The sequence below is a fragment of the Pristis pectinata genome, chromosome 13 (assembly GCF_009764475.1).
Source record: "Pristis pectinata isolate sPriPec2 chromosome 13, sPriPec2.1.pri, whole genome shotgun sequence".
NCBI lineage: Eukaryota > Metazoa > Chordata > Chondrichthyes > Rhinopristiformes > Pristidae > Pristis > Pristis pectinata.
The window spans coordinates 28,276,706-28,348,794 of NC_067417.1; the positions used below are offsets into that span (position 1 = coordinate 28,276,706).

At 40.5% G+C, this 72,089-nt stretch overlaps 1 protein-coding gene across 1 annotated transcript; it reads left to right on the forward strand.

Moving 5' to 3' along the window:
* Positions 1–28,728: 28,728 nt before the first annotated feature.
* On the forward strand, positions 28,729–40,849 carry LOC127577531 (cytochrome b-c1 complex subunit Rieske, mitochondrial). The gene is made up of 2 exons (XM_052028779.1): positions 28,729–29,030; positions 40,066–40,849. The coding sequence occupies exons 1-2, from the start codon at positions 28,820–28,822 to the stop codon at positions 40,674–40,676; spliced, it is 822 nt and encodes a 273-aa protein (XP_051884739.1). The 5' UTR covers positions 28,729–28,819; the 3' UTR covers positions 40,677–40,849.
* The last annotated feature ends 31,240 nt before the right edge of the window (positions 40,850–72,089 follow it).

The window sequence follows — 72,089 nt, forward strand, 5'->3', positions numbered from 1 at the left end:
TTGCTTTTAACTGGAATATAAAAATCTCTTTGTAAGTCTTCGACTGTTCCTCAACTGTCCCACCATATAACCTGTGTTTCCAGTCTATGCTAGTCAACTCCTCCCTCATCCCATTGTAGTCTCCCTTGTTTAGGCATAGTACACTAGTTTCAGATAGAAGTATTGCATCCTCCATTTGTGTGAAAAATTCAATCATACAGTGATGACCCTTTCCAAGAGGATCCCTAACTACAAGATCGTACTCTAGAATTCTTGGTATGCCAAAAACCTGATGGTAATGCCCTGTGCAATTGTAGCAAAACTTAAGAACCATAGAACACTACAGCACAGAAAACAGGCCATTCGCCCTTCTAGTCCTTGCCAAAACATTATTCTGCTAGTCCAATTTACCTGCACCCAGTCCATAACCCTCCAGACCTCTCCTGTCCATGTATCTATCCAATTTATTCCTAAAACTTAAGAGTGAGACAGCATTTACTACATCAGATGGCAGCCCGTTCCACACTTTCACCACTCTTTGAATGAAGAATTTCCCCCTAATGTTCCCCCTAAACCTTTCCCCTTTCACCCTAAAGCCATGTCCTCTCGTACTTATCTCTCCTAATCTAGGTGGAAAGAGCCTACTCATTAACTCTGTCTATGCCCCTCATAATTTTGTAAACCTCTATCAAATCTCCCCTCATTCTTCTGCACTCCAAGGAATAAAGTCCTAACCTGTTCAATCTTTCCCTGTAACTCAACTCCTGAAGACCCGGCAACATTCTAGTAAATATCCTCTGCACTCTTTCAATCTTACTGATATCCTTCCTATAGTTAGGTGACCAGAACTGCACACAATACTCCAAATTTGGCCTCACCAATGACTTATACAACCTCACCATAACATCCCAACTCCTATACTCAATACTTTGATTTATGAATGCCAGGATGCCAAAAGCCTTCTTTACAACCCTGTCTACCTGTGACGCTACTTTCAGGGAATTATGTATCTGAACTCCCAGATCCCTTTGTTCCTCCGCACTCCTCAGAGCCCTACCATTTACTGTGTATGTTCTACCTTGATTTGCCCTTCTAAAGTACAACACCTCACACTTGTCTGCATTAAATTCCATCTGCCATTTTCTGGCCCATTTTTCCAGTTGGTTCAGATCCCTCTGCAAGCTTTGAAAGCCTTCCTTGCTGTCCACTACGCCTCCAATCTTAGTGTCATCAGCAAACTTGCTGATCCAATTTACCACATTATCATCTAGATCATTGATATAGACAACAAACAACAATGGACCCAGCACAAATCCCTGAGGCACACCACTAGTCACAGGCCTCCAGTCTGAGAAATAATCATCCACTACCACTCTCTATCTACTCCCACACAGCTAATGTTGAATCCAGTTTACAACCTTTCCATGGATACCTAGTGACTGAACCTTCTGAACTAACCTCCCATGTGGGACCTTGTCAAAGGCCTTACTAAAGTCCATGTAGACAACATCCACAGCCTTTCCTTCATCTACTTTCTTGGTAACATCCTCAAAAAACTCTACAAAATTTGTTAAACATGATCTACCACGCACAAAGGCATGCTAACTATCCTTAGTCAGCCCTTGGCTGTCCAAATACTTGTATATCCGATCTCTCAGAACACCTTCCAATAATTTACCTACTACTGATGTCAGGCTCACTGGCCTGTAATTACCTGGTCTATTTTAGAGCCTTTTTAAACAACGGAACAACATGAGCTGCCCTCCAATCCTCCAGCACCACACCCGTGGCTAAGGACATTTTAAATATATCTGCCAGGGCCTTTGCAATTTCTACACTAGTCTCTCTCAAGCTCCGAGGAAATACCTTGTCAGGCCCGGGGGATTTATCTACCTTTATTCACTGTAAAGCAGCAAGCACCTCCTCCTGTTTAATTTCTATATGTTCCATGACACTACTGCTTGTTTCCCTTCCTTCCATATCCATTATGCCAATTTCCTGAGTAAATACTGATGCAAAAGAAACTGTTTAAGATCTCCCCCATCTCCTGAGGCTCCACACATAGATGACCACTCTGACCTTCTAGGGGACCAATTTTGTCCTTTACTATCCTTTTACTCTTAATGTACTTGTAGGAACCCTTTGGGTTTACCTTCACATTATCTGCCAAAGCAACCTCATGTCTTCTTTTTGCCTTCCTGATTTCCTTTTTTAGTATTTTCTTACATTTTCTATACTCTTCAAGTACCTCATTTGTTCCTAGTTGCCTACACCTGCTATACACCTCTCTCTTTTTCTTAACCAGAGCACCAATATCCCTTGAAAACCAAGTTTCCCTATGCTTGTTAACTTTGTCTTTAATCCTGGCAGGAACATGCAAACTCTGCACTCTCAAAATTTTGCCTTTGAAGGCCTTCCACTTAATGAACACATCCTTGCCAGAAAACAACTTATCTCAGTCCACTCTTCCTAGATCCTTTCTCATTTCCACAAAATTGGCCTTTCTCCAATTTCGAACCTCAGCTCGAGGACCAAACCTGTCCTTATCCATAATTAACTTGAAACTAATGCCATTATGGTCACTGGACCCAAAATGTTCACCTACACATACTTCTGTCACCTAACCTGTCTGGTTCCCTAATAGGAGATCAAGTATTGTATTCTCTCTCATTGGTATCTCTGACTATTGGGTGGTCTATAATACAACCCTATTAGTGTGGCCACATCTTTCCTGTTCCTCAGCTCCACCCATATGGCCTCTGTAGATGAGCCCTCCGGGTTGTCCTGTCTATGCACAGCTGTGATATTTTCCCTGACTAGTAATGCCACTCCTCCCCCTTTCATCCCTCCCCCTCTATCACGTCTGAAACAACGGAACCCCGGAACATTAAGCTGCCAGTCCTGCCCTTCCTGCATCCAAGTCTCACTAATAGCAATAATGTTGTAATCCCATGTGCCAATCCACACCCTAAGCTCATCTGCCTTACCTACAATACTCCTTGCATTGAAATAGATGCACCTGAGAACATTTCTATCACATACAGATCTTTGATTTCTGTCGATACCTGCAGTCCTCACATGACTTTTTCCTCCTCTACCTCACTATCTGCTCTAACACTCCGGTTCCCCTCCCCCTGAAAATCTAGTTTAAACCCCCCCAGAGCAGCACTAGCAAACCTACCTGCAAGTATGTTAGTCCCCCTCCAGTTCAGCAGCAAACTGTCCCTTCAGAACAGGTCCCACCTTCCCTGGAACAAAGCCCAATTGTCCAGAAACATGAAGCCCTCCCTCCTGCACCATCTCCTTAGCCATGTATTTAGCTGCATGATCCTCCTATTTCTAGCCTCACTAGCACGTGGCACAGGTAGCAGTCCTGAGATTGCAACCTTGGAGGTCCTGTCCTTCAACTTTGCACCTAATTCTCTAAACCCTCTTTGCAGGATCTCCTCCTTTTTCCTATCCACTTCATTGGTCCCTACATGGACCACGACATCTGGCTGCTCACCCTCCCTCCTGAGAATATCGAGAACTCGATCTGAGATATCGCGGACCCTGGCACCAGGGAGGCAATAGACCATCCGGGATTCTCGATCTCTCCCACAGAACCTCCTATCTGTCCCCCTAACTATCAAAGCCCCTATCACTACTGCTCTGCTCTTTTCCCTCCTTCCTTTCTGAGCAGAGGGTCTCGTCTCAGTGCCAGAGACGTGACCACTACAACTTGTCCCTGATAGGTCGTCACCACCAGCAGTATCCAAAACGGTATACTTATTGTTGATGGGAGCGACCACAGGGCTGCTCTGCTCTTTCTGTCTATACCCCTTCCCTTTCCTAACAGTCACCCAGCTACCTGCCTCATGACTTTTAGGGGTGACTATCTCCCTGAAACTGCTGTCTATGTCTGCCTCTGCCTCACGAATGATCCAAAGTTCATCCAGCTCCTGCTCCAGTTCTCTAACACGGTTTGTCAGGAGCTGCAGCTGGATGCACCTTTTACAGGTGTAGTTATCAGGGACAGGTGTGCTGTCCCTGACTTCCCACATACTGCATACAGAGCACACGACTGCCCTAACTGCTGCCTTCATTACCTACTCCTACATTAATTAAATTAAAGGAACTTACCGGCCTTACCTCTCAGGGAGCAAGCTCTTCCTCAGCTTCTGCTCGCCGAAGCTTCTCGAGCCAAAGCCTCAGAGCTCCACTTCCACCCTGAGCCACTCCTCACTGGCCACTCCTCACTGGCCACTCACACACTGGCCACTCCTCACTGGCCACTCCTCTTCAGTTACCCCTCCTTATATTTGTCCCTGCCGATTATCTCAAATACTCACTCCTTCTAATTAACCAATCAACACTCTGTTTTAAATACTCATTCCCTACCTGCTAGAGACACGCTGCTCCAACGGCTCCCAGGCCAATCCTGTAAGGGAAAAGCCCGACTTCCCGACTTTTATATGCCACTCCATATGTAATTAAGGTAACATTCCATTCATGGTGATGCCACTAATATAGAAAATATATTGTATGAAAGGGTTTACTAAAGCATGCTACCAATAATGATACCGATACAATTTGAGTCAAACAAGAAATTGATACAGATACATACAATGTAATGTAATATTGCAGCTACAAGACTCTGCTTTATTAATCATCACATGACTAAACAGGGAATTCAAAGTTAATTGATAGTACAAAGCTAGATAACAGTGTGGGCTATGAAAAGAACGCAGAGAGGCTTCAAGGAGATATAAATAGATAAAGTGAATGGGCAAGGTCAATAGCAGATGGAATATAATGTGGAAGAACTAAGGTCATCCATTTCAGCAGAAAAAAAAGAAAATAAGTGATTTTTTTCCAAAAGGTAAGAGGTTGAAAAGTGTTGGTGTTCAGAGGCAAACAGGTGCCCTTTTATACAATTCACTGAAAGTTTTCATGTAGCTTCAGCAAGAAGTTGAGAAGGCAGAGAATATATTGGCCTTTATTGCAGGCGGATGTGACTCTAAGGGTAGAGACATTTTGCTCCAACTAAATAAGGCCTTGGTGAAACTGCATCTGTCCTCCCTACCTGAGAAAGAATATACTTGCATTAGAGGGAGTGCAATGAAGGTTCATCTGATTCATGCCTGACATGGTGATTTTGGTATTGGTATTGGTATTGGTTTATTATTGTCACATGTACCGAGGTACAGTGAAAAGCTTGTCTTACAAACCGATCATACAGGTCAATTCATTACACAGTGCGGTTACATTGAGTTAGTACAAAGTGCATTGATGTAGTACAGGTAAAAACAATAACAGTACAGAGTAAAGTGTCACAGCTACAGAGAAAGTGCAATGCAATAAGGTGCAAGGTCACAACAAGTGATGTGAGGTCATAGTCCATCTCATTGTATAAGGGAACCGTTCAATAGTCTTATCACAGTGGGGTAGAAGCTGTCCTTAAGTCTGGTGGTACGTGCCCTCAGGCACCTGTATCTTCTACCTGATGGAAGCGGAGAGAAGAGAGAATGTCCCGGGTGGGTGGGGTCTTTGATTATGCTGGCTGCTATACCAAGACAACGAGAGGTAAAGACAGAGTCCAAGGAGGGGAGGCTGGTGCCCGTGATGTGCTGGGCTGTGTCGACAACTCTCTGCAGCTTCTTGCGGTCCTGGGCAGAGCAGTTGCCGTACCAAGCAGTGATACATCCAGATAGGATGCTTTCTATGGTGCATCGGTAAAAGTTGGTGAGAGTCAAAGGGGACAAACCAAATTTCTTTAGTCTCCTGGGGAAGTAAAGGCGCTGGTGAGCTTCCTTGGCTGTGGCATCTACGTGATTTGACCAGGACAGGCTGTTGATGATGTTCAATCCCAGGAACTTGAAGCTCTCAACCCTCTCGACCTCAGCACCATTGATGTAGACGGGTGCATGTACACCGCCCCCTTTCCTGAAGTCAATGACCGGCTCTTTTGTTTTGTTGACATTGACGGAAAGGTTGTTGTCACGACACCATTCCACTCAGCTCTCTATCTCCTTCCTGTACTCTGACTCATTACTGTTTGAGATACGGCCTACAACGGTGGTACCATCTGCAAACTTGTAGATGGAGTTAGAGTAGAATCTGGCCACGCAGTCGTGAGTATGCTGTATGAAGAAAGATTAAGCAGACTGGGCCTATGGTCTCTTGAATTTAAGAGAATCAGAAATGATCTCATTGAATCATATAAAATTTCATTGGGCTTGACAGGGTAGATGCACAATTGATGTTTCCCGTGAATGGGGTGTCCTAAACCAGGGGGTTACCATTCAGAGGTGAGAAGAAATTTCCTCACGTAGAGGGTATTGAATATTTGGAATTCTCTGCATTAGAGAGCTGTGAGCCTCAGTTACACAATACACTCAAGACAGAAACTGCTAGATTTTTAGATGTTAAGGTAATCAAGGATGTGATTGCACTGGAGAGGAGATTCACCAGGATGTTACCTGGGAAGGAGCATTTGAGCAGAGTCTGGATAGGCTGTGTTTGTTCCTTTGGAATCGTGAAGGTTGAGTGGGGAACTAATTGAGGGGCATAGGTAGAGTAGATATCAGACCAGAAACCAATCTGGACCAGCCACATAAATACTGTGGCTATGAGAGAGCTTGGGTATCTTTAGACATTCGACTCACATCCTGACACCTCAAAGCCTTTGCAGCTTCTTCAAGGCACAAGTCAGGAGTGCGATGGAATACTCTCCCCTTGCCTAGATGTTTTCAGCTATAACAATTCTCGAGAAGCTTAACACCATCCAGGACAAAGCAACCCACTTGACATATACCCCACTTACAACTCTGAACATTCATTCCATCCACCACTGATGGGCAGTAGTTGGAGTATGTACCATCTACAAAATACACAATAGTTATTCACCCAAACCACTCTGACAACACCTCCCAATCTCACTACATCTATCACCAAGAAGTATAAGGGTAGCAGGTGCAGGGGAACAGCATTACCTGCAAGTTACCCTCCAAGTTGTGCATTATCCTGACCTGGACATATATCACTATCTGTTCATCATTCCTGAGCCTAGATCCTGAAACTCCCTCCCCAGCGGCATTGTGTGTATCTATGGTACTTAGTAAAATACATCTAAAGAACCAGCAGAAAAGCACTCTGACTCACCTTGGAATTACAAATATAAAAGATATTGGTAAACGCTCATGGATAGTCAAACTGAATTGTAAATAACATTAAAGTAATTCAGTGAGCCTACAAAGTCCTGTTAAAATTGTACCTGTAAGTTCTATGTCTACCCGCTACTCAGAGCTGCCAAAAATGTAAATGTTTTTATATTGTTAATAATTAGGTGATGGCTGATTAGCTGTGAGTGTCATTACTGGAGTATGTCTCCAATTTACAATTGATGACATTATATTTTACTATGGGTTATTAATTCTGAACATCATTCTGTAAGATATAGAAATAGCTAAAGCCTGACAGTTAATTATTAGTTAGATTTTACATTGAATAAAAAATAATTTATTCTATCATCAGTTTCACATTTTCTCTCCATTGATTCACATTATATCAAAAATATGGAAATGATTTATTATGTAACACTGGTTATGACAATAATTATTGTTTTAAGGTTGTTACTTTTCTAAGGATTATGTCATGTGACTAACTGCTCTCTGAGGTGCAACAATGTTTTAACAAGGTTCTGAGGAGGCAGTCTGTGAGGATCCCTTAAATAAAGAGGAAACATTTTGTTTTGAGCTCCTGGTGTGTCATATGCCTTTGTTGGAACACTCTGCAAATGGATTTCATTGGATGCTAGGAATCCACAGAGAACACATTCCACAGAAATGAAAATATTTACTTAAAATAATGTGAAGAACATAATATCTTTCAATGTATAATAATACCAGTATCTGTAATTCCTCTATCCCATTGCTAAATAAGGAGACAGCTCTTTATCTATTATCAGCACTCTGAATACAATAATAAAATATCTGAAATCACCAGCCTCATGTTTAAACTCCCTGTCAGTGTGTTGTGTAATTCAAGGTGTTATGGCATTTCATCCACTGTATTAAAAGAAGTCGAAACAGCTACCAAGGAAAAATAGTTTGGATGCTGGACATCTGAAATAAATAAAAAATGAACATTCACAGTTTTTATGTAACAGCAAATGGTGGTTTGCTGTCATTTAAGCAGATTCATAATTTATTCATTTTCTGCAGTCCTTCATTTGTGATTTTGATATTTTCTTCTCAGAACCCTTTGCTGATGTTACGAATAGAAATGTCAAATTCCTTCCCTTCAGGCCCAAAGAAAAAAGATATCAGGGCAACACTGGCAACACTATATTTTTAACTTCTTAAGGTGTTGTTTTTCCAATTCTTTGTTTAATTATTTTCAGAAACATTTTGCTAATATTATGCTCCTCAAGTGAGAGTACAACTTGCCACATCAGTTTCCATTTGTTACTCTCATTGACTTATGTTACAGTTGTAACTTTGTATGTATTGTTTTCTCAGTTATCACCTGGCGCAGCTCAATATAAGTAGGTTGGAATATTTTCCATCCAAATTGTAATTTTTCACTCCTTGTATCTGGACAGTGTATCACAGTTGTTAGGTCCCTAAGAAAATATTTCCAGAACTCCAATATTGCCAGTTAGTGTACTAGCTCTCTACCTACCCCCGATGGTAGACCCCAGCTGGGCCAATAATTCACCTTCAGTCTCCTCCAAATGAACCTTACAAGGGACTTCATTAAATATCTTCAGGAAGCTGATATAAATAACATCCATAGACATACCCCTTTACTAATTTAGTCATCTCTTCAAAAAATTCAATCTAATTCATTATGCATAACCTATTCTTCACAAATTCATTGTGTGTCTCTCTGAAAATTTTCTAGATATTCAATCAGTGTATTCTTAATCATAAACTATTGTGATAGCCAATGAATAGGTGCAACCCCCTTCATTGAGGAAGTAGTGGGAATCTTTATTCAGCACTTTACCTGCTCAATAAAGGTTCCCAGATGTCTGGACAATATTCAAAAATAGGTTGGAAAACAGAATGAGCTAACATCAGCCTCTCTCTTCTTGTGTCAACAGCACTGCAGTCTTGTTATAATGATTTAGCTGTAAAATTGTTGTCATAGTCTGCAAACAGTTAAGAATTTATTATGCAAACAATATATTAAGTTTCATTTAGTTTTTGGTTATTTTGCTCTGGTAGGTTTATAATATCTATAATCTGAGAGAATTGAAAAAGATTAGACTGTAGACCAGGGTAACCTTATCTAATCTTTTAATAATTTAGGATAAACAGACTTAGAAATACAGCTAAAATTGAAATAGACCTAAATTGCAACAAGGTCAGTTGTTTTAAACACTTTATGTTAAATAGTTACCTTCATAACACTTGAATTCAGTGCTATAAAGGTACCTGACCTAAATCAGAGACAGAGCATATGACATTAAAGCATAATGAAAACCTTGGACCAGTTTGGAGAGCAATCAAAAACAGTAGATTGGTTTATTCTTTATACTGTTAGCAGTGATGTGCTAACTACAGTATGTATAAAGGAATGGTTATAGTTTTGCCTTTGACAACCAATAGAAAATATGGTGCCAGAATGGACCTAACAATTCTATTTTTTCCAGAAATGGTCTGCAACTTCAATTACATCTGTACTGTATGGTTAAACACAGAAATCTAGAGGTTGCTGTCCAAAATGTGCTTCCCTTCCATAAGCTGCAGAAAATGGCATCCAGCTTCCTAGATCCCCCTAAAAAGTATGGGAAGGTAAGAATTAGTGTACAAGTTATATTCATCATGAAAGATTAAGGGATGTCTAATTTGTTCTAAGCAATCTTTAACAGAGTTTTAAGACTGAATTACTGCCAGGCAACATATCTGACAATAAAAATTGATTTCTTTTGGCTAGTTTCAAAAATGTTTTTTTTTAGGTTTTTTTGCTTTATTTTCTCTCATGTTCATTTTACTTTCTCTCTCTTTACTTTCTATATCTTACAATTTGTGGTTCAGACTTTAAACTATATATTTACAATCCTGAAAGCATTTTGGTTGAGGAGATTAATGAGTTCATTAGCCATGACATTTGAGCATTACGAGTGCCTTTAAAGGTCCATACTGAAATCAGCAGAAAGCATGCACAATATGGAGCAAATTCCCAGTATTTTGGTGAGGGTATTTTCACAAGGAATATCCAAAGAAAATATTCAGAGTATCATAACAATAGTGGCTCAGCCAACAGCTTCTCCAAACCTTGAACACAATAGCACGACTTCTGCAGCAATCATACAAATGCTATTTCATGGTTGATTATCAACCATTCACAGATGAGTTCCTTGTTGATTTATTTCCAAATGTTACTAAAAGTCTACGAGTGTTTTGTGCTTTCTATAGTGATTTTAAATTTCAAAGCTCTTGGGAGTGGAGTGACAAAAGTGCAAGGACTATGTCCTGACTTCAAAACCTCTGCATAAACTGGTTGCTTCCATGTCTTGGTGTGTTGGTAAACATTCTCCTTACATGCCTGGGAGAAACAGCAGAGGGCATGCTGAACAGGCCAAGATAATGGAATCATGGGCAGAAGGAAGGAGGGAGGAACTCTCAGCCAGAGGCCATACTTGCTTTGGGAGTTCAGTGAGAAATTCCCAAACCAGCAAGGAATAACGTGTGAGATATTTGCCCTTCCATAAAGATGTCCTTATTGAGAGTTGTCTTTGCCTGCAATCACGTGCAATTTCTGAGCAGGCAAAGGACCAGTTTCCCAGTGGCCATCAGAGTGACAAACAAGACAATGAATAGTTAGTGCTTTCCTGGTTGGAATTAAAATTATTTGCAGCATCTTGCAATTCATGGGAAGAATGCAGTTCTTAGGTATCTGAAATGAAAAGGTACATCACTAAGCATGTGCACCTAACATCATTCAGACAGATATCCAGGCCAATGTTGCAATGGGTGCCATTTCAACCAGAGAGAAAGCTAATGCAATGTACACCAGAGTAAACTGATTTATGTGCATTTGATCCAACTTCTAGTTATCTGTCTTTAGTTTAGGAATAACAGGGGCCATACAGTTTTTTTTAACAGCATCTGAAATATTCAGCTGCGGTGGATATTATAATCTAATCATGGCATTGATAGTGAAGGATGAGGATGTGACATAGTATCGAAAAAATATGGCTGGCATTTAGTGCTGAACTTCAGCAAGGATTTATGAGCCTGAATATTAAGTCATACTGACTGTCTAGCATTAAAGATTAAGGTTGCCATGCATGCCCACCTATTTATCTGAAGTAAACAAGGCACTTTCAGAATTCTAATTCCACAAGATATATACAAAACTGTCCATCAGCATCCTATTTGTAACACTGGAACAGAACTTGAAAATGACTTTTGAAAGTCAAAGTAAAGGAATGCTAAAAGTGTCTGAAATGCATTTTAGGCACTTGTCTATATATGTATTATTGCAATCAACCTTGCCAGGGAAAGTGAAAAAGGTAGCCTAGAAATTGTTGTTGATGAATTATTTCATTTACTTTTAAGTTTTCAGAAATAACAAAGCCTGCTGGTTTGCAAAGATTTTGATGTTTTCAATCTGGGATCTGTTTCTCCCAAAAGTAGAACATCCAATACCACACAAGAAAGAATAATCTTAATAATCAGCTCTGAACTACAATATGGGTCAATGAAATACATAATAGCTTCTCGGGTCAGATAAGGGAGAAAGGGGCACTTGTAGTTGATTCAATCAATGTCATTGGACTGATCTCAATTGTCCATCTATTGGTCTTGAATCAGAATGAAGCAAATAAAATAATTACATTAGAGAAATTCCCTTGGTTAAATCCACATTTCACTACTACCTAGATTAATTTATTTCTCTCTTTCTATTGCCATCTGAAACATTAAATGTTTCTCCTTCTACAGATGTTGCCTGACCTGCTTAGTTTTTCCAGCATTTTTCATTTTTATGTCTTGTGACTCAGTTTTTCTTAGCCTACCCATATAAATCTAGCCCGGCAGACAGGTCCCACCATCTCAAAGACTGATCATCGTCAAAAACTCATCACAAAGACCACAAAGTTTAATGTGCTGGTAACTACTGCCATTGAGACATGTCAGCTCATGCTATCACAGACTTTCCCTTTGTCTTATACATCCTTCCTCCACCTCCTCTCCTACTGAAAACCTTCTCTTTCTTTTGCAGTTCTGAAGAAGGAAAACTGACCCAAACATGCACTGTTTTTTTCCACAGATACCACCTGGCTTGTTGAGTTTTTCTAGCAATTCCTGTTTTTTTTACAGCATTGTTTTTATTCCCTCTGTCTTTATTCATCTCCCTTTAATTACACCTCCCCATGACAGATCAGCTTCAATTAACCAGTCTTCATCCCTCTCTCTCCCTTTCTCCCTCAGCCGGAGCAGAGATAAAATAGGAAGCTACAGATATACCATCAACTTTTTGGGAAAATTCCAGAACCTATTATCATGAGCCTGTTATTAGGACAGGCACAGCAAGGAAATAGAAAGGCAAATGACATGTTAAACTTTGCCAGAAGGACAGTCTATTACAAAGCAGCTGAAGAACATGTGACCAAGGACATTTCCCTGAGAATCAACTGAAGCTGTGGGAATTGGTCTCCAACAACCATAAATATTCTCCATTGTTTTAATTACTGAAGGATTTTAAACAGATGCACTTTGACCTTAATTCTGCTTGTGATCCTGGATAACATTGCCAGTCAAATGATATTTTGATTTCAAGGGCATCTGCTCCCCTCTTTTATGGCATTCAGCTCTTATATTTACATCAATGTGAAGGTTGTGGTGGGTTGGGAGCTGTGTTACTAGCTGAATATTGGCCTGTGTCCCTTTCTTCAAAGATTGTTGGAATACAATATGAAGAAGTGGTGCTTCAGTTGTGCAGAAGTTTGGGGATATGCCATCCCAAACTCTTCAGTCAGTTATAGCTACCCTATCTCAGGAATGATACATTGGCCTTGGGGATACACTTCCCTAGAATGATATCAGGAATTAAAAGGCTAAATGAGGAGGATAGATTGTATAATTAGCAGTGACTTACATTTAGAAAACAGAGGGGTAATCACTGAATGGAAGATGAACTGGGCCAGGTATTAGTAATTAAATTAAATTAAAATTAACAGCATGGATACAAGTGCAGGGCTGTGGCTATGTAATAGCTCACCTACTATTTTCTCAAAATACTTTATCCCATGTATAAGGCTTAAGGCTGGATTAGTGTAGCCCTCCTAATGCTCAATGATTTGTTCCATTTACGACATATTTGGCTCATCTGCCAGTGATCAAAATATCCAACCCTTTGTGGCGACTCACCGTCTAGTCGGGCGAACCGGCTCGGCAGTCGGGTCGCGCGGCGTCGGAGCGACGAGGCCCAAGATGGCGGCGGGCCTCATCTTTCCGAGCAACGGGGAGAACCCGCGCGCGGGAAAGTCCTGATGACGTAGGACTTACGTCATTGCCGGTTGTTTTGGGCGGGAACATTCTCCCTTAAAGGGCCCGCGCAAGGCGGGAAAATAAACCAGTTCTGTTTGGCAATCCTCCGAGTAGAGTCTTGTTTTATTCCGCGGTAGCAACAGCTACATTGGTGACCCCGACGGTCCAAACGGCTTTTGGACCCGCGAAATGGACGACAGCGCAGCAGCCAACGCAGTGGCCCTCAAGCTGCCCACCTTTTGGACACTTCGGCCCAGCGTCTGGTTTGACCAGGCCGAAGCGCAATTCCACCTTCGGCAGATCACCTCCGACTCCACAAAGTACTACCATGTGGTTAGCTCTCTGGACCAGGAGACAGCCGCCCAGGTTGGAGACTTCATCCAGTGCCTCCGGAGGAAGATAAGTACCCGGCTTTCAAAGACCTTTTGATCCGGACCTTTGGCCTCTCCCGTCGTGAGCGCGCCGCCCGCCTGCTTCATCTGGATGGCCTGAGGGACAGATCCCCATCCGCCCTAATGAATGAGATGCTGGCATTGGCCGAGGGACACAAGCCATGCCTGATGTTCGAACAGGCCTTCCTCGAACAGCTCCCCGATGACATCCACTTGTTGTTAGCTGACGCCGACTTCAGCAACCCCCATGAGGTGGCCACCCGGGCAGATGTCCTGTGGAGGGCCAAGCATGAGAGCGGTTCGTCCGTCAGTCAAATCACCAGGCCGCGAGCCCAACGCCCGCCTCGCCCGGCCCCAGCAACCGAGCAGCCATGCCCCAGGAATGCAGACGATGACACGGGTGACCAGCTGTGCTTCTACCATCAGAGGTGGGGTGCGGAGGCCCGTCGATGCCGCCCACCCTGCAAGTTTCAGGGAAACGCCAGGGCCAGCCGCCGCTGATGGCTACGGCAGCTGGCCGCCGACAGAGCCTCCTCTTCGTTCAGGACAAGAAATCTGGACGGCGTTTCCTCGTTGATACTGGAGCGGAGGTCAGTATTTTGCCCCCGACAGGCCGCGACACTCATGACAGGCCACCAGGTCCTCTACTCAATGCCGCCAACGGTACAACGATACGGTCTTTCGGCACCCGTACGCTTCAATTACACTTTGGCGGCAGCCGTTTTACCTGGACCTTTACCCTTGCCACCGTCGCCCGACCACTCCTAGGAGCCGATTTCCTTTGGGCCCACAACCTGTTAGTCGACCTGCGAAGGAAGCGGTTAGTCCACTCTAGCACTCTCCGGACCTATCCCCTGGGAGAAATCAGCCCACCAGCCCCGCGCCTGGACTCCATTTCCCTTTCTGGCGACAATTTCGCCAAGCTCCTAGCCGAATTCCCATCGATTTTGGCACCTTCGTTTACAAATTCTAGGCCCACACACGGGGTATGACACCACATCATTACCACAGGGCCACCCCTTCATGCCCGAGCACGACGATTACCTCCAGACAAGCTCCGCCTGGCAAAGGAAGAGTTCTGTCACATGGAGGAGCTGGGGATTGTTCGCAGGTCAGACAGCCCCTGGGCCTCCCCCCTGCACATGGTCCCCAAAGCCACCGGAGGGTGGAGGCCCTGCAGTGACTACCGCAGGCTGAATGACGCCACCACCCCGGACCGCTATCCCATCCCGCACATCCAGGACTTCGCAGCGAACTTACACGGGGCCCGCATCTTTTCCAAAGTGGACCTCGTTAGAGGATACCACCAAATCCCGGTCCATCCGGATGACGTCCCCAAAACTGAGATTATCACCCCATTCGGCCTGTTCGAATTCCTTTGGATGCCGTTCGGCCTTAAGAACGCCGCGCAGACCTTCCAGCGGCTGATGGACGCGGTAGGCCGAGACCTGGACTTCGTGTTCATTTACTTGGATGACATACTGATCGCCAGCCGTAACTGCCAGGAACACCTTTCCCACCTCCGCCAGCTGTATTCCTGCCTCCGCGATTTCGGCCTCACGATTAACCCGTCCAAGTGCCAATTCGGACTTGACTCTATCGATTTCCTCGGCCACAAAATCACCAGCGACGGGGCAACACCCCTACCCGCCAAGGTGGATGCTATCTGCCATTTTGCCCGCCCCGACACAGTCAAAGGCCTACAGGAATTCCTTGGGATGGTCAACTTTTACCATCGTTTCATCCCTGCAGCAGCCCGTATCATGCGCCCTCTATTCTCGCTGCTGGCTGGTAAGGGCAAGGACATCACCTGGACTGACGAGGCTGCGGCTGCTTTCGTTAAGGCCAAAGACGCCCTGGCAGACGCCACGATGCTGGTACACCCCAGGACTGACGTCCCGACTGCCCTCACGGTAGACGCGTCCAACACCGCGGTGGGTGGGGTACTGGAACAGCTACTCGAAGGCCGCTGGCAACCCTTGGCATTTTTCAGCAAGCACCTTAGACCGCCCGAACTGAAGTACAGCGCTTTTGATCGGGAACTTCTAGTGCTGTATCTGGCGGTCCAGCATTTCCGATACTTTCTAGAAGGCAGGCCTTTCACCGCTTTCACCGACCATAAGCCTCTGTCCTTTGCCTTCTCCAAAGTCTCCGATCCCTGGTCAGCTCGTCAGCAGAAACATTTATCCTACATTTCCGAGTTCACAACTGACATCCAACATGTCTCCGGAAAGGATAATGTCGTTGCTGATGCACTTTCCAGACCAACCATCCACAACCTATCCTTGGGTGTCGACTACACGGCCCTAGCTAACGCACAGCAAGACGACGACGAACTGCCCAGCTACAGAACCGCAGTCTCGGGTCTGCAGCTCCGAGATTTCTTGGTTGGTCCAGGTCAGCGGACCCTACTTTGCGACGTTGCGACTGGTCAGCCCCGCCCTATAGTCCCTGCAGCCTGGCGGAGACACGTTTTTGACTCGGTACATGGGTTGGCGCACCCGTCCATCAGATCTACTGTCCGACTGGTCGCCAGCAAGTTTGTCTGGCATGGCCTGCGCAAACAGGTCAGTGAGTGGGCCAGGACTTGTCCGCACTGCCAGACGTCAAAAATCCAGTGACACACCAAGGTCCCACCACAGCAGTTCGAGCCTACCCGTAGGAGGTTCGACCACATACACGCCGACCTCGTGGGCCCTCTGCCGGTTTCAAGAGGAGCCCGGTACCTCCTTACCATCGTGGACCGGTTCACGAGGTGGCCTGAGGCAACCCCCCTGGCTGACATCACAACTGATTCCTGCGCCCGGGCACTGCTCACAACTTGGGTCTCACATTTTGGTGTTCCAGCCCACATCACTTCAGACAGAGGCACCCAATTCACTTCCAGTCTCTGGGCTGCATTAGCGAACCTGCTAGGGACGCAGCTGCACACCACCATGGCCTACCATCCTCAATCAAACAGGTTGGTGGAACGTTTTCACCGCCATCTGAAATCGGCCTTGATGGCCCGCCTGAAGGGTCCTAACTGGGTTGACGAGCTGCCTTGGGTCCTGCTCGGCATACACACTGCCCCCAAAGAAGACCTCCGCACTTCGTCAGCTGAGCTTGTATACGGGGCGCCACTAGTTGTCCCCGGGGATTTCATACCTGCCCTTATGGACCAAGGGGAACAACCCCCAGCAGTCCTACAAAGACTGCGCGAGAAGCTTGGCGCCTTGGCCCCGATTCCCACCTCACGGCACGGTCAAGCCCCATCCTGCCAGCCCAAGGAACTACGGGACTGTAAGTTTGTTTTCGTTCGCAGGGGCACACCTCGGGCGCCATTGCAACGACCATATGAGGGACCGTTCCGAGTCATACGAAATAACGGATCCACTTTTATTTTGGACATTGGAGGCAGGGAACAGGTTTTCACGGCGGACCGCCTCAAACCGGCCCATTTGGATCTGCAACAGCCTGTCGAGGTTGCCACGCCGCGACGCAGAGGCCGCCCCCCCTAAGCGGCAGCTGGCACAGCCCACGGACCTTGGTGACTGTCTCGCCGGTTCTGGGGGGGGGGTTGTGTGGCGACCCACCATCTAGTCGGGCGAACCGGCTCGGCAGTCGGGTCGCGCGGCGTTGGAGCGACGAGGCCCAAGATGGCGGCGGGCCTCGTCTTTCCGAGCGACGGGGAGAACCCACGCGCGGGAAAGCCCTGTTGACGTAGGACTTACGTCATTGCCGGTTGTTTTGGGCGGGAACATTCTCCCTTAAAGGTCCCGCGCAAGGCGGGAAAATAAACCAGTTCTGTTTGGCAATCCTCCGAGTAGAGTCTTGTTTTATTCCACGGTAGCAACCGCTACACCTTCATGGTCTGTTTTCAGACAATGTACAATCTACATGGTACATTGTACCTCCACTTTTCTCCCAATACACAAGGCAAAAGGAATATTTGTATCTATTACCCCTTCAAGTTCATCTCCAAAGCACATAGATTCTTAACTGTAGATATAACCCTTCATAGCTATTAGGCCAAACTATTGGAATTTCCTACAAATACGTGTCATTATCACAAGGTTTACAAAGGTAAAGAGTAGAAGTCTCATTCCCACAGAATTGGGAATAAAAATACAAACATGTTAGCACCATTCACTGCCTTAGAATTTTATTTTGAATAATGAAAAGCTGGTGCTTAAGCCACTATGCACACCAAGCTTTAGTTTTCACTTTTATCTGTCCCAAGTAGTGCTCTTTAAACTTGTGTTTTCATTATTGGGTTCATTCTATTCAGTATTATATGTTCTACTGCTGAATTTGCTCAATGTGAAAGAGAATAAATTAAATCCAATTAGTCACTTAGTGATAACCTAAAGAATCTGGAAGCTAAATTGTTATGGGTTTAGATTGTTGCCAGGCACAGCTGGCCTGTTTCAGTATAAATTTACATCTTACATGCTCCAGCTGTTTCCCAACAGTCTGTAATGTACTGAAAAGAGCATACAATAAAATCTGTATTAGCCTTTCTTCTAGTTAGGCAGGCCCATCAGTTTCCTCCACATTTCCTGAGCTTGAGCAGCCTGTTGAGTAGTATTATGAATAAATGTAAAACTGATCATTTTAAAGAAGGACAACCAGTTTAAAGTGTTTAAATCATATATTCTTCTAAACACAATTTGGTGACATATATACATTTATATATACAAAGTAAGGGAAAAGACCAATAGTCCCATGCCTTCCAGGTACAATGCAGCCAAAAACCCTGTGAATCCACTTCTATAATTACACAAACTCAAAGGAGAGTCACTAATTCAGGAAAATATTGTGAAATTCTTTTTCAACTCCCTGAGGCAATCAAGCATAGATCCAGAGGATCACTATATACTACATTAATCCTTCTAATCCCAGTGCTGCAAATTTGCATCTTGCATATACAACCTACCGGGTTTGGTAGTATATGTCATTTCAGTAAATGGATTCCAATTCTTTGGCATTTTAGAGAAGACGTACACCAGAGAAAATATGGTTTGCTGAAAATAGGCTAACCATCAAAGTGGCATCTTTAACATTCAGAATAAGTAGCATTTTATTTATGCGTGCCTCTTTAACTTTTCCATCAATGAATTATTTATACTCTAGAGAAACAAGGTGATAAAGAATCATTAAGCCTCATTATTTCTCAGTTAGCAAATGAATATTCAGAGCGCAGTTTGTATTTGGCCTAATTATAGTGGGCCATGATTTTGTGCTAGAGTGTAAAAATGGCTGATGGTAAGTCAGCAGTCCCTTTTACAATCCTGATTTATATATTCACTGAAGTCAGATGCAAAATGGGCTGTTGATTTGCATCAGGTGAAACATAAAATCATATAAAATACAACATGTTTGTATAATAATACAAAATATTGAATACATTTTGCTTCCTTACATCATTAGATCACCTTGCCTGACAATCAAAATAGTTTCTAAACACCATTCTGCTTGCTAGTATCCACTCTAATCAACAGTAATCTACTCTAACAGCCAATCACATTTCTATTTGTGCAACTACATACTCTCTTTTTTTCGACTTATTCATTCAAGAAATGTGTGTGCTGCAGGCAAGACTGACATTCATTTCCATCCTTTATTGTCCCTTTGACTGAGTGGCTTATTAGGTCACAATGGCAGGTCTGGAGTCAAATGGAGGGCAGACTGGATAAAAATGGCAGATTTCCTCCCCTGAAGGACACAAGGGTTTTTGCTACAGTCTGGTAGTTTAGTGGCCACCATCATTGATTCTATTTAAATTCCAGATTCCCTTAATTACTTGAATTTCAATTCTCAGCTGCTGTGGTAAATCTAGTTTTTTTTCCAACATGTATGCATGCTTTAACATACCTCTTATGAAATGTCTTCTGAAACTCTGTTTACTGAGCTCACCTTATCCATTCAGTCATATACTTTGCAAATCCATGCCAAGACCTTCTTCAATTGTGGTATTTCTAACGGTATTATAAGACATTGCCTATAATAAAGTTAACAAGCCGATCATTCTGCTCCTTTTCGAACATGCATGTGACATCACTTGTGCTGTAGTGCTATGACAAATTTTGCATACTTAAGAGGGACTAAAAATATGTGACCAGAGATTCTGCTCTGTCCTTTCCGACTCACTTCAACAGCTACGGGTACATGTTTCAGAGTGGCAGGCCAGGCAGCATCAGCAGAGAGATGGTTCAGGTGGATCAAATTTCATCAGAACTAGGAAAAGTTTTAAATCAAACAACTTTTAAGAGGCAGAAAAGGGAAGAAAGGGGAATACACAAAAGGAAAACTCTATGATAGGATGGAAAGCAGTGGAGCTCAAATGACAAAATGGTGATAATACCAAGTGAAAGAAGATGGTAATAGAACAAGTAAGGGAACATCAGGTCAGCTTAGAGGAACTGCAAATGCAGAATAATTAACTGAAATTACCAGAAAAAGGAGAAGTGAATATTGAATATCTAAAATAAAAATATTGAAAATGGTGATTTTCTGAAATTGTTGAACTCGGTGTTTCAAGGTTCATAGGCAGGGGAGAAGGTTTTGTTCCTTGAGTTTAAATTGAGCTTTGTTGGAACAGTGGAGGAGATCAAAGATAGAGAGGACATAAGTGCAGCAACCATAGTATCTGGGTTTTTTGGCTCTGGTTTATGCTTGGATTTAGCTTTAATTTCTCTACTTATACATACAACTCTTATTTTTCACCTTCATAGAATATATTTACTTTGTGTGCTATCTAAAATAGAATATTTCCCACTGCCGATGTGTTGCCTAGTTTGCTCAGTTAATTTAGTGCTTGATCCCTCGAGTTGCTAAATTCTGAATTTTCCTTTCAGTTTGAAACTCTTATATTTACCCTGTGTTATCCTTTTCTGTTCCTTCATTGGATCTATGCTGAAATCATCAATTTCTAACTTATCTAAAGCTCAAATCAGTTATTTGCTCTGTTTAATTTCTTAGTCAAGTATAGCCTCTTTGATGAGAAATGTGTTGATCTTGGAAACAGACTTATTCTCAAACGTATTTCCTACTTTGGAAATCTGTATTATCATTCTTCTTTTGTCATAATTAAATAAAATCTTGATGATATTTTTACACATTTCTCCAAATTGTCTGGAAATCTGTATCAAATTGTCACTGAATGCCTTGTAATCCACATTTTATACTGTATCACTGGCTTTTCAATTTCTATTTCTTAATTATATCTACATGGATTTTATTTCATATTTTTCTACTATGTTGGCTATTTGTAGGTACTTCTACTTATACATTTTACATAATTTTTCAAGTCTCTATTTCACACTTTGCAACTCATTCTACTCATTTTATTTCATTCTATGGCTGAAGTGCCAATTGTCTACTCATTTTTGAAGACTTTAATACTGTACAATGGATCATGATTATCTTTTATTTCATAGCTCTGACAGATATTACACTTCTCCATATAAATGCTGATTGACCTATTATTTATTCCCTGCACTTCATGCTTTTATTCAAACTTCCCACATCTGCATTTTTTTTTTGTTTTTACTTGTTTCTGCAATTTGGGAGTCTACTCACTTTGAATTGAAATTTTCCAGCAATGATATGGAGCAGATGATAAATGCAGGATCTAATTGAGGGTTTTGTCCTGCAAGCAGGCAATTAATTTGACTGCTATAACTAAAATGCATACATTTGAAAGTTGTAATTTTAGTATTTGAAGATTTTTGTGTAGCGTTTATATTCTATTTAATGTTTTAGTTATTTTACCCAATAAGCATGACCCTAAATCGACATTCTGAAAGCTAAATTAATAGCTCAATGCAAGATGACAATTAATCAAATAAATGGATCATATGGATATTCCCAAGTTTCCAACTTTGTATGTTTTTGTCCTTTAGTTACATTATAGGTGCATTTAAAGCCTTCTACAATATTGCCCCGCTATATATCTAATATTCTTCAGCAATACAACTCTCAGAGAATTCTGTGTTCCTCCAACTTTGTGCTCTAATACAACCTCCAAACTCCTTGTCCTTGAACTTCGTCACTATCTTCAGTTGTGTTGGTCCTTGTTTCTGAATTTTCCACCCTAAACCTTTTCCACATCACTCACCTCTACTGACAGCCTCCTTAGAACGTAACTCTTTATCAGGCCTCCTAATGTCTCTGGTTTGGTGTCAAGTTTTGTCTTTTTTATGATCATATGAAGTGCCCTGGGACATTTCCCATTTATAACTGCATGTTCTTGCTGTTCAGTTGGAATTAAGAGTGTTCCGGGTTCACAACCAAAACCACATATATGCAGGTCTATGGTACTGAACACTTCTTACAATGCCACTGGCCTCAGCCTATCCATTTGGCCAGATTAGAATATTCCAATGCTCCTTCATATATTGTAGCTCACTGTCCTCAACCTTCGCCACTGTCCAACGTAGCTTCTCCCACACCATGTCCTACACTCACCCATCCATTGTGTCCTATCACTCTATCATTAGCGTTCCAACCTATGTCTTATTGATAAACCCTAATGACTTTCTAAAATTTTCTTTTAAGCAAAGGCTGAGTATACTCATTTCACTCTTCTATCTCTAATTTACTTTCCAGCTCCTCTTTTTGGTCAATGTCGTTAGTCTACTTCACTGACTGTACTTCACAATATTTTTTACAACCTGATGAAGGGTCTCAACCAAAACATTGACCATCCCTTTACCTCCACAGATGCTGCTTTTCTGCTCTTGTGTCTCCTTCTTTACAACCTGTCTATTTGATCCCATTTTTTGCCACTTCTACAAGTTTTATTTGCTGTTCTGAAGTGCTCTGGAATGTTTTATTATGCTCAGTTTTTAATTATTCTTAGTCCTCTGGCCAGTCAATGCTGCAATAAATACAAACAGCTTCAGGGAAAGACAAGCTTACAGGACCTGCAGTGAATCCTTATGCTATAAGGCTGTTTATTAGAACCTGAAATTATATAAAATATATTTTCTCTAGCACGTTCAAGAAACTTTTTATTATAGAGAGCTTTTATGTAAAGTATTTTTTTCAGGACTGGAGATACTGGAAATGTTCACTTCTCTACTAACTTGCATGTTAGGAGACTTTCTGCTCAAATACCCATGTTTTTAATCATTTGATTAGATTTTTTTTATTAAAGTGTTGACCTTTTCAGTTTATTTTCCATTAAAATTTGTGCTTTCAAGAATGAGTGATATATGAATCGACAGTAACCCCAGTTCTAATGTATGAGTCATTCAAAATGGATATTTAATTTTCGTTGCATTTAATGTGCTTGAATGGAAGATATCCTGATAAAGTGTCTCTGCTCTCCATCCTAGGCCGTTCCTCAGGGTTGAGGATGACTTGCTTTTAATACAGTGAAGAGTGGAAAATGGATGTGTGTGATTTCTTTTAACATGTAATTGCAAATCAGATGAAATATATCATAGTTGGACCATATCTACGTCAACTAATTAACTTTTTCTTATCTTTAACTTTTCTTTCTCCTTTTAAGCAATTTTATTCGTGACCCATAAAGCCTGTGCCAAAGAAACAACATTTTCTCTAAGAAAATATGCAAATTAATTATGAAATAAATCAAAGAAACACAGTTGTCAACAGCGTCTTCTCTATGAACTTCATGACTGTATGGCTAAGCACACTCCAATGCCATATACAAATTCGCCAATAACACCACTGTTGAGTCAGCGAGAAAGGACACCTGGTTGAGTGGTGTCGCAACACAACCTCTCATTCAACGTCAGTAAAATTAAAGAGCTGATTGTTGACTTCAGGAAGGGGAAGGAGGGCAAACATGTGCCAATCTACATTGGGGGAATCGGCATGAAGAGAGTCAGCAGCTTTAAATGCCTGGGCATTAACATATCAGATGACCTGTCCTGGGCCCAGCTCATAAGGAAGGCATGCCAGCATCTTTACTTTCATAGGAGGTTAAGAAGGTTTTGCTTGTCACCAAACATTCTAACAGATTCCTACAGATGTACTGTTGAAAGTATCCTGACTGGTTGCATCATGGTCTGGTATGGCAATTTGAATACACAGGAATGTAAGAAGCTGCAGAATGTAGTGGACTCAGCCCAATACATCATGGGCACATCCTGCCCCTCCATCTGTAGTATCTATAAGAGGCGCTGCTTCAAGAAGGCAACATTCATCATCAAAGATTCATACCATCCGAGCCATGCCATCTTCTCACAGCTACCATCGGGCAGGAAGTAAAGAAGCCTAATGTCCCACACTACCATGTTCAAGAACAGCTAATTCCCTTCAACCATTCGGTTCTTGAACCAACCGGCACAATCTTAATCACTACAGTTTAGCAAGACGAGAACCACTTTGATCACTTTCCACTAAAATAGACTTTGTTTTATTTTGTTTTTAATTGTGTTCTTTCTTGTAAAATTGTGCATAATTTATATTTAATTTATATTTTTCTTATGAATGCAGCTTATCTAATACTATGTGTCTGTGATTCTGCTGCAAGATTTTCATTGCACCTGTGCATACATGTACTTGTGCATATGACAATAAACTCGAATTTAACTTTGACTTTTGACTTTTTGTCAGAAAGATGAAACAACTCCCTCCAACCACTGAAAGAACAATTCCCTCCAAGTCATGTACCTACCTGACTTTCATGTATTTTATCCTTTGCCTTTGCTGGATCACCATCTTGGAATTTCCTACCAAACACAATTTACAAATGACCTTATAAAGAAGGATCATAATTATCACTTTGCAATTGTTCATATTTCAATAAAGTTAATGAAACAAATCCAGGTGTAAACAAAGGCTGAGAAGGTTAAAGTAAGAAGAGAGAAATCATAAACTATAGAGCAAGGGCAGTACCAAATGTTGAAAGTGAACATGGAATATCTCTTAGAACTGGTCAGATTCATGTTGTAAAACCCATGGTCTAGAAATTGTTTTGCTGATAGAATGATAGATTAAAATTGTGCTGTGCAGGGGACCTGCTCTACTTTGTCCATTTCCGTTGCTGTATGGTTTCTGTGAATGTTCCTTGTGTAAGGGTTTTAGCACTTTGAATTTCTCCATTAATGTTAAATATGACTAATTTCAGGAGGTTCTGGGTGCTCATGAAATTACTTCAAGCAGGAGATAAGTGCTAAGTCCAGCTATGGCTCGAAGGCATGCAACACAGAATAGCGACACGGGCTCAGCAACGGGAAAGGCAACTCCATTTCATGGATGCAGATGTGGTGTTCCAGGAAGTGCCCGGAGCTGAGAAGAAGCGTCAATGCAAGGAAGATGTTAGAAAGATCTATGCCTGTAGTGATGCCCTGAGGATCTGGTCCTAGTGCCTAAAGAAATATGGCTTAGAGCTGTAGACGCAAACTGGAGAGGACTCTTCCTTTCCCAAGTGTCAGTCAGTTGGAAGGGACAGTGCTGGTTATCATCAGTTTAGCTTCCACTAAGCCCAAGGCCTTCAGTGGAACCAAACTTATTCTATCCCATTACATCCGTCCCTTCACATCCGATTCTCCTCATCCAAAATATGTTCTGCCTCGTAACTTGTCCATTTTACCAAAACCCTACTCTCACCATGACCACATTCTCAGATTTAGTACTTACTTACAACACAGAAGGAGGCCACTTGGCCTATTAAGTTTACACCAGCTCTTTGAGCATTCCTACCAGTCCCAGTCCCTCACTTATTTCCCTGTAACTATTCTCTTTTACATGCTTATCAACACCCACTGATTCTGCTATAACCCACCCACACTAGGGGTTAATTGCAGTAACCAATTAACCTGCCAGCACATCTTTGGGAGGAACGCGGAGGAAACCCGTGCAGTCACAAACTCCAAACATATAGCCGTGGAAGTCAGGAGCAAATGTGGACTGTTAAAGCTAGGAAATAGCAGCAGTACCTGCTACACCATTGTGTCTCCCATATTCTTGTGCCTTTCCCAATTCAATTGCACAAGCCTGCCTCCACCATACCACCATCCCAGCATGAGCCTTGTGAATCCAAGGAGAAGGTAGACACAATGTTACTGCTTCTGTCACCAACATCCAAGAGCAATGATCTTTACACTTTGCATAATATGAGGGAAGCTTAGAGGAAGGGTTAGCATCTGGTGAGTCACCAGTCACTAGTCACAAGTGGACAGAAGCCAAGCCAGTGGGATAGGGTAGCTCATTGAACAGCTACCTACTGGGCTAGGTTGTGCACCAGTTTCAATCTAGATACCCCAGCTGAGGACGTAGATGGGGCAGCCTACATAGAAAGGCCAAAGAAATGTTTGGGCCATTGTCCAGCATGCTCAAGAATCCATGTGAGATGTCAAGGAGTGTGGGGGAGTCCAACACTAACCTTGCACAGATCGTTGCTTGGAGCCTGGAGCTCATCCATTCCACCACAGAAATGATGACCAGGACCACGTCAGCACTCACAAACCCATTGGTGGGGCAGTGTGTGATGAAGAGGTTTCAGCTTCCATTGCAGTGCAGGCAGAGGCTAACCAATGCCTGGATTCTCAGGTGGAAGCTCAAACCATTGCTATCCAAGCGTAGCTTGCTGTCAGCCAGGCGCAGATTATAGCCACCATAATGCTAAATTCCATTGTTGATAGGTTACTATGATAGCCCAGCTCAGTAGGTACAATCTGCTACCATCTCTCAGGGCAGCATTCATGATCCCATTTGTGCCACTCCAGTGGTGCCCTCACAGTTGGACTATATATTATCCAGCTTACCCAGAGTGTTGCCAGTACTCACATGACAGTGCAGTCCAAACGCTGGCCATTTGCACCAGTGCTGCTGCAGGTAGCCTTCACAGCCATCTGAAATGCCTTCTATTTCAAGGGAACAATTATCCATCAAGTTGACTGCAGTCTTGGAAGCAGAAATATGCTGAAATGGTAAGTCAAAGGCACACAGAAAGCAACAAATGCATTGGAGTCATAGAGTTATATATCACAATACAGGCCCTTTGGCCCAACCTGTCTGTACCTTCCAGAGCTATTCCTTTTGCCTGCATTTGACCCATATCACTCTAAACCTTTCCTATCTATGAGCACGTCCAAATGTCTTTTAAACATTGCAATTGTACCTGCTTTCTCTGGCAACTTGTTCCATATACCCACCACCCTCTGTGTGAAAAATTTGCCTCCCTTTAAATTTTCCCCACCCACCCTAAACCAATCCCTCTAGCTTTAGACATCCGTATCCTGGGAAAAAGATACTGATAATCCATCTTGTCAATGCCACTTATGATTTTATAAACCTCCATAAAATCATTCCTCTGCCTCTTTTGCTCCAGGGAAAACAGTCCCAGCCTATCCTGTCTCTCCTTTTTTGTGTCAAAATTGATTTGGAGCTTGCTCTCTGATTTTGCACAAAAGCAAAAGTTGATGGTGTAGTGTGGTTTGTCTACCAAGGTTTGGGCATAGCACATGGCAACTTGGTACCCACACAGAAGAAGGTGATCCTGGTTTGTATTACATGATATTGCTTCTTGATTGTTTTTGTAATCAATTTTACAGTCAAAATAATTTTTGTAATGCTTAAAAAACATTGTTATTGAATATCTAAGTCTTTGTGACTCTTGCAATGGATGCATATATACTGGCATCGCTTTACAGAGGTCTCATCCAAGTGTCCATTTATTATATGTGATTGGAAACAGTAGGAGTGAATAGGCTATTAAATTGCTGAAGTCATCCATCTTGAAAGTCAGCACTGTCCGCAAATGGCATTTGCATAAATGCACTTTTCAACAAGAATCAATAAATAGCTTTCAGAACCTGCAACTTTGGTTGAATTTTCTTTCTTTAAACCTGGACTACAAAGATCCATCTGTTAAAATGTTGAAAGAGTAAGACATGCAATTCAGCACAGAGAGAGAAAAAAACAAAAACTTGTGATAGAATATTATATTCTATAATGTGTGCATTATGGAATACAATATTTTATGATTATGGATATACTTTGCACTTCCACTCTATGAAGCTCTACATATGAACATTTCTTGCATAATATGCAACAAAGAATTGCTTTCATACTTTTTTTATGACTGCATCAAGATAACAATTTGGAACCTGGAGAATTTTCTGCAAGAAGCCAATATAGAATCATGATTTTTACATTAAATATTTAAGCAACATTCTGCATCTCCTAAGAAGTGTCAGTCATGATTCAGTTGGCAGAATTTTCACCTTTTGCAATAGAGGGTTGTGAATGCGGTCATAGTAACTAAGGCTGACATTTCACTTAAACCAATTAACTTGGCCTTTGCCATGTTACTGGTTGCAGGAATCTGCTGTGTTCAAATTGGCTGCTGTAGTTCCCGTGATACATCTGTGGCTGCACTTGAAGTACTATATTGCCAGTAATGCATTTTTGGTTGAAAAAGAATTGTGGAAAATGCTGTATCTCTTTCACACAGAAGTATCACAAGTGAAAGGTTATAGCCCCTTTTCCACTATTTGAAGGGGCACCTCTTCAACAAATGGCACCACTTCAATATCACACTCCGAATAATTTGGCCACACAACAGGTAAGCCCCTGGGTTCAGTCAAGTGCATGGTTCTACTGTCTGTCTACTTCTGTTCTGCACCCTTAAGGTAGCCGCATATCCCAAGACAAGGCAGGCTCTATCTACCCGAAGACACTGTTGGTGTAAAGAATACCACCCGTTTCGTTTGTTTCAGATTAAGTTCTCTACTTTTTTTTCAGTTCATTAATATATGAATTGAGCACAAAGGCAAACGCCGACAAGTTGAGCAAGTATTCACATTTCAGCCTCAGTGAGTCCAGATCTGCGCTTGCGTATTCAAACCAGCCGGGCTTCCCTTGTTACGCGTGCGCAGTACAAACTCACACGGCAGCCGCTCTGTGCTTGCGCGCCCTCTGACGTCACTCGTCCTTTGGGCTGAGTGAGGTCGTTGCTGAGGCCTATCCGAGTGCTGAGTGCTGGCTGCCGGCTCCCTCCCAATGCTGTCGCTCACCCTTCGCTCCGGGGCTTTTGCCCCCTACCTGTCCGCCACCTCTTACACGGTGGCGTCGCAGCTCAAGCCCCTAGTACCCGGCCTGGTTGTCAAGGCCGACGCGGTGTTGCTGGACCTGAAGCGGCCGTTCCTGTGCAGGGAGTCGATGCTGGGGCAGGCGCCCCGGAGCGGTGCCGCCGCCACCGCTGGCCTCAACGGTGAGTCCGGAGGCTCGGGCCTGGTTGAGAGGGGCTGGACCCTGCTGAAAGGCCACGGCTTCCCCTCACCATGCCTTCGGTCGGGTTGCTTAGTTTTAGGAAGTCCGCGGAGTTTCAGGGAACTGCAGCCGGCTTAAACTCGAGCTGAGGTTTCAGGTGACCTTGTGGTAACTAAATCCATCAGGCGGTTGTCATAAAACGGTCAGTGAGTAAAATACAAGTTTAAATCACGGGGCCACAAATAGCAAGTTACAAAGCTGATTAAAGTTATCGAACACAAGTATCCTTATGGTTTTGCATGACTGCTGCTTAGACTACGGCCCCAGTGCAGGTTTAAGCCACTACCCAGCCCGCTTCCAACTTCAGTTTGGACGAAGAACTTATTTAAAATGGGCTGCTAAGGCTTGTAGTCCTGGTTCAATTTTTACTCAAGTTTCTAGCTAAACTCTGCTCAACCTGTCTGAACTTTGACACTAGTCTGTGAGGGGTGGGAGAGCTTTTAAATTCAGGATGTGGGCGCTGCTGTAAAAGGCCGGATTCAAGGTCCAGTTTAGCGTTCAATAGGTGTTGAAGGGCAACAGTACTATTGAGGTGATGAAGAGCAACAGTACTTTTGAAGTACTGCTTCTAAATAGGAAGGTTCAGGATTTTCACTTGGCGGATTAATACATTTCCAGTTTAGAATTGTGATGGGGTTAGCAAGTTTGCAGATGACACAAAGATCGGTGGTGTTGTGGATAGTGTGGAGACCTCTCGAAGCTTACAGAGGGATATTGATAGGATGCACAGCTGGGCTGACAAGTGGCAGATGGAGTTCAATCCAGAGAAATGTGAGGTAGTACAGTTTGGAAAGACAAACTCCAAGGTGGAGTACAAGGTAAATGGCAGGATTCTGGGTAGTGTGGAGGAGTAGAGGGATCTGGGGGTTCCTATCCACAGATCACTGAAAGTTGCTTCATAGGTGGATAGGGTAGTTAAGAAAATTTATGGGATGTTAGCTTTCATAAGTCGTGGGATCGAGTTTAAGAGCCGCGAAGTAATGATGCAGCTTCACAAAACTCTGGTTAGACCACACTTAGAGTACTGTGTCCAGTTCTGGTCGCCTCATTATAGGAAGGATGTGGAGGTGTTGGAAAGGGTGCAGAGGAGATTTACCAGGATGCTGCCTGGATTAGAGAGTATGGATTATGAGGAGAGACTAAAAGAGCTAGGGCTTTACTCATTGGAGAGGAGGAGGAGGATGAGGGGAGACATGATAGATGTATATAAAATATTAAGAGGAATAGATGGAGTGGACAGCCAGAGCCTCTTTCCCAGGGCACCAGTGCTCAATACAAGAGGGCATGACTTTAAGGTAGTGGGTAGGAAGTTCAAAGGAGATGTCAGAGGGAGGTTTTACACCCAGAGTGGTTGGCGCATGGAATACGCTGCCTGGGGTGGTGGTGGAGGCTGATACGTTGGTCAAGTTCAAGAGACTGTTAGATAAGCATATGGAGGAATTTAAAATAGAGGGATATGTGAGAGGAAGGGGTTAGATAGTCTCAGGTGTGGTTTGAAGGGCAGCACAACATGTTGGGCCGAAGGGCCTGTATTGTGCTGTACTGTTCTATGGAATTTGCTATTGAAGAGGTCTGAACTGTTACAGTGTGCAATATAGACCAGTTACATTTGAGGAGGAAGTGAAATTTTAAGTGGTGCTTGTGTTGCTGTTTGATGAGCAGACTGCTTTGTTTTGGATGAAAGTTTGAATGTTCTTGGAGCTGCATGCACATAGGAAAAGTGACAATATTCCATCACATTCCTGACGTACCTGGCAACAAATTTGGGGAGTCAAGAGAAAGGTTGTTTGCTACAGGATATGTTGTTTTTGATATACTCTACTAGCTATGGGTTGCTACCAGAATGTGTCAAAGACAAATAATATGTGGCCTGATGATCACATTTTTTAATCACAGAATCCAGCCATGAACTGCCCATATCCATGGCCACCTTTTGATTTCCATCTCCTGCAGCACTCTTGTGTATTGGTCAATGATCAAAGCTAATTTAAGTTGCTTCCTTTCATATTTGATCATTTTTTCCACCAGTCAGAATTCCTTTTTGGTTCAAGGGAAAAAGCAATTCACCTGGTCTGCTTTGCCTCACCAATAATTGTTTCTTAACATTTATTTGTGGGATTTGTGCATTGCTGGGCAGGCCAGCATTTTTTGCCCATCCACAATTGGCCTTAATGTGGTAAGGAGTGCTGCTTTGAACTATTGCAATCCTTCAGGTGAGGATATACCCCTGAATCTCAAGGGTAGGTAATTGGAGATAGTCATTGTTTCAACTGGATAAGCCAAAACTTTCTGCTTCTATCCCAAGATCATTTGAGCACAAACTAAACCACAAAGGCAGGTGGCTAGAGTAGCCTTCCTTGAAGATTACAGTAATCCTGAACCTGCGGGTGGTCAGCACCTGAAGCAGAACAACGGGAAGGTACTGTTATATGAGTTCCTTAGGGCAGCATCTTAAGCTGCTTCCATGACCTTGCCTTCATCATAAAGTGAGAAGTGGCAATGAACGCTCATGACTGGGCTGTGTTAAATTCTATTCTTTAGTTAAGGAAACTAGAACCAGTTCAGCAACATCCAGCCTATGGTGCTAAATGCCAAGTAATATCTGTGTCATGCAAGTGACAGACAATTGCACCTGCAACAAGAGAATATCTGATTATTACTCGTGACATTATCATGGCTAAATCTCCCACCATGGACATCTGGGTTCACCACTTGGAACAGTAACTTTCTATGATGGTAGATGCAGATTTAAATGGGTAAATTTAGAAGTTGCTTTTCGAATAAGCCCGCTTCTCTCGAAGCTTCACCATGTGTTTTGGTACTGAAATACATAACAGTGTGCCGTAGCAGGTAGTTTGGTAAATCAGTTTATTATTGTCACGTACTGAGGTACAGTGGAAAACTTTGTTTTGCTTGCCATCCATACAGATCATTTTATCACATCAGTACATCGAGGTAGCACAAGGGAAAAGCAGTAACAGAATGCAGAATATAGTGTTACAGTTACAGAGAAATGCAGTGCAGATAGACAAATAAGGTGCAAGGGCCGTGACTACAGCAACCGTGCAAGGTTGGATTTGTCATGCAAACTCTACAAATCCACCAGAAAAAACATTGGGGTTTGCATCCTTGAGGCTTTAATTACTAAGTACACTCTTAACACTAAAACTTAACTCTCAAATATGAATTTTAAATCCTTCATGTATTGTAGATTTATAAAACTACTTACTAAATTTCTTGATCATTATTTCACTTTGATGTGACATTGAATTACTAATATTGTAATTTTTGATTTAGACTTTACAGAATCGTACAGCACAGAAACAGGCCCTGACAGTGATGCCTCAGTTAGGCCCATATCCCTCTATACCTTTCCCATCTAAGACCTGTCCAAATAATCTTTAAACATTAAAATTGTATCTGCCTCCTCCACCTCTTCTGGCAGCTCGTTCCAAGTAATTGCCCTCTGTGGGGGGAAAAACACTCGGATCTCCTTTACATTTCTCCCCTCTTACCTCGAACTTGTACCCTCTAATTGGTAATTATTATTGTCACATGTACCAAGATACCATGAAAAGCTTTGTTTTCCATGCCAAACACATCAAGGTAGTACTTAAGGAAAAGCCACAACAGAATATAGTGTTACAGTTACAGAGAAAGTGCAGGTAGACAAGTAAAGTGTTAGGGCATTGACGAAGTAGATTGAGAGATTGAGTTCATCTTTATCGTATAAGAGGTCTGTTCAAAAGTCTTACAACAGTGGGATAGAACTTTTGAGTTCTGGTGGTGCGTGTTTTCAAGCTTTTGTATCTTATGCCCAATGCAAGGGGGGAGAAGAGAGAATGACAGAGGTGGGAGGGGTCTTTGATTATGTTGGTTGCTTTCCCGAGGCAGCAGGAAGTGTAGATAGAGTCAATGGAAGGGAGGCTGGTTTTTGTGATGGACTGGGCTGTGTTCACCACTCTCTGCAATTTCTTGCAGTCTTGGGCAGAGCAGTTGCCATCCCAAGGTGTGATGCATTTGGATAGGATGCTTTGTATGGTGCATCTGTAAAAATTGCTGAGGGTCATCAAGGATGTGCCAAATCTCCTTAGCCTTCTGAGGAAGTGGAGGCACTTGTGTGCTTTTTTTGGCCATGGCGTCTAGATTCTTCTGCCAGAAGAATACTCTGACTATCTATCTGGTCTTTACCCCTCATAATATTGTAAACATCTATAAAGGCACACCTCTGCCTCCTGCATTTCAGTGAGAATCAACCCAACCTATTCCAATATCCCCTTGTAACAACATTCCTCCATTCCAGACAATATCCTGTGAAGTTCTTCTGCACTTTCTCAATTGTTGCAACATCTTTCCTTTAACTCAATGCTAGAACAGTACATAAAACTTCAAATATAGTTTAACTAATGGTTTGTACAGCTGCAATGTGACATGCCAACTCTCATATTCAGTGCCTCGGCCGATGAAGGCAAACATACTAAATGTCTTCACTACCCTATTCACCTATGTTGCCATCTTCACTGAGTTATGGACTTGCACCCCGAGGTCCCTCTGTATATCAATGCTCCTAAGATCCCTGCCATATACTCTATACGTACCACCAGAATTTGACTTCCAAAGTGCATTACCTCACGCTTGTCTGGATTAAATTCCATCCGCTACTGCTCCACCTAACTTTCCTGCTGATCTATGTTCTGCTCTATCCTTAGACAACCTTCGTCAATCTCTATGACTCCATCAATGTTCGTGTCATCTGCAAACTTGCTAATCAGGCCACCTACGTTTTCATTCAAGTCATTTATATGCATTTCACCCAACAAAGTCCCAGAACTGATCCCCGCAGTACACTACTTGTTACAGTCTTCCAGTCAGAAATATGTCCATCCAACAATGCCCTTTGCCTCCTATCACCAAGCCAGTTTTGGATCCAGTTTGCCAATATATGTTGGATATCAGGAAAGGTTCTTTAACCTGATTTGGTTCAGGAGATGCATGGGGACTTGCTGTCAAATTGTAACAGCCCCAAAGAGGGAATCTCACTGTTTTGGATTTCTTGATCATTGCTTAAGTAGAAGTGTAATGAATGGTTGGTGTGGTTTGTTTGCCATTGCCTTTAAAGGGGGACAGACTTTGAGCAGCAAATGAATACAAGTCTACCATAGATGTGCACCCAGAGTTGCTTCAGCTACTTGTCTGAAGTTGTATCACTGGCTAGTGTTTTTTGGGAAGTTTATTCTTAGTTTCATCTACGTTGGTTGGTAGTAGGATGTAGAAGAGTAACAATTCACCTTGTGTAGTTGAAATAAACCGTTTTCCTATTTGCGGTTTAAAGAGTTAAATTTTGAAGTATTAAGGTGTCTGCTCAAAATTGCATCCTATAAGTTCTTAATCACTTGAGTTCTCATCAAATTCTTCCTTATGTAAAATCTTGAAGATTGCACTCCTCTACAATTTATGTAAAATAAAATAAATAGAGGCTGCCTTGAGGGGCTTTCATGCAAAAATTCCTTTCAACATAATATACCTTCAATTATCTACAGAATAAAAAAAATTACTGAGAATGTAATTCATAAGAAATTTTCACTTCTCAAAATATACTCCAGTACTCTGTACTCCAAATGAGTTATTGGGTCCTGAATTATTCATGCTGGCTGTAGCTGAATGCTAAATCTGGAACTAATTTACACAATTAACTTTTTTTCTTTCCTACCTCTCCGCCATAACCAGCACCACCGACATTGTTTCCAGACACACTGTTTTTAGTTATATTTTTTGTGCTGTCATATCTAACTAATTGGAAAATTGCTCGTTCACGGCAACTCTTCCTCAGAAGCCGTGATGGGATATTTGCAAAACAAAATCATGGCAAGCGAATAACTAATATGGAAGTCATCTAATTTGAAGATTAGAAGTTTTAAAAAGAATGCAAGTTTTTTTCTTAGATTTCCCTATTATAACAATGATTAGACTTAAAAAGTACTACTGCAAAACATATTGTGATAGTCATTTAGGACTGAGAGGTGTCATAGACGGATTGAAAATAAGAGCAGGAGCATGTCATTTGGTCCTGCTCCACAATTCAACATGATCATGGCTGATTATCTGCTTTGATGCCCTGTACCCACTTTTTGCACATATCCCTTAATCTCTTTGGTATTCAAAAATACTTACCTTTTCCTTGAATACATTTAATTACCTGGTTCAAAAGGTTCACCACCATTTGGATGAAGAAATTTGTCTTGATCCCAGTTCTAAATGGCATTCTTCATATCCTGAGGATGTGACCTCAGGTTCTGGACTCCAGCCATCTGGGACATCCTCTGGATTTGGTATGTCTTATCCTGTTTAAATGTTACAGTTTTCTATGAGATCTCTTACTCTTCTATATTTCAGTGAATAAAGACCTTACCAATCTAATCTGTCCTTAAAAAGCAGTCCTGATACCCTAGAAAGCAGTCTAATCAACATAAATGCAAGTTTTTCTTTTATTAGAGTTTGAATTTTGGAAGCATTTAGTGCTTTTTCTTTTAGTTGAGTAGATCTTTGTCAAAAAATAGGTGTTCTGGATTTAAGGCTGGCATTGATAAATCTAGGGACAGTAAGACCGCAAAGTGATGCACATAAACCCTTAAGAGTAAATTAGCAGACACAACTTGCAGTTTGATTTCAACATATTTGCGACTGAGGTCATTTATGTACCAAAAAGGGTGAAAAATTGAAGTGAATAGCCAGGAACTGTGGAAGTCTAAAGCAATTTAAATGCTTATATACATATCACAATGACCAGAGGCTAGAATATAAAAGGGAGGAAGCATGTGAAATGTTTTTTATCTAAAGTTTTTTTCTGTTGTTCTGAGCATTGTTTAGACCTTGTAAGGAATACCATGCAGATTTACCAGGAATATTACCAGGTTTCCTGCTGAGGGGGAGAGAGAGATAAAATAGTCTTGAACTTCCTGGAATAAATAAAGTGAAGGAGTGGTTTTGATTGAAGTGTTTACGATTTTGAAACCTGAATACCTTTGTCAGGACAAGTAAAATCTGATCTAGACCATTCAAGAAAAAAACTAAGAAGCACCACCGCATGGTATTGGTGTGATATCCTCTCAAATCACTAAGTCTGAGGTTTTTGTTTCTGAGTTTTTGTTGGGCAATTGTATTAATCAGCAATGAAGCCACGATGGGTAATTATTGAATGTACAGACTAGAGTGATCTAAACATCTGGCAGAACAGGCCCAAGGGGCAGAGTGACCTGTGCAAATCCAGTGTTTTAATACTGTACTTCGCACAAACATTCATAATTGTTTGTCAGATTTTGATTGGGTCTATTTCTATTTGACAAAGTATCTGCCCCCTTTTGCCTTTCATTTTGTTTTCTAAAACATAGAAGAGCAACTGACACCTGGTTTCCTCAAGGCTCCAAATGGCAAGAATTCAATGTAAAATCAGTTTGAAATGACTTTTCAATTCTAACTTGAATATTAAATATCTTTACAGAAAAATGAAACCATATTTCTTAATATTTTGAAAATACAGATAAGTGTCTCTGACCAAAATGTTATTTTTTTGCTTTATCATATTCAACGTAAATTTCTTTAAACGACGGCAATTGTGTTGTTGGAAAGTCACTGGTCCTCATTTCAAATTTGGAAGATGGTCTGCATCATCAAAGATGAATTGTTAATCACACCATGGCACCAACAAAAAAATCGATCAAGATATTGCTTCCATTTGTAGCAACCTTGCCTCATTTACTGTTCTTAACACCTTTTGTCAAAAAAAATTCTGATTTGAGTTAATTCACTCATGACATAAGAATTATCGTAACTATGCACATCTTATAGTTTTGAAATTCAATGACCTATCTCTAATCTAGTCCTGTTATTGCAAAATGTGTCATATTGAAATTAATTTGAGCATATGATTTGCACTGAATTATTTTGCTTATAATGTCAGTACTTTATATGGAAGCATAGAATAAAGCTTCACTTTTAACATTTTTATAACAGTAACATTGTAATAAGACCAAGCTGCCAGCAATACTTTATTGGGTGTCATTTCATAAGTTCAGAACCAGAAAGGGTGAACAAGGCCCATCATTCAATACTACCAAGACAAAAGAGTAGAAGCAAAATTGAATTTCTTGCATTTCCTTCCTCTTATTCCACTGTGTACTCTCCTCTCCTACCAAATTCCTACTACTTCAGTCCTTTGCCTCTTCTACCTCAGCTTCTTACATTATACCCTTTTATTCTCCCCTTCCCCACCCACCTACCTTCCTTCTCTCACCTGGACTCACCTATCACTTGCCAACCTGTGGTCCTCTCCCTCCCTTGACCTCCTTATTCTGGCCTCTGCCTTCTTCCTTTCCAGTCCTGAAGAAGGGTCTCGACCCAAACGTCGACTGTTTACTTCCCCCATAGGTGCTGTCTGACTTGCTGAGTTCCTCCATCATTTCGTGTGTGTGTTGCTCCAGATTCCAGCATCTGCAGATTTTCTTTTCTCTTGAATTTCTTGCAGGCAGCTTTACCAGGAAACTACCAGATGAAGTAGTTAACTTGCAAATTATGACATAGGGCCAAAACATGTTGATAGATGAAATGCTGTAGTAGGCATCCGGTAAGATGCAACAATATGCTTGATTAATGCCCATGATCAATTAGCTTGTTAACGAACTTTATTTTTATTTTTTGAAATGTACAAAGCCCATCTCACAGATCAAATACTGAAGCTGGGAGAGAGAAGGATAGTTGCACTTACTTTCCTTGCATTTTTCTTTCAGAATATCTCAGAGCACTTTACAGTCAATGAAGTCCTCTTGAAGCATAGTCTCCAATGACCGAAGCATGGTAGCTGTATTGCATGCAGCAAGCTCCCACATAGGGCAATGTCTAAAATCTGTTTGAATGATATTGATTAAGGGTAAATATTGGTCAAGACCACAGGGAACACCTCTGCACCTCTTCAAAATAGCCATACAAAAGATTCCATGGCTGGGAGAACAAAATGATTTAATATCTCATCCATGAACTGAAGTGCGAGCCTAAATTTTTGTGCCTGAATCATGTCCATGGAATGAAATTTATCATGACCATCCCACATCAGATAGGCAGTAGTCGAGGTGGTCAAAGTCTGTAGTGGTAGATTTTAAAAATAAATATTAACTTGCATAATATATTTATTTGGATGTGGCACTGAAGGTGTATTTGCTACAAAGAAGAGTTGGCCTGCCACCTGCCTTGCCCTGAACTCCCATAATGTAAGAAGTCCACAAAGGTGAGAAGTTCAGTGACAGCTCTGTCACTAATTCCATACAGTTAGCTGTGGCTGCTATTTCTCTCCTTTCCTAAACCATATGGCTAAACAACTTTCTTTCTACCCAGCAAACCATACTCCCAGACAAATGACTTCCCTGAAATTGCATCTTCTTCTAGTGTCTCTTGCGTCCCTACAGTCTCATTCCAAATTCAGCTGCTCTCTCAAACCTACTTTCAGTAAACTGTTTTTAACCACCCAATTTTCTATCCTGACTCTCATGCTAGAGGATACTGTTATTTTTTGTCTTCAGTATCCTCCTTGTCCTGAAATCTGCCATTTTCATCCTCTTAAACAAAAGCCTTGCAAACTATATCATCACATCTCCAAGCTCCCTTTCCTCTTGGGTCAATGAAATACTAATTGTCTCCAAAATTCTTGTCTTATCCCAGAGTTCTTTAGTGAATCTTTTAATGGTTTTCCCATCTGCCACAGTATCTAATTGACTGTAAGCTGCTAATAACACTGAGAAGGATTATAACAGAGGTTGTCTATTCCTCCTCAACCTTTTCAACATGTGTGCAGAATTTGATGCAATTGACCACACCCTCGTCCAGGCATCCACTTCCCTTGAGCTACGTGGGACACTCTTTAAAATCTAACTCTTTGACTAAATTCGTGGTCATTTGACCTAATGCGAGTCCTCATTATTCCTCGAACACTTTTGCTGAATGCTTTGGGACATTTTATTTTGTTAAAAATGTCATATTTATGTAAGTTATTGCCCTATGAGTATTTTTATCACTCATCAGTGGACAGGAAAATAGAACACAGTGCAAAACAGTCAGTTAATTTACTTTGTTTGTGCAACTGTCTAAATAGATTTATACCTTTTAATGCCAGTAAGTGTGATTAATATGTTACTGGACGCATCTTTGCAATCATGACATCTTATTTCAGCCAAAAAGTGCCGCACAGCTGAAGAAACTACAAGGATAGATGACTAAGACCTTGGTCAGAGATATATTTAAAGAATTCATTTATGGAGAGAAGAGGGGTAAGGAATCAGCAAGAGTTAGGGTCAAATTCCGGAAGTTGGGTCCTTGGCCAATGATGATGAGGATATGGGAAAGCAAAAGAGCAACATTAGGGGAGAGTGGATGTCTTGGCATAAAATAAGGCTGCAATTGGTTGTTAAATGGAGCAAGATCATGCAAAAATGAAAATTTTAAAATCCGTGCATGGTTTAACCCTGAAACTATTGTAGGTCAACATACGCAGGTGGGTGATGGGTGAATGAGACTTGTTGCGAGTTGGGATAAAGGCAGCAGAGTTCAGAATAGAATGAGGGTGAGTAACCAGAGTGTTGTAATAGTCAGGTTTAGAGGTAAGAGGCATGGATTACAGCAGAGATAATTTGAACTAAAAGTTCCAGTGTTTGTTTTTAAGTTGGAAAATAATGAAGTGCTTGCTTACAGTGAGAAGCTTTGCCTACATTGTGACAGTGTAAGAAGAAATGGCTATTTTTGCCAATGAACACTAATTTGTTATGAAGGTGATGCCAACAGTGAGGTAAAATAAAACTTTTATTTATATTGGTTACTAATAGCCAAGGGAACAAAATATTTCAACCTTAAACTGTTTAAGCTGGAAAAAATCTGGATCAATTGTTTAAGTGTACCAGTTTGAGAGAATTTTTTGTCATTTTATTTTTGCACAGTTTCATCTACAATTCGATATGCGCACAGCGATGTCAGCGTTCCAGATTTCTCTGACTATAGACGGCAAGATGTTCAAGATTGCAGGAAATCATCACAGAATAGCAGTGATACCAGGAAAGGGTTCTCCTACTTGCTAACTGGGACCACAGCTGTTTTTGGTGCCTATGCTGCAAAGAATGTTGTCACCCAATTCATCACAAGCATGAGTGCCTCCGCTGACGTACTGGCATTGTCTAAGATAGAAGTTAAGTTGGGTGATATTCCAGAAGGCAAGAACATGACCTTCAAATGGAGAGGCAAACCTCTTTTCATCCGCCACCGTTCATCCAAGGAAATTGAGAGTGAGCAGGCAGTGAGCCTAGCTGAGTTGCGTGACCCCCAGTTAGATTCTGATAGAGTAAAGGATCCACAGTGGATGATTCTCATTGGTGTCTGCACTCACCTGGGCTGTGTACCAATAGCCAATGCTGGTGATTATGGTGGCTACTACTGCCCCTGCCATGGATCTCACTATGATGCATCAGGAAGAATCAGAAAAGGCCCAGCTCCTCTTAATCTGGAAGTTCCACCATATGAGTTCATTAATGATGAACTTGTCATTGTAGGTTAAATTTATTAACTTTAAATTGAACACCTTCCAGTTTTACTGCTGTGTCATCCATACTATGGCAAACTGAACATTCATTGCACCAACCTGTTATGGTAATTCTTGTGATTTCTTTGGATACGGGAGTAATATGGTGTAAACCAGGCTTGTCTTCAATAAATATCCATTTTATCTTGGCCAGCAATTGTGCTTCTATTCTTGAGAAATGTATCTTTGATTTTGGTTTACCATCTGAACTGGAAAAGTCAAGATTAGTACTTAAACTTACGGGATTCATAAATGTTCACCCTGTAGTTATTTCTACACTTGTAACATTCAAATTTCCTGCCTAAAATAAAATACTGTACTATAAACTAACCTACCCTTGTAACATGATTCTGGGCTTACTGCTAAATTTTTGTACTATAGATGTGTTTACAGCATTTTTAAAAAGTTGCATCTTGCAGACAAATAGTAAATTAACTACTTCCCAATGAGAAAATGTAGATGTGAACTAATTATAATATCCTCTGACTTCTTTCAACAATTCAGTGTACTTCAAAATCAAACAAAATATGGAGCTTAACTTCAAATAGGAAGCTTGTTGCTCTTCTCTGATTCACAGCAAAGTCATGCATCTATTGTGAGCTGGAGTCGTGTATCTTCATTAGTGTGCTCTCAGAATTTGCACATCTGCTTTGTTTTTTTAAAAAAGGAAGTAACTATTACATCCTAGGACTTGTAGATTATAAAAATCCTGTGTAATGCTAAAATAAAACCAAGAGAATGGCAGTATCTCTGTAAAGTTTATCCCAGGAAATGACCAAACTTGGTCCTGTAGTTTTTAAACGGGCAGGTTCTGAGGAAATTCAAGTACGTAAATGCCTGAATTTATAGGATAGTTCTTGAAAATCAAAGAAAAACTTCAGATGCTTGAACTTGAAATTAAAAGAAAAAATGCTGGAGATCCTCAGGTGCTACCTGACGTCTTGTGGAGTAAGAAATGGTTGATGTCATTTCATTAGTACTGAGAAAAGATTTTTTAAAAAATCAAGCATATTTTAACTTGCAGAGAAAGGGGAAGGATGGGCCGAACAAAATAGTGGAAATCAAGAGAATGTGCTAGCCGAGAGGAGGCGGTGAAGAGTTGTTGATTGCACTGATCTGTCCAGAGGGGGTGTAAACATAAAAGAGACCGAAAAAGATACATGCTGGAATTGAGATAGGCAAGGTACTGCATATGCTGGAAATTGGAAATAAACACCATGCTGGTCAACATCAAAGAGTTAATGTTTCATTCTAGGCCAGGTCTAATAAGAAGTAGACTAGTTGTATGAAATTGTTGAATGCAATGAATACAGAGCACTGTAACATGCGTAACTAGAAAGTAATATGTTGGTCCACTAGCTTGTGTTAGTCATTGTTGGAATATGTAAGAGACCAAAGGCAGAGATCTGAGTGGGAATGTGAATGTAAAATGATGGGCAACCTGAAACTTGGGCTCATTCTTGTGGAATGCACGGAAGTGTTTTGCAAAATGCCACCAATCTGTGTTTGGCTTCTGTATTGTAGAGGGGAACACATCCTAAGCCCCAAATTGGGAGAAGTGCAAGTAAATTGCTGCTTCAACTAGGAGTTTCTGTCCAGGGATGGTGGGAAGGAAAGAGGTAAAAATATAAATGTTGCATCTCCTGCAGTTGCAAGGTAAAGTGCTCTGAGAGAGAAAGAGGGAAGCAGAGCAATGTGATGTGAATGGGCTCCTCAGAATGCTGGAAAGGGAAGGAGATATCACCTCTGGTGGCATCCTAATGAAGGTGGTATAATTTGTGCCATCTTTTTTAACCCTCTTCATTTGTCTACTTGTATTTCTACCCACATCATCTGTGACCAACAAACCTTCACCCTCTCTGTGGGCAGCACCATCACCACATCACATTCAGCCTCTCTTGGTCTTCACCCAATCATGGACATTCCCTCTGTTCTCTCCAGCCCTCCACCTTTCCTACAACTTAAATCATTTGATATTTAATTTTTCTCAGTTCTGATGAAAAATCAGTGTTGAAACGCTTCAGATGCTGGCTGAACTGAGTATTCCTAGTATAGAGCTTTTATTTGAGAGTGGCCTCATTATTTTACTCTTGTCATAGCATTAGATTAAAGTATTGAGATTTTGTATAATGGAATTACATCTATATATTTCTTGAGATTGTACATTCTATTGCCCAAAATATTGTTGGTGATAACTAAATTGAAGCTGAGCTGGATTTCTTTGAAGCACCTATTACAATACATGTTTTGTCACATTGTGGTGAAATGTTTGACATCTGGAAAATTACTTTTAGTTGGCCTTGGTATCAGTTGGTGAAAATCATCTCCTTCTGTCCCTGCTGTTTTACTAACAAACTTAACAAAACTACACATACTGTTAGTGCTGGCCAAGGTAATTAGAATTCTTTAGACTTGTACACAGAATGCAAGGTGAGGAATAGGTTGTAAGATTATCATGATCTTAGCTTGGTTATAAAGAATATAGCTATTATGTATATACAAAATGCATCATGCTGCTTCAATGGGATATTTTGATTTATGGGCTGAACCATGGCCATTATTAAGGTGCTGTTGGAACTTTTGTGCAGCAGGGTCATTGGTAATTTTTAAAAACCAGAAAATGCTGGAAACACTCAGGTCAGACTATTTCTGTGGGAAGCGAAACAGTTAAAGTTTCACGTTGAAGACCCTTTGAGAAGGAGAGGAACGAAGTTTAACTGCAGGGTGGAAGGATATCTCTGTAGGGTAAAACCAGGGTGACCATGGGGATAAGCAGTAAACAAGGTCATCTGGTCAATGAGTGAATGGGAACAGAGTGAGAATATAGACAAGAATGTAGGAGTTGTGTCCTCCACTTCCAAGAAAAAACGGTGGAAAATAACCTCAACTAATATCACGGAGGAACATAGATATCAAGTCATCTGGAAATATAGAATACAATATTGAGGCTAGGTTCTGTAACATGGAAGATGAGGTGCTGCTCAAGTTTGCATTAGACCTCATTGTAACATATTGATGGGATGGGATGGAGACAACAAGGTCGACCTTGCAGACTGAACACAGGTGCTCCACTAAACAGTCACCCAGTCTGTTTGCTTTCTCTAATGTAGAGGCAACCACATCGTGAACACTGAATGCAGTACACTATATTGGAAAAAGTTCAAATGAATCGCTACTTCACTTGGAAAGACTGTTTGGGTCCCTGAATTGTGGGAAGGGCGAAGAATGAAGGATTAGTGTTGCATTGCTTGTGATTGTAAAGGAAAGTACTCTGGGTGGGGGGAAATTGGCAGCAGCAGCAGAAGAGTGGACCAGGGAGTCCAGGTGGTGGAGTGTCTTTGAAGGTGGCAGAAACTAGCTTATCTCCCACTCTGACTTATAGGCCTGTGGCCTACTGCACTGTTACAATGACACCAAATGCAAGCTTGATGAACAGCACCTCATTTTCTGTCTGGGCACGTTGCAACCTTCTGGACTTGATTTTCAATTCTACAATCTAAGGTAACTTGATTTGTTTGTCTGTCTCAGTCGTCAGCCTCTAATATTGGCATAGCTTTATTTTCCCCCTTTTTTTCTCTAGAAATGGTGGACATGCCCAGCCTCATTTGCTGACAAGTCTTCCTTCTCCACATTTTGCAACTCTTACCATCTTTTATCAATAGCCTTTTGTCTACGTTTTCACTCTCTAACTACTCCCAATCACTAACACTTGCCACCTTAACCCCTTGGTTTTACCCTATTGGAGACATTTGCCACCCCCCCCCCCCCCCCCCCCCCACCCAATCATCCCTGCAGTCTAAACTTTTGTCTCCTTCTCAATTCTAATGAAGGGTCTTTGACCTGAAACATTAACTCTGTTTCTCTTCCCACAGTGTGGCCTGACTGAGTAGAATTTTCTGTTTTTATTTTAGAGTTTTGCGATTTTTAAAATAATTGTCATTGGTAATTTCCTCCTCAACTGTAAGGGTGCCATCCGGTGGTTGAGCCAATAATTTGTCGTGAAGACCTGCTTGGATTGTAGATCAGTTTAAATATGTTAAGAAATTCAAATTAGTTAATGTTTAAAGCACTGACTAGAATTAATCAGTGCTTTAAAACACAATTTCTGCCTTCTATGCAGTGCCACATTTTGTTTAATCATTGCCTTTAGACTTCAACTTTTTTCATTTAATGGCAGTGTTTTCAGCTCAAAGATGGTGGAGCAGGAGCTTGATAAAAGCAGGAATTGAGAGGAGATGGGAATGTAGGATTTTAGACCCACACTCTCAGATTTAGGAACAGCTTCTTCCCCTCTGCCATCAGATTTCTGAATGGTCCATGAACACCTCTTTGTTATTCCTTTTTTTCCACTATTTATTTTGTAATTTTTCATTGTTACGGTATGTCTTTGCACTATTCTGCTGCTGCAAAACAAAAATTCATGACATATAAGTTGGTGATAATAAACCTGATACTGATTTAGGCATACATCCATGTGGAAGGGTATTTCTTCAGCCCAAAGTTTCTTGTCATTAAATGAGCTAAACACTGAATTGAACCTAACATACAGATTAGCTAAACAGTGGAATTGGATTTCATGTATCCTAGATTATCATAACCAATGCAGCTACAAGTCAAATCAGTCCCCTTAGCACCAGGACTTGTTGATTGCATGTATACATCTGAACAGGTAAAGTTGGTTTTCTGTGTTAGACTTTGGTCTAGTTCTTTGGTCTTTCTACAACTAAGTGCTGCTACAGCATGGCATCTTTTCCATTCTGGATGACTGTTCTCAGCATTAAATACTCCCAACTTGGCTGAAGGCAAACACCTTTACCTACTAATGTACATTCAGAAGAATACCCAATATTCAGATCAGTTTTTCCCCCCATATTAACCACCTTTTTGGTCTCTGAATAAAGTTGCTAATTAATGTGTACCATTATCAGTTTGAAATTATGTGCCCATTGTCATTAAGAACAAAGTTAAAATTAGTGATTTTTGTCAAGGCTTTTGCATTAAAGCAAATACTTTATTAAATCAGATTCAAAATTCACTCTCAAGTTAAAAAGGACCCAGCAAGAGTAAAGTGAGCTATTTGAAAATTGGAAAGGTAACCATTAATTGCTTAAAGTGCGAGTTACTTGTCCTTCAAAACTTTAACAAAGTATTTGTACAATGATATATTTAGTGAAGCATATGAGGTACAGGGATCAGTAGAATATTTATTCTGTATAACTTTTAATTTTACTTGCAATAGCAAAATATGGAGTAAGAGGTCTACATTGGTGGGATTACTTACAAATTAAGGAGTTAATTTATCAAGTGGATGATTGCAAAAAATGTTCCAGTTTAAATTAGACAAAGGAAATGCTCAGCAGATCAGGCACCATCTGTGGAAGGAGAGACACGGTTAATATTTCTAGTTGACCACTCTTCCTGGTTCCAAAGTAGGGTCTGCTTTGTTTTAATCAAGATTTCCAGTACTTGCAGTTTTGATTTTCAAAGGATTCAACAATTTGATAATTTTGATTCAAGGTACTATTGGATTTGACACACTTTATACTTGCATAATTTGAAAGTAGTTATTGGGAAAAGAGATCTTTAAAATTCAAAGTAGAGGAAATTAAAATAGAGGGATATGTGGGAGGAAGGGGTTAGATAGTCTTAGGTGAGGTTTAAAGGTCGGCACAACATTGTGGGCCAAAGGGCCTGTATTGTGCTGTACTGTTCTATGTTCTTATCAACTTTATGCAGTGTCTGCAGTAAATACTCTGTCGAGTGTAAAAGAAATTTCTATGCCAGTGCAAAATCTGATTTAATCCCATCCAGAAAAAGTCATTCTATTGCATCTGTTACATTGATTCACTTCCCCACTAAGCCCTTCATGGTCTTTTAATGAGTGGCAATTTATAGGCAGCTTTGTGATTATGTCCTAATGTCAATTGGGTTCCATATTGAGTATCCTTGGAATCATTTTTCTTGAGACATTGCAGGTAGCCGAGAAAGAACTTGCTTTAAATCACTGCACCAGTTTTTCTCTAAACACACCATCCTTTTGTTAACTAATGTTGGATTTGTTGCCTCTATTGTTTAAAAAGGAAAAATAAAAACTAATGCTTAAAAAAAATCTTAGACTGGGATATTTATTAAATTATGCCCTTGGTGATCTTTATGTAAGGAAAAAGGGGGGTTTGTAAACTCAACAGAGATTCAAAACTGTTGATCAATATTCTGTATGGCAAAGCCTTGACAGAAGCGAGCTGTGGGTTGAATTTAGAAGTGGTTCAATGCTATGACAAAGCTAAATTCAAACAATTCTGACAGACTTAATAATCAATGCAAAATGTGCACAATCTTATGGATGGAGCCATGCCAAATCTGAAAATAGTTGAGTTTGAAAATTATTAATACTTAACTGACATTTTGATGTGTCTTATTAACATGAGGGATGCTGCACAATTGCAGGTATCACTGGGAAGTAAAATAACCATAATTGCTGAAATTACTTTTGATAATTTCAGTATTGATATTTAATGCTCTTGGTCATATTAGTCTGAATGCAGATCTCAAAATGAAGTACTGTACCTCATTTCCATGACATTCCATACAAAACACAAAACTGAATCGAAATGCCCATAAGACTTGCAGGTTTTCTTAACCCCTGGCTCATACTAGCAGGATAACATGTTTTATTAAAAGTTGTTACATGGATTAACACAAACACTAATTTAGTATTTCTAGACCTCAATATACCAGTTCACAGATTGATAGGATACGGGCAGATGTTCCTGTTCTGTACCAAAGCAAATGTTCAGGCAATGAATATATCAAAATGAATATGTGATTGTATCAAAAACTCAGCTGATTTGCAATCAATTTAGTTTAATGCACAAAAATATCGGTAGCTATAATTAGGACCATTAACTTTTCCCTTTTTTCTTAAATTTTGTACAGGCAATGAAATAGCTCCAGGTACAATAACAGGAAAAGCTGGTACAGTTTTCTTGTTTTCTTTGTGGATGGAAACAAAAGAAATCTCCAGAAGGTGGTAACCTGAAATAAATATAAAATGCTGGAGCTATTCAGCAGGTCAGGTAACATCTATGGAGAGAAAAATGGAGTTAACATTTTAGGTTAATAACTTTTCTTTCTGCTTTTAATATTTGGCCAATTTTTATAAGTGTACCCATTTGGCTGTCTTTGCAATACAAAATTAGAATCTTAAAACCTGTAGTTGGTAGAAATATTGGAAAAGGTTGTTTGTCAGATCATTTTGCTGTTTACTTTTAGCAGAAAATAAAATCGTAAAATATTAAACTACAGATGATATGGTTGCAATGGCAACAGGGAACTCATTTTCCATTTTCCTTTGATTGAAGTTGCTTAATTGGATATAATTCTCTATTCCATAACATATTGACTTTAACAAAAAAGAAGGTACAATAATATGCTGTACCGAAAGATTTAATTACAATTTTTAGTAAAAGGCATAAACTACTTAAACAGTGATTTAAAACTCCTGCTAAAACATGCTCTAAATTTGGATCAGCAATCAACAAAATGGGCAGTGGAAAAATTAGTTCTCTAAATCATTATATCAGTAAAAGCAAATGAGCATGGAAGCAAATATCTCAATTAAGCTTTATTTTGCAATGATCTTCCTCCCACCTGTGAAGTAAAACATTTCAACAATTATAATAAATGCAATAATAGAACTGTTAGTGAACAAAACTTCAGTTTTGTAGCACTCCCAAAAAGTGTAATGTCTGCAAAAATGGTTCAAAGTAGAATTTGTGTGCATATCCAGCTGTGATTCCATTTGTGCAATGGACAAATGTTCTCTTATTTCCATCGGGAGTAGCATTTTTGTGAAGGTGAAACACAAGATTTTAATAATTGCATGTTGAAGAGGGAAATGTAAAATAAACTGCATGGAAAATGTTATTTGATTGCATGCAAATTATATTCACCTTACAGTAAATGGAGGAAAGTTGATACTGTATATGTCCACTGCATCTTAGTAGGCTTTCTGTGCCATCCTTTAATAAAGCAAATACAAGAAACAGCAGTTCTAGGAATAGCAATAGTCCATTCAAGAACCTGAAGAGAAAGAGCTGACTGGGCTGTCTTATCCTATGGCCTAGGAGATGGATTAGAGAGTAATTTCACTAACTTTGCATTGTCGATTTTGGGCTGGAATTAATCACAGCAATTTCTACTTATATAGCACCATTAATGTGGAAAAAAAATGTCCCAAATGATGCATAGAAGCATAAGAAGACAAAAGCTGAAACTGAGCCAAAGAAAAAGTATTAGGATTGATTAAAATTTTTGTCAATGGTACATATTTTAAGAAAGGGGTTTAAAAAGGTTTAAGAACGTATTGCTTGAGATGATGCTAATCCTGGATATGCAGCATGAACATGGAACGCAGAGCAGTACAGCACAGGAACAGGCCCTTTGGCCCACCACATCTACTCTGACCATGATGCCAATCCCACCTGCTTGCAAGGTGGGAATCCTCTATTCTCTGCCTGTTTGTGTGGCTGTCTAAATGTCTCTAAACATTGTGTCTGCTTCTACCACCTCGCTGGACAATAGATTCCAGGCACCTACCATTCTAGTAAAAAAAACTTGCCTCACAAATCTTTAAACTCCCACCCCCTCACCCCCCACCTTAAACCTATGCCCTCTAGTATTTGACACGTCCACTTGGGGGTGGAGGTAAAGATTCTATTTATCCTATCAATGCCTCATAATTTTATATACTATCAGGTGACCCCTCAGTCTCCAACGTTCCAGAGAAAACAATCTAAGTTTGTACAACCTCTCCTAGCTAATACACTCCAATCTAGGCAATGTCCTGGTTAACCTCTTTCACACCACCTTCAAAGCCTCCACATCCTTCCTATGGTGTAGTGACCAGAACTGCATACAATACTCCAAATATGGTCTAACAAATTTTTATCCAGTTGCGACGTGAGCTGCCTAGTAATGAACCACTGTAGGGAAGGCATATCAGTTTACTTGGCAGTACTACCAACCAATCCCTAGACATGAGAAGGCACTACTTCTGTGTGGTTTTCTTCAAGTAAAAGACTGTGGAATTGAATAGATGCATCAGTGCAGTTACCAGAATACCGATGATACAAGACTAGGTGGGATAGTGAGTAGGGTGGAAGATGTAGAGGCTTCAAGGGGATAGAGACAAGGTAAATGAGTAGCAGGGTTAATATAAAGTAGAAAAATGTGAAGTTATCCACTTTAGTGCACAAAACAGAAAAGTAGAATGCTGTTTTAAATAGTGAGAAATGGGTAATGCTGAAGTTCAAAGGGACCTCAATTTCATTATACACGTCATAGAAGGCCAACATGCAGGTGCAGAGTGCAATTAGAAAGGTAAATGATATGTTGGATTATGAGGATTGAGTAGAGGAGTAAAGATCCTTCACTGCAATTATATGGGGCTTTGGCAAGTCTGTAGACTATCTATGGTGTTGGTATCCTTGCCTAAAAATGGATATATTTGCTATAGAGGGAATGCCATGATAGAGGTATACAAAATATTAAGAGGAATAGATAGAGTAGTCAGCCAGTGCCTCTTTCCCAGTGCACCAATGCTCAATACAAGAGGACATAGCTTTAAAGTAGTTGGGGGGGGGGGAGGGAGTTCAAGGGAGATATCAGAGGAAGTTTTTTTTTACCCAGAGAGTGGTTGGGGCATGGAATGCTCTGCCTGGGGTGGTGGTGGAGGCAGATACATTGGTCAAATTCAAGAGATTGCTAGATAAGCATACGGAGGAAGTTAAAATGGAGGGATATGTTGGGGGAAGGGTTTATATAGTTTTTAGGTGAGGTTTAAAGGTCGGCACAACATTGTGGGCCGAAGGGCCTTTATTGTGCTGTACTTTCTATGATTCTATGAAGATTCCCTCTACTGATTCCAGACAGTTTTGCCATGTGAGGGGAGAGAGTTATCCAGGTCTCTGTTCTGTAGAGTTTAGAAGAATGAGGAGAGATCACAGTGGCTTCTACAAAAGTTACAGCTGTTGAAAGGCTTGATGCAGGGAGGAATTTAGCATCAGGAGTTACAATCTCAGAATAAAGAGTAGGTCATTTAGGACTGAGCTGAAGGAGAAATTTCTTTGCGCAAATGGTGGTAGATCTTTGGAATTCTTTCCCAGAGGGCACAGGGAAGAAAGAGTAGTGTGTGGCTATGGAAGCTCAGTTGTTCACTTCATTCAAAACAGTGATTGATAGATTTCTGGATTTTGATGGTATCAAGAAATAAGGAGATAATACAGGAAAATAGCATTGAAGTAGAAGATGTGCAATGATCTTAATGAATGGTCCAGCAGGCTCAAAGAGTCAAATGGCCTACTTCTATTCCTGATTCTCATTTGTATTTAATACCAATTGTTAAAAATGTAATTTGACTTGCTCAGTTATTCTAAATCAGTAAAGAGCCTTGATGCAATTGTCTACTTCCTCTGAGTAAAAAAAGAACCACAAAGTTGCTTAGTTTGGCCTTTTTCTTTCACCAGCACTTAATGGGATGGCACTTGCAGAGACTTTCTATTGGATTATCAGATTTGATACTCTTGACACTGGTTGAATATAACTGAGTAAAAATTAAAAAGCAACTGAACATGACCTTTTTTCCCTAGCCAGAACCACCACCATCTGGCATTCAAACCTGTCTGGTTTTTACCTTTCACAGACCTTCTCATTTATTCTCGCTGCTCCTTCCCCATTTCTCTGGAACTCAACATGTTGTACCTGTAACTTTCCCCATATCTGATGAAAGGTCCTTGATTTGAAACACTAACTCTGTTTCTGTATATACAGATGCTGTATATACATCTGTACAGATACAGATCTGCCAGATATTTTAGCATTTTCTATTTTTATATTAGAGTAAAAATCCTGGACTAGATGGATCCCTGTTAATTTCTAGTGGATAAATAATCTAGATGACATTCACTAACAAATCAGTGTCATCGGGTGGTAGGATTGAAAGAATAGTACCATTTAAGCTTCTTCTTGCAAACCATTAAAGAACTGGGGCTGGTATTTCTCTATTGAATTAAAATGTTCAAAGAACAAATGAAAGACTGAAAACCTTTGCAAGTGATCTTAAAGTTTTGAGAGAGTGTCACAATGGTCTATATCTTTACCTTGCCTATTGATTTCAATCTAAATTATTGTTGTCTGTCTGGTTGAAAGGATAACAAAGACAACAAATCCATACTGCTCAGACAAGGGGTTTCAAAGAATCTGAATCCAATATCATTAATGTTGATATTGAAGCTTCCTTCAAGAGAACAAATTTGGCTTCAGCTACTGGCATTCTGAGATCTATCTTCTGCAAATCTTGGTTTATAACCTGAATTAACCTTTCTGAATTGCTGTTGAAATCAATAGAACAAAAACAGCTAAAAACACACTGATTTTGAATTAGCTGACTACGTTTAGTAAAGTTGGAGTTTTCTCCATTTAATCAAACCATCATTCAAGAATATTCAATCAGTCAGCTGAAAAATATACTCTTTTATCCAGTGGCATCAAGGGAAGTGAGGGTAGTATGTGTTTATTCATCATCTGCATGCTTTGTTAAATTTGTTGTCTTTTGGGTGAAAGAAGCTTTCATTCAGGATGTTACAAAAATACAAAAGTCTTTTGGCCAGTCCAATTCATTTTACCCACTTCTGATTTGCTCCAGCTTTTGTAAGGAAAGGTATTGCCTTTCCTTCAGTTTTAATTATTGATTTTAGTTCTGGTTGACTTCAAATAAGAACCATGTTTAATGCTGACTTTTTCTAAATTAGCACACTTTCTCTTTTTTACCAGCTTACTTTTGTGGCCTTGTTCTAGCAGGTGACATTTTCAGCAAAAGATAGATACCATGTGTCCATTAACTTCCATTGAACTATAGATTTGAAGAGTGCCACTTGTTTAGGAATCAGGATTGCCTATCCAGATCTCTGAGAATATCTGCTCTTAAGGATCTCAAATTAGGATTGGGAATGGGCTTCATGGTTTCTCAAGCCTGCTCCGGCATTTAATAAGATAATTGCAACCTCAGCTCCCCATTCCTATCTACTCATGGGAAACCTGCGCCCCTTTGTTTATCAAGAATATTTCTACGTCTGCCTTAAAGTTATTCAAAAATATTCTGCTTCTACCTGCCTTTGAGGAAGAGAGCTGCAAACACCCATGGTACTCTGAGAGGGATAAAAAGTGTCTCACTCTGTTTTAAATAATGACATCTGAGTTTATGCAATGAACCCTAATTCTAGATTCTCCATAAGTGAATGAAATCCACTCTTTGAAGGCCACATTTGTCTTTCAATCATCCCCTCTCACTTTTCTAAGCTCCAGACTTACCTTTCCAACCTTTACCTTGTAAGGCAATCTGCCTATTCCTGTTATCAGTGTGGTAAAACTACTCTAAATTGCTTCCTGCACATTAATGGCCTTACTTAAATAACTGCCTTTTCACTTTCAGCCTGTACTGCTGGCTAGCAGCAATGCGAAAGGAGGAGCCAAATGAATGAGTAAGCTTCTCCCCGTCAGTACATATCCTCTCAATCAAGTCCCATCTTGTGCCTCCACCTGATAGTACATGGAAACAAGGACCTTTATGGCTACATGCTAAAGCTTAAAGGGAGTTTGGAGTGTGTTCAAGCACATTCATGCAGCCCCATGGCACTTACGAAACAAACCCCCAAATACAGCCTAGTTGTCCATTGTCTTGTTAGTATCTTAGAAGGGAGGAAAACTAAGGAAATAAATCCTGACCAAAAATATGTAGGAATTCCAGAGATGGGTTGATGCCAGGTCACTTTTTTTCTGACCATTCCTGCTACCAAATGTGTGATCTACATACCTTTGGACAAAACTGGGAAGGTTGAGAAGTGAATAATGGCATCTGGGCAGCCCAAGATCTCTGTACATTCTACCCTTTGAAAAGAGTAGTAGGGACAAGCCTGGAAACTACAGACACGTGATCCTTACATCAGTGGCAGGGAAGTTGTTGGAGAAGATTCAGAGGGACAGGATTCATGTTCATTTGGAAAAGCAGGGACAGATTAGGAGTCAGCATGGTTTTGTGTGGAGAGATCATATCTCACAAATCTGATTGAGTTTGAGGAGGTAACTCAGAAAATTGATGAAGGCAGAGCAGTAGACAGTCCTGCATGGTAGGCTGGTCCAGAAGGTTAAGGCACAAGGGATCCAAGGCATGTTGGCAAACTTGATCCAAAATTTCCTCGGTAATAGAAGCAGCAGATGGTGGTGACTGCAGGAATCTGTGCTGGGGCCTTTGTTATTCATAATATATTTAAATGACATGGATAAGAACAAAGATGGTTTGTAGACAACATAAAAATTGGTGGAGTTGTAGATAGCGAAGAAGGTTGTCTTGGGATACAGCGGGACATAGATCAGCTGGAAAGTTTGGGCAAAGCAGAAGCAAATGGTATTTAAACCAGACAAGTGTGAGTTAATTCACTTTGGGAAGTCAAATTCTGGTAACTCAAGTAGAGTAAATGTAAGGGACCTTAGGAGCATTCATGTACAGAGAGACCTTGGGGTGCCAATCCATAGCCCGCAGAAAGTGGCATCACAGGTGGATAGGGTAGCGAAGAAGGCATTCAGTAGGATGTGGAAGTAATAGAGAGGGTGCATAAGAGATTCACCAGAATGTCGATGGAATGGTGGGAATGGTGGAATAAGCAGAGACTGGATAGGCTGGGTTTAATCTCACTGGAAGTAGGAGGCTGAGGGGTGACCTGACAGAGGTTTATAAAATTATGCTGGGCATAGATAGGATAGATAGTCAGAGCCTTTTTTCCAGGGCATTGGAATCTAGAACTAGATGGCACATGTTTAAGGTAAGAGGAGAGAAATTTAAAGGAGATCTGTGAGGTGTTACGAGCCGGGTTGCTACTTGGTGAGTGTCCCTTTAAGGCACCTGGACAGTAGTGTAGTAGTATGTGTGTGTGGTTTTATCTGACTACTGCGAGTGAAAAAAAAAGACTATAACTGGAGCGTACTGGCAGTTGCACAGAGAGATGAAGGGAGAGAGAGTTGGTGGCACTGACTGCTGGTCTCCATATCTATGGATGAAGAACAATAGTTGCGACTGTCACTATACAATCCATGTATGGATTTTTGGAGCAATCTGTAGAGTCCACTTTGTCGTTAACCTGTACTGGAAAGCAGGTATATCTGTGGGCAGCCACGTATCGAGTGCCCTCGGTGTGGCAGATACTTTGGAACAAAGCAATGGAGATCTTCAGTGATTGAGGTGTCATATGGGTTCCATTGTGGATCTTGTGGATTTTGTAAATTCCTTCTCTCTACATTCTCTCTACATTCTACTGTGGTTTTCAGAAGCCTTTGCTCATCGTTTTACTTTATGACTTACTGAACTGAACTTTGAGAACTGTTCCTAGACTTGGGGGTTTGGGAACTTGCCCCACACACACACACTTCGAGTTTATTTTGGGGTCAGTGTTTAATATCTAATGTTTTTATTTCTCTCATTATTACAAGTAGTTATTAATAAATAGATTCTAACATTTAAACTTGGCTCATTGTGTTTCTATTGTTGCTGATACGTAACAGAGGTAAGTTCACACAGAGGGTGTTAAATATCTGGAATGAGCTGCCAGAGAAGTTATTGAAGACAGGTACAATTACAACATTTCAAAGGCATTTGGACAGGTACTTGGATAGAAAAGGCATAGAGGAATATGGGCCTAATGCAGACAAATGGGATTAACATAGATAGGTATCATGGTTGGCATGGATGAGGTAGGCCAGTTTCTGTGCTGTACAATTCTATGATCCTGTTCCATTCTGGGGTAATAAAAATCTCAGTTCTAATTCTGAATTCAAGGTCTGTGTGACTGATCATTTCTGACCAAAACTCCAAATGCCTCCACTTTTTTTTAATTACTGTATGTTTTCATGATCACAGATATAGACAAGTTACTTTTTTTCTTGTGTGAATTTAAACCTGTAGAGTGGCTTTTATAAATTATTATTAAACAATTACAATACAAAATAATCCTGAGAGACTAAATCGGTTAATCTGATTAAATGATTTAAATCTATTAATAATTTTCCAAATTTGAAACAAGTATGATTAAGTTCAAATTTAAGAGCTTGGACTGGACATTATGCTCATGTACATTAGAAATTGGAGCAGGAGTAGGCTGTCTACCTTTTGTGCATTCTCTCCCATTCATTAATATGATGGCTGATCTTCTGCCTCAGTGCCATTTTCCTTTATTCTCTTAATGTCCAGAAATCTATTGATCTATTTTGAATGAACGGAAAGCCTTCCAGTTAGAGAATTCCAAAGGTCCACCATCCTCTGAATGAAGAGAAGCTCATCCCAGTCCCAAACAGCCTAACCTACCTACCCTTTATTCTGAAACTGTGCTTCCTAGTCCTAGATTTGTCAGTCAGGGGAACCTAATTCTCTACATTTGGCCTGTCGAGCTGTTTAAGAATTGGATATATTTCAAGGAGATTTCCTCTCATTGTTCTAAACTCTCGTGGAAACGTTTGTGGTCAACTCAATCTCTCCTCATACAGTGAATCCACCTTCCCTGGAACCAGTGTAATGAACCTTCTCTGCACTCCCTCTGTCATAAGTACAGTTTATGCCGGCTGACAGAGTGCTTGGATTACAAAGGGTTGAATGGCCTACTCTTGCTTCTAATTTCTATGTTCTGAAACCTGCACATTAGGACACTAAGTGTCAGTTCTCTTGATAAATTTTAGAGTCATAGTAAAAATTAACTGACTGTGAAGATTAATTTTTCTTCGTAAATGGAAGCAAAGTCACTGCAAGTCCCTTCTGTTGATAAAGTGAGTGATTATGTGGGCTATTTTTCTTAGACACTTTAATTACTAAATACTGGGGTGACAAAGAAGGGGTTGTGAGCTGCAATACTTTCAGTGTAAGGTGCTGTTCTGGTAAAGGGGCTGAAGCAGTTGCTAAGAATACCCTGAGGATGTTTAAACCTCCAATGACCAATTAAAGTGGCTCTTAGTGCTCATTAAAGAGACTTCATACATTTTCATGGCTAGCACTCAAATTAATGACCAGCTGAAAAGAATTAATGAAGTTGTTGGTGGGGATTGTGCAGAGTTAGAATTGTTGATTTTTATTGTGTTCACTGAGAATGGGTTCAATTGGACTTCTTGATAATCCTCAATCACAGAAGGTAAGATAGTGAAAAACATTGTTCCAAAGTCTGATGTTTGTGAGCACTTTTCTATCATAGGTCAGGCACTTTTCAATTCGATGACTATGCAGCACTCTTCTTGCTGTATCTGATATTTCCACAATGTAATCTGCTGGTGGCAGAAGCTGAGATGGATGAATGGATGCTGTGATTCCACAGTGGGCGTTTCAAATGACCTCCTGGGCCATGATGGGCCTGCAGTTGTTCTTCCCTTCCACAGTCATGGGCATGCAGGGTTGCTGCCTGTGGTGCTGTTTTGACTTAGAAGAAAGCAAATGATGATTTTGCAAGTGTCCATTGGCAGGTGTATTTGGGTGTGATGACTTTAATGGCTATGAGTTGTGTCCAAGTTGTGAGTGAGTCCTGTGAAGGATGTAATTGTGTGAGATGTCTGAATGTTGGTGTGTGGTTATTAAGTGAATGGCATGTTGAGGAAGTACAGTTACTGAGAAGTATGAATATAATGTGAGATTGTATTTTAACCACTTATAACAAATTATTAATCATTTTTTTCTGGCACTGGAGCTATATTCTGAGGTCAGAGTTTTTGGCTGTGATCTCATTGGCAATCTTATTCCAAAGAGAGCCCTCTGCCTCTGCTCTGCTATATGTTGGCCCATGCACTACACACTTTAATGGGAGCTATATGAATGGAGACTACATGTACCACTTCAAAAAAAAACTTCCATCAAGTAAGCTAAATATGGAGGTTTCTGGTTAAATGTCTGCTGGCACATCTAAATCATGGTCATCAGCAATTAACCCTAAAACTGCAAGCTTAGAGTAAAGTTAAAGAGATTTGTCTTAGCACAGTGCCCACAGTACCAGTTTTCAGTGTGTGTATGCACATGTACACAGAATAGGATTTGTGATGTGCCTATGCTGGATCTTTGGCAGAGCTTTCCAATTAGACCCACTGTGTTGCTCTTTCCCTATAGCCTTATTTTTGTTTGTTTGTTTATTTGTCTCTGTAGAAAGCCAATTCTATTCTGAGTGTTACTGATCTCTTTCTCTATCTGCAGAGTGATGAGTTTCCTACTCCAATTTTTTTCCTGACTGTACTGCCAATTCCTGTCCAGGGTAGTTGGGGAATGGGTGTAAAGAGCTGCATCCAATTTTGTGTCATCAGCTTCAGGATTTATATTACTTGGTGTAATGCTAAACACCAAACCACAATAATTAATGAACACTTTTGTTGGACTACTATAGAGTTTATTAGATTTATCAAAATAACTACACTGAAACTTTAAAATAGTCTTTCCTGATAGTCACACAAAACTATCATAATAAGGCATTTATAAAGCCAGTTCTCTAGCTGTGGAGATTATCGCTTTGACTATAAAATATATTCTTGATCATCAATAAACCATCTTCATCTATGGTTTCAGTTTGTCATCTGGTGCTGTGAACTGGTACAATATTAAAGGCATGATGAAAGATTCCAGTTTACTGATTATGTTGAGGTGATAGGTTTCACACACTAGATGGATGTGAATGAAGTCAATGAGATTGTTCATGAGGATTCTTAAAGGCTACATATGATACCGCTTCTCTGGGTATTTTGCAGAAGTATTGGGAAGCCTGCCTAAATAGAACAAAAGTGACCTTTTGATACAATGTTAATCTTCCATCTAAATGTGACAAACGTAACTTAAGGCTGGAAGAAGATCTGATTTTTAAAAAAAGGCAAGGCAGTGACCACTTTCACTGCTACAGAAACTGCTTCTGGCTACATTAGGCTACGAGTCTCCATCCGTTCTGGGTGATGTATAGCCTCTAAAGACATTACGGGCCAAAAAATACAAGTAAGACCATCAAATTACATAAAGACTGGAGTGGAACCAAATAACTTCTCTGGTGCTTCATTTCAATCTATTATCTCACTTCATTTTTTTTATTATTTGTCTTGTACCTACCATCAGCAAGGGAATCATTCAGTGATATTCCATGCCACAAAAAAACAAAATTCATTGTCTTAATAAAGTTTTGCAATTACTGCTGCAACAAAGGCTTCTCCTACATGCTATCTCCCACTGGGATACTGCTCATAAACACTATTTCTACAACAACAAAGAATCGTAAAGTATATAAGGAGGCTATTTGACCATCACGCCTGTGCTAGGTATCTGAATGAGCTATCCAATTAGTCCCAATTTCATGTTCTTTCCCCAAAGGCCTACGAATTTTCCATTTTTCAGTATTATCAGTTCTCTTTTGAGCATAAGTGATGCTGGCAGGGTTGTCTGGAGGAGACCATAAAGTTATTTTGGTCACACCCCACTGTTCCCATAGTTGTGCAGCCGAGTGGACTCATGGCAGGAGCAGAAAGCAGATTCCTCGCAGGGTGATTTTTGTAGACTTTTTTTGTGGCAGCAAATCACATTTCTCATTTTTAATATCTTAACAAGTTTTGAAACCTCCTGAAGAAAATATCTCAAAGGGAAATCAAGACTATGATTCTGGACTCTTGCAAGAATGCCTCCACATAGTTATTGGATGAGTAATGGGGTATAAAACCCTCAGTTGCATGCACCAAAAATACTATTAGAGCTGCATTTAGTAATCCATTTCCCAATTTGCTATTGTTTCAGGTGGAAGGATTAGTGACTGAAATGTTAAATTTATCACTTCTCAGATGCAGTCTGACCTGCTGGTTATTTGCAGCACTTTCTGCTTTTATTTCAAATTTCTGGTATCTGTAGCTGCAGCACAAGAATGTGTTTTTAGCTAAAGTGATTGAGGGTGGAACTTTACTGCATGATTCTTAGTGGTAGCGATGCCTGGACCATTGATGACTAAAGAAATCCTGTAAAATGGAACAGTGATTATTATTATCTATGTTCCTTCCCCATGTGATATCCAATTACATAACTAAAAGTACTTGGCATAATGTCTTGGCTTCTTGCAATATTCGCCATTTATCTCCACACGATACTATAGGTATCTTGCACGGGCCTGTCATGATGATGGCCACTCAAATGCATAACTACTTTAGGATGTGACCACAACAATTATTTAAAAACCTTTGTTTCCTCAAGCAATTCAATTTGATTTTTTTAAACTTTACATGTACGTCATGTCTTTTTTTGTTTACAAAGCAAGTGCACTGGCATTAATCTTGTCTTTGCTGAACCATAGGTATGTAGCAGGTCATTACACCAACAGCAATAAGATTATTTAAAAAGAAGCTTGCAGAAAGGAAAAGCTTAAATACAAAAGCATTATAAAAATGATTTCCAACGTCATTGGCTTCCAGCAGTTTAGTCATTTCTAGCATAGTTTATCAAGAGTGTCAGAAATGTTGAGTGCTTTCCTTGTGAAGGCCTCTGGCACTTGAAATTCTAATAACCAGCTGGCTAGACTTTACAAAGTAATGCATCATCATCTATTAAAGCCCTAGGAAAAGAAGAAGAAATTGATTATGTTTTTTTACTAGTGGCTCCCAAAAGAGGATTGACATTAGTATCAGGTTTTATTTAACTCCTGAGTGTTGACAGGCAGCTGGGTAGCATTACATATCTACAAAATGAAGAGTATTTAATCTCCCGAGACTCTCAAGTCAAAATGGAATGTCTAACATGCTGGAAGCTTTTCCCAGAGATGGGCAAAACACAGTGAAGTTTCTCTCTGTTTATTCATTTTGCATTGTTTCTCATGTTAGAAAACATTTGGGTCAATTTTCCATCTTAGTGGAAGCAGATGGCAAATATGCATGGGAGGCTGAATCAGAGGCCTTGGCAGAATTTTACCACCCGCCCCAATTTTGATGAACACCACCAGTGTTATGTCTAGTTGTTGGAACTCTATTCATAATTACACTTGAGGACTCTGATCTATGGCTTGCATTGTGTTATTTTCATACTGTAGACTCTGTGCTGCTGTGACGATGTGCTTTTTATACAGAATGTAGTAGATTAGTGAGTGATGTAGCAGAATAAATACAAATGGTATAATTATGCCTATGAAAATATAGATCCCTATATATTCTTGCTATAATATAGCAATCAATTAGCTGTTCAGTTGTTTGTGGTGGGGTAAGGCTGAAGATTGAATAGACCAGAGGCTAATCAGTGGAAACAGAAAAGTCATCCCCTGAAGGAAAGGTGTTATGTGGTCCCCTGGCTGGTATAGGAGGGTGGCTGGGAGGTCAGGAGTCTCCGTGGGTCCCAGAGGAGTAGTAGCACTTCACCACCTTTTTTTAATATTAATTTGACATTCTTGCTTGATTCTTGACAGGGTGGTGGTGAGGGTGCACATTAGGAGTAGATTAAAAAAGATATCAATAACCAATCTGATTTATTAACGGGTCTCCCACTACAATTGGGCATGAATCTCATCAGTTGCCAAAAGCAACAGTATTAAAATCAGAGTTTGATGGCCATGGAATGGGAAATGGAGTTTCTCGATTTTAACTGCTGACCAGGGAGACCTGAATTTCCCTGGTTGTTTCAGAAATAAATACTCTCATTTAATTTTGTCCTACTGGCACTGATCTGGCCTTGTTTTCAAATTAATCGACAGCGTTTACATTAGTGTTGTTGCAGCAAAAATGTAATAGCTTTTTAATGAGAATACTAAACTTGAGCGATGCCAGTGCAATATTTCAGGGTTGATTTTAGCCAAGGGAAAAGTGTCCAAATTAAGGAAAACTTCCTTCCTGACTGCAGTAATAGCTGGTGAAGTATAATATTTGAGATCCAGTTTTGGATTTTTTTAAAAATCAATTTTAGGCAAGGGATATGGAACCAAGAGGTAAAAGGAGTTGAGCTACAGATTAGTTATGATGTAATTATCTGATGAGACAGGCTAAAGAGGCTCAATAGCCTACATCTCTTCCTCCTAGTTAGATATTAGGATTCTAAGATGGGTAGGTTGGGGTCTTACTTGAACATTAAAATTGTAAAAGTCTGAAATCTGAACCCAATCTACCTTCAACTTGTCCTCTGCTGGGTTTACTGGAGCAGGATAAGACAAGGCCAACCATGCTGCTCCCAGGACACTGGTTGTGAATTTAAATACGTTACTGCATCTTGAAGGCTTTCATCATATAATTGTCAAAATTTGCTGCACTGGAGGACAGCAGACTTACCATCTCCATGCTGAACTTAACCTATCGTGCTTGTTTACCAATGGCTTGCAAAGTTTCTCAAACCTTTGAAAACTTGACAGCTGAAGGGAGATGGGAGGAGCTGCACAGAAAAGCCAAGTCCTTTACAACCCTTCCTGTGAGTTAGGACAAGCTGAAGCACTTCCCCCTGCATCCAACCTCTCTTCCTATCTAATACCTATCGACCACCCTGACACAAACACTCCCAGGGTCAGAGACCAGATCTCCATCTACCCAGATCATAACTCTCTGCCTAGGATTGTGGGTTGGACCTCTCTTGGGGTAATACCTGCTCCTGCAGTCTTTTCCACCCCCATTTATATAAAAGTGGTGCAACTGGTAGAGCTGCTGCCTCACAGTTCCAGAGACCCGGCTTGAAACCTGACCAGTCAGACTGTGTGGAGTTTGCGTGTTCTCCCTGTTACCATATGGGTTTCCTCTGGGTGGTTTGGTTTCCTCCCCCATCCCACAAATATGCAGGTTAAATATGGGATTAATGTAGGATTAGTGTGAATGGATGGTTGATGGTTGACACAGACTCATTGGGCCAAAGGACCTGTTTCCATGCTGTAACTCTCAATGAATCTATGACCTATGTAACCCACCTCTATTAATATCCAGGCTAATGATGTTACACATTTCCTTTACTGCAATTAGTAACATTTCACAGAAAATCACAAAGCTCTTCAAAGTGCTTGTATACTGGTAAATTTAGACTTGCATGCTTTGTTTATTTTAATATTTACCATTGTTGTATATGAATTGCCCTTGTCCTTATTCTTCACGAAAAGGTAAAGGACGAAAGGGGATTAGCAAGCAGTTTCATGTAGTCAGAAGAAACTTGCGTGCATCCTTAACAGCCTTTTGTGCTTTTCATTCTGGAAAGACAACATGGTTATTCATTGTAAACCTTGACTGCCAGAGAATGCTAAAGAGGATGCCTTATTCTGTGATCCATCACCACACAAGGAAAGACCACCTGTGGTAAAATAGCGATTTCATCTATGGAATTGTTTCCTTTATAACAATACTGGATTTAATATCTCCTCAGGGAATTTACATGATGGCTGTTTGATTGTGTTTTCACATTTTCTCCAAATATTAGAGTCTTTTTCTTTTAAAGCTAATACATTATCCCCATAAGCTGGAGTGCTGCCATGGATTTTAATAGCTCCAGCGGCACAGTGGTGCTGTCATTGCGTAAATTTACAGAATCAAAATACTGTGGATGCTGGAAATCTGAAATAGACACTGAAATGCTGTAAAATGCTCAGATGTTCCAGCAGCATCTGTGGATAAATGAAGAAAGCTTTGTGTTGATGACCTTTCAACAGAACTGATGCAGACATTTAAATCCAGGATATGGATAGCAGTCTTTCTGAGATTCTGCTGTGCTTGAAAAGTTTCTAATAGGTGCGAGTTGTTCTTAAATTGGGAAAAATGTTTGCACAAGGAGAACCATGTTCCTAAAGTATGAATGCTCTCTGGTTGTGTTGTCTCTTGATTCACTTTGTTTGGAATTAAACATTGCCAGGGAGGTAGCTGAGAATTAAGACCCCACATACCTGTACTTTTTGTATCTGCATTGAATTAACCATGAAGTATGTAAACTGTGTGATGGGGTCTGAAGAAAATATAAGAATAAAGACACAACATAAAGATCTTCCAGCGAACAATGGAATAATTGGGGTCAGTTCTACAGAGAGATTCAGAATGATGCCGTCAAATGCTATTTATTATTTGATCTAAAGGAATAGAGTACATCATCAAAATGTTGGAAGATTAGCAGCTAATGGTGCTGAAATAACATTATTTCAGTGTACATTATTTATCGAAGTTATTTCAAAAATTGGATTCTCCGAAGAGTCTATCTTAACACCAAAGAGCTCTCTTCAGAACGGGACTGCCTCAACCATCAGGCCCGTGATAGGTTACCCTCACCAATGTTGTTTCTGTCCCACATACTCTGCCCCAGACTGATCCATTTGTTGGATCTACAGCCATTGCCCATTTCTACACTTCCACCCAAAGTGCCCATTCAACATCATTAACATGGGAACTTCCAAAGCACCTTATGAAAGCATAACCTGCCAAAAGTTCACATCAACCTAATGAAGGAGATAGTAGGGGAGATTAAAAGCTTTGAAAAACAGGTAGATTTTAAGCACAATGGTAAGGGATGAGAAAAATACAGAGTGATGGAAGGGTTTGAGCAGGGAATTGCAGATCTTAGGATTGGAGCAATTGAAGACACTGCTGTAACACAGTGGTGAAAGGACTGGTGAATGCACAAGACAGGGAGGGAGCACAGCCTCATGAAATGATGTGAATATACAAGGCTGAGGATTTGAATTGGGGGAGTTGAGTTGCAGAGTCAACGAGATGCAGTCAGTGAGCACAGGGATGACAGATAAACAGTACTTGGGACACGTTAAGATACATTTAGCATTGTTTCATATGACCTTAAGCTTATGAAGGGTAAAGGATGGGAGATCAATCAGAAAATCAGATCAATTGGAATAATCCAATCTGGGGAGGACAAAATGGATGAAATAACAGAAGAGCTGAGGCAGGATGAACAAAATGTAATAAAATAGAGGTGGATGGAAGTAGTATTTTTGGAGTAAGAAGTGAACAGTTGCCAATGAATGGGATAGAATCATTGACCCGTGAGCAGAATCGATGGGGGCTGGAGAGCGACAGAGACTACAAGTTCAATTTTTCCCTTGTGTTATTGGAGGAAATTGCAGCATGGAAAGTTGGACATGCCGTCTGATTGCTCCACTAATCACAGAGCTACCATTAGAGGTGGTGGATAGGCAGGTCTGAGTGCTCAGCACACACGTGGAACTGGTCTTTGGAAACTGGGACAATGAGGTAATGTCTGGTTGTGGAAAGGAAGTGGAGTCAAGGTAGGTCCCTTGGTTAACATTACTAAAAAGAAAATACCTAGTTATTGTTGTTTGTGGGAGTTTGCAGAGTTCAAATTTGCTGTCATGTTTCCAATATTTTACTAGTGACTACATTCAAAATGTAACTCTGGTTTTAACCAGCTGACTTGCCACAGTGCTGTACAAGTTAATCATGACTTCTTTAATTAATAAAGAGGCCACTAATATATTACTGGTGATTTCCTCTGCAGTTATACAAGAAAAAAATCTGTTTAACATATTTGACTCTAGTAATGGAATTTTGTATTTGCCTTAAACCTCATCAATCAGGTGGTTCTTCAAATTATTTTTCTTAGGTGGTCTCTTGGAATCGAGGATAACTTAATTTCACTCCAGTTCTATGGTTCTGAGGTTACTAATGAGGCCAATGTGTGACCCGCACATTTTGCCACAGGTTGGCATAAGGTGCCTGGTGTGATGGGTGGGTGGATAGTTTGGGAGGTGGAGGGCGTACAGTTTCTGCCTCACCCTCTCTTTCTCTTGAAACTTTTTATCAATACTTTCCCCAATCAAAGCTCAGTAAAGTTAAGATGAACCCATCACAATTTTGTAATGTGAAGTCTAGTGAGTGTGGAGACCTCAGTGTGTGAAAATGTGTCAGTAGCAAAGCCCACCGGTACAGTAACATCACCCATTCAGTTTTGCTTTTTGATGAGGCTCAGATTACAGCTTCTACAATAATTCTGACAATGCAGTGTAGAGTTAAGTAGATGCTTGGTACCAAAGGGTCCTGTTTGGCATCAAAAGCAGGACAAAATCACTGGATACACCAGAGGCCAGTGAAGAAGTCTTCTGGTAGGATTCCAGGAAGATGAATGAGGAACAACTGACAGCAATGACAGAAATTGCCTCTCACATTATCCCTTTGCACCTTTCTGTACACTGTTATGAATCCCTACAGAAACAATTCAAAAAGAGTGGATGACTAGGGAAGGAAAGTGAAGATGATGGTGAAGGGGACAATGAGGACCAATTCACCTAAAAGTTCAGCTGCATTTCAGGCATAAAACCACTCCCCATCTTCTCTCTCCCAGCCCCTGCTCCCCTCAAGGTACAAAGTAATGGAACATAGAATAAGGTACCTGATTGTCAAGAAATAATCTGATGCAAGGTGAGAACCAACTCAGGCAGGAGCCATCTGTGCCCCAGGACAACCATTCAGCTGCTGCATTACTGGGTCTCAGGACACACCTAAAAGAAAAGATAAAGAATAAGATTTGATATGAGTATGCAGAGGAAGTAAGGTGAGCAGAATGAGTAAGTTGGTTGTGTGCACTTTCAGCCTTCTCCATTAATAGAATGTGGTGGTTTATATTTGACGATGACCATACATCTTAAATTGTTGTTGAAAGAACCACATTTATGTAATGCTGGCACCGTTGTATAGGTGATGAAGATTGGTATGACCTTGTAAGAGGAATGAGGGTTGATTTTGGACAAGATCATAAGATACAGGAGCAGAATTAGGCCATTCAGCCCATCGAGTCTGCTCTGCCATTAAATCATGGCTGATATTTTATCTTTCAACATATTCTCCCACCTTCTCCTTGTAACCCTTAACCCCTTTACCAGTCAAGAACCTATCAATCTCTGCCTTAAATACACCCAATGATATGGCCTTCACCACCCTCTGTGGCAATGAATTCCACAGATTCACCACCCTCTGGCTAAAGAAATTCCTCCACGTCTCAGTTTTATGGATTCTGATGCTGTGCCCTTTATTCTGATGCTGTGCCCTTGGATCCTAGACTCTCTTACCTTTGGGACAGTCTCTCCACGTCCACTCTATCCAAGATTTTCAGTGTTAAGTAGGTTTCAATGAGATTTCCCATCCTTCTGTACTTCATTGAGTAGAGGCCCTGAGCCATCAAATGCTTCTCAAATGTTAAGCCTTTCATTCCTGAGATCGTTCTTGTGACAAGCATTGCTTGGGTGTCTCCTTACTTTAAAATAAAGTAGAAGGTGGTAAAATTGTGGTTTCAAATTGGATTATGTGTCACAATATTGTTTACTTCACTGATGGATGTGGTGTGGTACTTTCCACTATAAATGCTGCCAGTCTCCAGTCCACATTTTGATATTCCCCCTCCTTTGTGACAATGACAGAAGTTCGTGGGCATTTTAGCTTTTCTGTGTAACCGTGTGCCAAACCTTTCTGATTCGAAGAAGCCCTGACTCGTGGTGGGGCCTGGAAATCTACTGGGGGTGTCAATCTTTGAAAAGCATTCAGGAATGAACCAGCTGTGAATAGATTGGCAAAATAAAAATTAATATTATTTTGCACAGCAGTGAAGCTTTACATAATTGCCTGGACTTTTTGGAATTCAGTGCTTTGTGGTGGCTGAGTTTTTTTTTCCCAGACAATAATCAAATCTGGTGCATTAATGGAAATTCATTCTGGGATGGGATGCTTTTCTCTTCTAAAAAATCTCAATTAGCTTTACTACTTGATCGCATAGTAGAACTATAATGGTAAAGGTGCACTTATTTAGAAATTTGTAGCCTTTAATTATCATAGACTAATTGTGTCTAATCTCACATAGCAAAATAGTTAAGGAGTTTATTGCATGGAATCAAAAATCATAGCTTATCAAATCTCCCAGTTTAGTTTTCACAGACATCCATGCTGAAAAATTTCCATAGATTAATATACAAATGTGTTCAGAATGTTGAGTTCAGACAGAAATAAATGAGTTAGGTTTGGGTCACTGAATAAGATTAAGACTGAGAGCACAACATGAAATACCATATTTCATTTTACATTAGTATTGTATTATCAGTGAATATGTTTGGGGAGAGTGCTAGAAAAAGCCATTATGATAACTACCTTTACTAGGAAGTAAATCAAAATTAAACTAAAAGGACCCTCAAGAAAACTGTGATTAGTAATATGTAAAGTCTGAGGAAAATTCAGTGCGAGGTAATGTGGAAGGAGGAATTTTATTGACCATAACATTCAGAGTATTTGGAATATAGGTGACAAAACTGTGGCTTTCATCAGCAGTTCTTTCTTTGCAAAATCATTAAACCTTTGGCAAATTTAACTAGGTTTGCTGAAAGTAACAATGAATACAAAATTAATTGCAAGCATTTGCAAATTTTATGTATGCAGTGCAGTTATTTGTAAACAAATGTGCTATTATTATATATTAGTTTCATGAATGTCACCAAATCTGTATTCTACAATGATGAAAGGGTTTAGATCTTATGGTTGATAGCCATTTGTTTTGCATAGTTTTACATATTAATGATATGTCGAAAGAATATTACTGAACATAAAGTCATTTATTTAAAAAAAATCATTAAATTTCATGTTTTCATGCATTCAATGCTGAATATGGTTTCAATTAACCTCTTGGATGCCACCTGATTTTGTAACTGACTGTATTCCCACAGTACATCTGCAGCTATTTGTCCTTTTGTCCATCTCAAAAATCATCCACTTTTCAGTACTTATTAACATAAATATTAACTACATGTTGGCTGTATCACTTATTTCATAGAAATAGATTTGTACTTCTTCATTAAGCCACTGAAAGTATAGCAAGTCCAAGGGGAAACCTTGCATATTGCAAATGAAATATTCACTTCCTAATGCACTGAAAGTGGGCAAACTGCCAATGAATGGCAGATCTGAAATTTTCTACAGCTTGTTTGTCAGACCCACTTTACCTCAGCTGCTGCATTAACTAAGCACTCTAGGCTTCCAGACCAATTAGGCTGAGTGGGCACAATGTCCAGAGAAGGAGAAGAAAATGGAGTATGGACATGTCAACGCTGCCAAGATTCAGTGATGGATTGCTTGATGTCATGCTGTAGACTGTAAGGATCTGTAGGGCAATTATTTTCCCTACTGAGGTGAAGAAGAAGCCAGTTGATGACCTCAAGGGCGAGGCTGGAGATAGTCATGGATTAGAGCAGCACTCCTGGATTCAATGCTACAGGAGGTTTAATGGCCTCATCCATATAAAGAAAGTTGAGCACTGGGGCACATTCACCTACATCCTGATGCGCAATTTACTCCTACCTGCTCAGTTTACCCTCTTTACTTCACCACTTTGCCCCTCATACCTCCTCACATTACAGCCACACATACCATTCTGTGTGTCTGTGCTGAAGCTATAGGTATTGTATCAGATTGGATTTCTAAGAAGAGGAAGAATACGTATTGGTAGTTGCAACATGACGTACATAAGAACATCTTACACAGCTACAAAAAAGTTATTTGTTGACACCACTTACTTGTCTGAAAGATTTTTGAATGGCAAGTGTCCTTTTAAGCTGTACAGAATGGGGTTCTATGGACTGACACCATCTCCAATCCTCACAATACAGAGTGCAGCACATCACCAAGCTAAAGCTATTTTAGAGAGCCTGGGAGATGCGAATTGAAGGCTGCCCCCAGGTTCATAGAACCTGAAACACAGCTTAAGTGTTCTGATCGCTTGCTGAATGACACTACTTGTAGCATCATTACATGGGTTCCTCATGGGGGTCTTTTGCCAGTGGGTATCCTTTGTATCGAAGCAACCAGATGCTGACTATGCTTGCAGCTTTGAATACATCAGGGATACTGAACTGCTGACTGATTCATGGCAACAGTGTAAAATAAAACATAAGTGGTAAGTCACCGATTTTCAATTTTATAGAGATCCTCACTGCATTTGATACACTAAACTAAGGGAACCACGGATGTACCACACTGGCATCTAAAAGAGTGAATACATTTCTGACCATCGCTCTGGTGAATTTGAATGGTCCTTCACATTTGTGTCTTGCACAGTGCCTGTGAGGTCTGCTACCCCATGACTTAAGAGGACCTTCCTGATCATGTCCAGGCTGGCACTGGGAACCCAACCCACACAGTCCCCTTGAAATAATTTATTTACCTGATTCTGCTTTGAATCTCCCTACCTCCAGTAAGTTTGTGAACCCCACCCTAACTTCACAATCCTTTACTGCTAGTCCCCACACATCAATTTGCTGTTTTTCCTGACCTGGTATCCACTGGCTAATGATTCTTGTTGCCACCCTATCTCTAGACTTTCAATCACACCATCCAATTAGACTAACCCTACCCTCAATTGCCGATCACACCTCTCCCCATTGACTGCCAGTCCTGATTATCGATCAGACCTCCCAACTAAACTGCCAACCCTGATGCCCTGCTCCTGTTTCCCCACTGATCCCCAGCAGCCAGCCCTTGCTCTGATGCACGCGGTCACCAATTGTCCACAAACAAGATGTTCATTGCCCTGCTGCTCAACCACAGCCTAACAGGCCTTTGTAGGTGGCGACCAATTTCTAGGCTGACCTGACCAATCAAAGTTCTTAATTACAAAGGTGCTATTTATTGCATCATCAGATTTATAATTATTTTATGCCAGTGATTATACTAAATTATGTTAGTGCAGGACACATCTAGCATGTTCCATTCAATGTAGATTTGGTTTTTAATTAGATATAAAATATTAAAATCACACCTTATGATGCCTAGTTACATACTTTAGATTATTTAAGTATGTTGTTACAAAGGAGTGAGAAAATTCCCCTGCATCAAGTATTTTTTTGCAACTTGATTATAATGTATGCATGCCCTCTTAGTTTGCAACTTCGATGGCCACAAGTTAACTTGCACTAACCTCTTACAGCTACTGAGGTTTCCATACATTTGGCGGCACGTAGTGGTAAAAAGCCTGTACCTGAATTGATAAAGGATTACAAGAATATTCTTTTCTTTGTTAACAAGAAATTATTACATTGTCCTATAGTAACACTTGTCAGGATGCTAATTATAAGTGCACATACAATATTGCCTCCTGTAAGTGCTGTCTCTTACTTTGTATTCTACCTAATGAAGGGAAAATAATCTTCTGCAGCAATTTGTATCAATGCCTGAAAAGCAAATTGTTTGAACAAATGTTTGGCTAATACCTTTATGCTTGTAATGCTCAGGTTTTGTTTTTCTTTGCTAAACATTTCCGGGAGACAGCTCCATTAAATGTGCTCATCAAATTATTTTTTGTTTTGTTTACAAATGAATAATGCAATTTATAAATGGAATTTGCATCTAAATAGACTATCATAGAAAGGGATGCATGACTTGCTGACTTTTCTTTTATATATAAATAGTTTTACAAAGAAAGTGATCTAGAAACTTGAGAAATTCTCAGTTAAACCCAGAAGCTGCAGGACCGGACAGATTAAATGTGGGGAGGATGTTTTCCCCTGCTTGAACCAAGGGTTTCAGAGCAAGAGGATTGCCATTTCGGACTGAAATTAGAAGAAATTTGTTCACCTAGAGGCTGGAGAGTGTTTGGAATTCTCTACCCTAAAGGCCTGTGGAGGCTCAGTCAATGAGGTCATTCAGAACAGAGATCAATAGATTTCTAGATGTTAAGGAAAGCAAGGCATTTGGAAAAAGCGCAGCTAAATAGAACATCAGCCTCTATATTGATAGATGACAGAGCACGTGTGAAGGTTCAGATTACCTATACCAATTTCTAATTGTTATGTTGTTAGAGATTGTAATGTGAATAAAAAAACAATTGTCAAGGAGGTAATGTGCAGGAGTGTGCATTAGTATTGTTCAAGGCCTCCAGGCTAAGATACTGTACCAGGGACATAGCTTATAGTGTGTTGCACATTAGAATACACACAAGGTAACTAGAATAAACACCACCCCTACAAGGGAGAATGGAGGTCGCAAAAGTGAGTTGAAGGCCAAGGTTAAGGACCATGGGGAATGAACCCTTGGGGCATCAGTGGGAAGAAATAATGCAATAGCGGGATAAGTTGGAGATAATAGATTGCAGGGAGATAAATGATAACAACTTAGTATGACATCAAGGAGTTCTTTAAAAGTGAAGTGAATTGAATTGGTTGGAATCATCCCCCATACAAAGGAAAATGGGTGTGGAAGGTGGAGGTCAATCATCCCAGTCCCAGGATGTCTGTCAGGAGTTCCTCAGGACACAATCCTAGGCCCAACCATCTTCGGCTGCTTCACCCATGAGCTTCTTTCCATCATAAGGTCAGGAGTGGAGATGTTCTCTGACGATTGCACAATGTTTAATTCCATTTG

Excerpts from the sequence above, each read along its gene's own strand:
- LOC127577531 (XM_052028779.1), top strand. The coding sequence starts at position 28,820 with ATGCTGTCGCTCACCCTTCGCTCCGGGGCTTTTGCCCCCTACCTGTCC. Across the intron at positions 29,031-40,065 it reads CGCCACCGCTGGCCTCAACG|TTTCATCTACAATTCGATAT; the intron begins GTGAGTCCGGAG and ends ATTTTTGCACAG.